This window comes from Pogona vitticeps, chromosome 2 (genome assembly GCF_051106095.1).
Source record: "Pogona vitticeps strain Pit_001003342236 chromosome 2, PviZW2.1, whole genome shotgun sequence".
In the NCBI taxonomy this organism is placed as follows: domain Eukaryota; kingdom Metazoa; phylum Chordata; class Lepidosauria; order Squamata; family Agamidae; genus Pogona; species Pogona vitticeps.
In genome coordinates, this window is record NC_135784.1 from 166,039,514 (window position 1) to 166,111,602 (window position 72,089).

At 42.8% G+C, this 72,089-nt stretch overlaps 1 long non-coding RNA gene across 2 annotated transcripts; it reads left to right on the forward strand.

Annotated features, from left to right (window-relative positions):
* The first annotated feature begins 6,526 nt into the window (after positions 1 to 6,526).
* On the forward strand, positions 6,527 to 34,170 carry LOC110074437 (uncharacterized). Of its 2 annotated transcripts, none has more exons than XR_012083294.2 (4): positions 6,527 to 6,744; positions 28,380 to 28,505; positions 28,973 to 29,024; positions 29,811 to 34,170. It is a non-coding gene; the product is annotated as an uncharacterized LOC110074437 (long non-coding RNA). The 2 variants fall into 2 exon arrangements; XR_002299790.3 differs by lacking the exon at positions 6,527 to 6,744 and adding an exon at positions 16,875 to 16,974.
* The last annotated feature ends 37,919 nt before the right edge of the window (positions 34,171 to 72,089 follow it).

The window sequence follows — 72,089 nt, forward strand, 5'->3', positions numbered from 1 at the left end:
GAGGGGCAGAGGATGTGTTTAATTTGCCAGTATCCTGAAGTAGCTTTCTTCTTAAGCCACTTCACAATGTTGGAAATTCCCAGTGGAAGTAGCTGGACCGAATCAGGTCATTTGAGGACCAGCATGCCATTTGGTTGTGAAGATCACACCAAATGGTATATTGGACCTCTGCCTAATCCCAAGCAACCCTATTTACCCCTCATCAGCCCACCCCAAAAGAGCCTTTGTAGGCACGTCCTGACATGTTGGCCATTTTTCTAGGCAGAAGGAAGTGTTGCAACCATTATTTGTCCCTGTGTAACCATGAATGATGGGCCACTGCAATAACCTTCAAGAGGAAAGCTAATAATGGAACAGAATTCTGTCATCAAGTTTCTGACTGGAGTGAGGAAATAGCAACATGGGGGTTTATTCAAATGAGGTGTGTTGCTTGGACTGATATGGGCTGGAATTCTGACACCATTTCCTGCACAAAACCTGCAAGAAGGATCTGTGAATGAAGCAAAAGAAGCAGAGGGCAAGAGGCAGCCCTGCTGGGGAGGTTTCTATTCAGTAATGTCCTACTTTCTGGTGAAATTGTCTAGCTTTTCAGGTCAGGGCAAGAAGGTTTGTGAGGGTGTCTTACCCTTCTCCTCTGTTTTTTAAGGGAGGGAGAACACTCAAACAACTGATATCACAGCTGATCTCAGAAGAATTTTAGTTTTACATACCTCCAGAGGAATCAGGACAAAAGATGCATCTGACACATCCCAAGCAAACAAGGATGCTCAAAACAGAAATAATCAAACCAAGCCAAGTCAAAAACAAACAAACAAGCAATTTTTTTAAAAAAAACATTTCCCAAGTGAGACAAATTAATCTGGAAGTGGAAAAGAAATAGGAGGATTTTTTTTTTTATTTTTATTTTGCAGTGATGGCATGTGGAGACATTAAACTAAATCAAATCAATGTGCTAAGCCCTCTTAAACAGGAGCAAATAAGATGTGTGGATAGATTCATACTCAGCAGGTTCTGCTCTCAAATTTCAGCTCAAAATACTGGGAGCCTGGACAATGTGTCATTCTTCCATTGTTCTATCACAAATGGCTTCAGCATATCGTTGGGTATATTCCCAAAAGTGCCTTTCCAAGCTCTGATCTGGGTTATTGCAATCAGAATTTAGGCTGATGGCTACAGGTCCACTTCTGGCCTAAGACATTGGATGAGGGCTGCAATTTAATTGGCAGTAAACCCCACTGAGCTCAAAGGGACTGCAGAGTAAACACTAATAGGTAAGGTGGCCAGGGTGCCAGCTGAAAGCTGGGGAACTGGCATATTTCCTTGGGTCTCCAAGCAGGGATTTTTAGCATGTATACATTACTGAAACAGCGCTATCTATGTTGGCTTGGGCATGTCGTGAGAATGGCTGACGGTCAGATTCCAAAAGATCCCCTGTATGGAGACTTAGTGCAGGGAAAGCACCCCAAAGGGAGACCACAACTGCGATACAAGGACATCTGCAAGCGGGATCTGAAGGCCTTAGGAATAGACCTCAACAGATGGGAAACTTTGACCTCTGAGCGTTCAGCCTGGAGGCAGGCAGTGCATCATGGCCTCTCCCAATTTGAAGAGACACTTGTTTAGCAGGCCGAGGCAAAGAGGCAGTCCGGAAACCAGCAAAACCAGGGAGCTGGACAGGGGACAGATTGTATTTGTCTTCAGTGTGGAAGGGATTGTCACTCTCATATTGGCCTTCTCAGCCACACTAGACACCGTTCCAAGACCTGTATTTAGAGCATGTTACCATAGTCTCTCAAGACTGAAGGATGCCTACAAATAAGCAGGGAGAAGAATTTCAGGGCAAAGAGTACTGGGAAGGACTACCTATTTCTTGACTACCTATTTCTACCCATTTTCAGCTGGTGCCCAGGAAGTTGTTTCTGTATTGTTTCTGCAGCATTCCCACACAAACCAGCTGGAAGAAACAGATGGGAATAGGGGAAGGAGATAGCGACTGCATGAACTTGAGCCTGCCATAACATTTGGAGCTGGGCAGGGCAAAACATCAGCATGAAGACATGAGAGATTTCTTATTGCCAAAGCTTTTTTTCTAGGGTTGCCAGGTTAGCAGGATTTCAGTCCCTGAGATTTTAGGATCAAAGCATGAATTCTTTAGCAGCCATTGCAAAATGTATGTCTGACAGACGGTGCAGAGACACAGTGCTGAGTAAGGTTGTGCACTGGGTTTGAATGGCAGATTCCAAACCAGACTGGCTTGATGTGGACTGATTTAAGTGAGGTCTGATGGAATAGCCATTCTTGTCATCATCATCATCATTGTCCTCCTCCAACACCTATGAAAAAGCAGATTTTAAAGGTGTCTAGTACTCAGGAACCAAACATTAAGCTGGCTCTAGCCTTCCCCTTTAGGGATCAAGGTCGTAATTTTGGCATTCTTCTGGAGCCGGCTGTTTCTTGGTATTCCCAGATCACAGCCACGTCCAGATCAGCTTATAATCAGCTTATGGCCCTACTCTGTCCCTACCTAGATATGGGCAGTCTCAGACCTTGGTGCAGGCACTGGTCATCTCCCAGATGCGCTACTGCAATGCTCTTTACATGGGACTTTCCTTGAGACTGACCCAGAGACTACAGTGGGTCCAGAACATGGGGGCCAATTTGATCACATCACCACAGTGATGGCCAGCCTCCACTAGTTACCCATTGTGTCCTGGATCAAGTTCAGGGTTCTGACACTCCCATATAAAGCCCTTCATGGTTACCTGCTGGAGCGTCTTTCCCCAATGTCCTCAATACAAATACTCCCATCTCTATAGGAAGCTTACAGACTGAATTGTTTCTGGGGGCACAAAATGCTTAGAACAGAAATGGGGGTACATTCCAAAGTTTCAAAATGGACTCCAGATCAGGTCAGGGGATGACTTGTGTGTAACCTAGAAGACAATGAGTTTAAAGGCTTGTGTGTGCATTTCAGCAGCAGGAGGTCTAGAACATGTCATTTCAAAGAAAAAGGTGCCTCTTGGTATGTCCAAGACATTTTGTGAGGCCATGAGGATGACTTTCAGATAGCGTGGCCAAGCTGGCAGCACTACCTTCCTTGTGATTTCAGGTCCAAACCTTGAAGCCAGCAGAAATGATCTCAAGATCTGGGCCTTTACTGCAACAGCATAGTGCCTGGGAAAGCTTTCTGTGTGCCATGTGCAATATAAATAAGGCTTAGCAGGAACAGAGAAACCACTGCATCTTCTGGATACATTTTCCTACATGCCTGGCCACCAAAAATAGTCTCTTTCCCCATGGTGTCTAGGTTGCGTAATTCCTGGTTAGTTCAGTTTTACTTAGCTTGTGGGCCACTTACCTAGGTTCACCTCATGCCTATTTGTACAAACAGACATGTCCTTTCCCAATGACATCACAAAGCTCATAAAGATACTGCTCTGTATGACAGGCAGACAGCTGTTGGCATCAAGACTCAGGCTTGAGGTTCAGAATCCAGGCTTCAGCCCTGAAATCACATGGAGCAGGTGGGAGACTCTCCACCTGACAATCCTATTTCGGGTTTTATTCCCAAGACTTCAAGGCATGCTGTTTAGAGTTTTTAGTCCTAACTTCAGGACATGTCTTGTTTCCATTTTCCATTGATTTGTTTGAAATGGGGTGCTAGATCCATTGTAGATACAATGGATTGCTAGGAAGACAAACAAGTGGGTCCTAGATCAAATAAAACCTGAACTATTTCTGGAAGCAAAAATGTTGAAACTGAGGCTGTCCTGCTTTGGGTACATCGTGAGAAGGCAAGGTTCCCTGGAAAAGACCATAATGCTGAGAAAGGTTGAAGGCAGCAGGAAAAGAGGAAAACCAAATACAAGATGGGCTGATGCCCTAAAGGAACCTAGAGACTTGAGTTTTCAGGAGCTGAGCATGACTGCTGAGGACAGGGCATTTTGGAGATGGCTCATTCATAGGGTCGGCATATGTTGGAGTTGACTTGATGGCAGATAATAACAAGAGCTGCTGTTGGAATTCATAAACGTGCCTTTAGATTAATCACAGAACCTATACATTGTTTGTCTGTCACACATACCTTATTTTGCAAATGCTGCTGAAGGCTCCATCCCCTGTGATGTCACAATAGCCTAGGATGTGGTCAGGCTCTAGATCTGAGGGGAAATAGATGCTGCTGGCCTAGAAATTCCGGACTTAATACCAGTGTCCAGCTTGATAGCCAAGCCACCTTGTCCGTGGCTTGGGGGCCCCACCTTCGTGCATCAACTGGCTCTCACCCTAGTCTTCCTTCCATCCGTTGGCTTTTTCACATGTAAGTACTGTGCAAGTACAAGCAAGCATTTGTAATTAATCATACCTTATCCAGTGTCCCACAAATCTATTCGTGGATGGTCAAGTGCAGTTTAATGAATAGTTTACTTGTGGCGGGGAAAAATGGCTGACTAATTTTTGTGCATGGGAAATTCATTTGTAACTGTGCCAGCTGTGAATGAAATAGGTAGGGTTAGATTAAAGCAGTCATGATGTCCTCCTGACTCTGTGCCAAATGTAAACCAGAAGAGATAAATCATCACACAGCTGGCTTGGTTCCAGCAGCACGGTAAATATGTGCCTTTGCTTGTCTTCTCTCTGTGTAGCTTACAGTTAGATGATAGAGGGATTGGTATGTTGGTGGTCATCCTAGTGGATGGATGGGCAATGGGCAGTTGAAGCAAACACAGAAAGGGGGAGACTATTGGCAGAGTGTGGAAATTGCTGGCTTAAAAACTCTAGCTGCACAGCAGAGAGACAATCAAAATGGGAGCCTACAAAGCAGCTTATTATAGTTTACAGGTCTCCCTCAAATCTACCACCCCTTACTGTATCGTTAGTTTTAGTTAGAATTTACCTCAGCTGACAATAGTCTCAATAGATTCAGTCGAACACTCTGGTGTTGAGAAAGGATAAAAAAAGTTTCTCCTTTACTTACAAAATCTTCAAATATGTCAGAAATAAACAAAGTCTATTTGCTTGTTACATAGTTCTAAATGGGCTGCTTATATACTGCCTCAAAGCACTTAAAACATTCTCTCAGTGGTCTACAATTTAATTATGCAAGCTACACATTGCCACCACCGCTGTGAGCTGGGTACTCAATTTGTCAATCTTGGAAAGACGGAAGGCGCAGTGGACCTTGAACTGGCTACCTGGGGGACACACACACACACACACACACACACACACACACACACACACACACACACACACACACACACACACACACACTGAGCATTGCTCATGAATTCAGACACAATTAGTTGCTTGTAATTAATGTTGTTTTTCAGGAACAAAGGTATAACTACATTCTATTACCACATAACAAGGGGCAGCATTACTTCTTTGGCAGTTTAACTGCAACCTCTGGTTATCTTTGTAGTTAGGGCTGTCATGGAAACCCCACTGCCACAAAGTGACCGTTGCCCATTTGGGACTACAGCCACACTGCTCCTGCTCGTCCCGGGGGTGGGAGAGCCTTGGGGACTTTAATATGGTGCAGATTCTGGAAGGTGACTGGATCCATGCCCCTCTTGAGCTGCTTAGTCTCCCAGGCTTTAGTGGCATTTGGGGGGAGCCTAATGCAAAAAAGGAATCCCCAAGACTAGCAAGGTGCCTCCCTTGAAAAGTAACGCTGCCACCCCTCCCACACACAAACACTGAAAGATCCTAGCCACTGGTAAAGGCAAGGACTGGTTTGAGGACCCTATCTACTCTTAGCCAAAATCCAGACTTCTGGTTGAAAGGATTTTTGTATTTTATTAAAGAGAAAGGGAAAAAGTGGAGGGAAGAGCAATTAAAAAGGGGGAAAAGACCAAACGTTCTAAGTAGATACAAGTGAAATTTTTTTCAAAATGCAGGCGCAAATGTGGAAACAGGCCTAAAGGTTTCAGGAGTAAACTCATCAGAAAATAATAAAAACAAAACTACCTGATCTAATACAGTGGTGCCTCAACTTATGAACGTCCCGACTTATGACCATTTCGAGTTACGACTGGAGTTCTGGAACCAATTAAGTTCATAAGTCAAGGCACCATTGTACTTATACCTGAGTGGAGAGATTGTGTAGTTCTGGGGCATGTACAGAGAGCAGCTTCTCAGCACAACTACAAAGAATGGCAAACAGACCCAGACTCTCCCTTAGAATCATAGAACAGCGGGGGGAGCAAAGCATGGTAGGTTAACGAACTAGTTTTTTAATTCCTTTTAGGCTTGTAAATGAGCCATTTGCCACTAGTTGAAGTGGATACTGTGGAGGCAAATGGCTTCCTTTTTGTGAAGGGTAAGGGGGGGGGGCAGAGATTGAGCCACCAGCCCAGAAAAGCAGGGAGATAGATGGCAAATAGCAAGTTTCATGAAGTGAAATGAAACACCCAACTTTTTCATTGTTGGAGTTTCATTTAGCTTGGTTTCTCTAGCCCTAGAAAGCCCGCCCTTCAGTGGTCCCAACACCTGCTTTACTCACTCCAGGCCTCCTCCTCCTCCTCCTCCCCTCCACCACCACCTGGAGGTTTCTTGGAGGGATATTGTAGGAAGTGTGGTTTTGCTCTCCATTGAGCTATAGGGGAACCCTCAAAGAACCACAATTTCCAGAATACCCTAAGCCTGCCAGGAAGAACTGGGCAGAACATAGGCCCCGGACAGACTACTATTCTACTCCGCTGGGTAGCAGTGGAATGGAGGAAGAGGCCCGGAGGAAGTAAGGTAGGTGCTGGGGCCCATAAAGGATGGTATGGGGCGGGAAACCCATTAAGGGGGGGCTTTCTGTGTAGCTCAGCTGCACAGAACCCTTCCCCCTTCATTTAGAACAGAATGAACCACAAGCCAGTTCATTTTTTTTTTAAAAATAATCTGCATAGTTTGTGGTTGACGGACATTGACGAATCATGAACCATCACAAATTACCATTGTGCTGGTTTGTGCCCATCTGTGCAACACACACCTCACAACATTCAAGAGGCCCTGAGGGACATGCTGCTGCATTAGAGTCTAGCTACAGAAAGGCAAGGTCTAGTTTTGGGTGGGTGGGAGTTGGCCTGAAGTGGTGGTTCTCCTCCACTACAGGTGTGCTTCCTTATTTCCTAATGCCTGTGCACTGCTGGATGTTGGCGTGCACTCTTTTTGTTTGGCACAATAACAGGAGAGGCATCAGAGGGCACATGGAAATTATTTAGAAATGTTTCACCCATTTCACCCAAGGAAAAAATAATGAATAGATATTATTCGTAATGACTGTGATGGGGTTACGAATATCTGGAAATTCTGAATTTTTAGAATTCTGAATTCAGAATCTGAGTTTTGGCACTAGTCCACTTCCCTGCCATTTAACTGGTTCTGTCTTATACTTTTACTGTCTGTTACTGCTGCAACAAAAGTCTTTGTAACAATAAACTTTTTAATAGGCTTATGTTAATAGCTAAAATCTCATTGTGTTTTTTAATGCCTGCATCATCTTAAGAAATTAGTGTAGGCGTTTGTTGTTGTGCGTTGAGTCATGCGACACTGTGTGGGATAGTGTGTGCATGTTGTTGCAGGAGGAGGGGGAGATACTTTGGTAACTGTGCTACCATGTTAAAAAAAACAAAATGACCTGTAATAAATGCTCTTAAAATGTGCATTTTTTGATAGTTAATCTTTAATATGTTCAAGGGCAGACTTCAAACTTTATTGTATTTCTTTAATGACCATGTGCAATCAAGTCAATTCAGACTTAAGGAGACCCCCTTTTTTCAGGGTTTTCTAGGCAGAGATACTAAGAAGTGTTTTACCCACTTGCATGCTGGGCTTGTGTTCCTTTAAGTGTGTTTTTAAAGTTTTAAAATGCTTTTTAATTATTCTTGTATAATTAATTAACTGTTTTTTCATTATTATAGTACATTTAATTGCTTATTAATTTTGTAATGTTTTGTTTTAGTATGATTTGTTTAAGTTATTGTGAGCTACGTTGGTTCCCTCCCTAGGAGAAAGCCACCCTAGATATGAAATAAATAAAATAAATAAATAATAAAAACAACTTAATAATTTTTTAAAAAATCCCCTCTCCAGTGTAAGCTTAATCAAATCAGATTTTGTGTCTCATTAACGGTTAATTAACCCACTAACTGTATTCTCAAAGGTTTTCACAGCTGGGATCCGATGGTTGTTGTAGGTTTTTTGGGCTGTTGGCCGTGTTCTGGAGGTTTTTCTTCCTAATGTTTCTCCAGATCATTTCCCCCCCTTATCACAACAATACACAACAAAAAACACTCTGATCACAATAATCACCCAGTCTTCTGAAATGAACAAAACCATTATCCCACAGCTACAAATACTCAACTCCCTGTCATGAGTGCTTCCGAAGATCTGGACCCAGAAGGGTTAACTGTGGCTGAGGAGAATGTGGAGAGATCGGAAACAGCTGAGCAGCCTCCAGGTTCTCCCTCCACAGCAGACAGGCTTCAGGGCAGGCTTCGGAAAAGACTCAGGGCAAGAAGAGCAGAGGATTGCTCTAAGGCTTTCCACAGGGACCTGCGTTCACCTAGCCCTGAGTACTAGCAGAATAGAGAGCTTTCCAACAGCTCAAGGAGCTGCTTTAGGATAAAACAAGCTTCAGCGAAGCCAGAAACTTCGTGGAAGCAAGGAGTCAACATCTTGGCTGGCATCCATGTCTCTTGTTCCTGAACTCTGGACCTTGACCCTGGACCTGCGCTGGTATTGAACTTTGAACCTTGGCCCTGGACTACGGACTCTGGACTCTGACTGTGTATCTGACCCTGGACTTTGACTTTGGACTGCACTCTGTAAGTTTGTTTCAGAACTCTGATTTGCATTCTTGGTATCTCTGACCTTGGACTGGTTTATCGGACTTCGGCTATTGTAACCCCCGGGAATGTGACACTCCCAAACAAACTGCACCAGAGCACAGAGTTCTAGCTCCTGTCCAGTGAAGATGCCCACCACAGAGAATGGCGAAACATCCGGAAGAAAAACCTCCAGAACATGGCCAAGCAGCCTGAAAAAACTACAACAAGCAACCCACTAACTCTTTCCCACTCATTTTCCCATCTCTGGTTCTAGTCAGTAGAGCAAATGGTGAGGGATTCTGGGCACTAAAATCTAAAATAGTCAGAGGACCAAAAGTTGAGAACAATTGTTTTAAACAAATGACTCCAAGAACTGTTCCTCAGAAGTTACTGAGTGGCTATCCTGTGTCCTCTCACTTTAATAGCTTTCCAGTGGTAAGAACAAAGACAGGAAGAGCAGTGGAGAAATATGGTGTGAGTGTTGTTAAACAAAAGACAGTAATGTCTCAGTTTCCCTGTATAGTAATATTCCATGAACGTAGCAGAGTGATTTGTACAACAAATGCTATATCTGAAAGCATCATGTATTTTATCACAAAGAAATGCATCACACGTTTCACTCTGTTTTTGTGTCTCTCACACACACACACTTGCATGCACACACATTGTTATCTGACTGTGGAAAAAGAACCAAATTAGTGATTATGTCAATGAAGGAGTGATTGGTCTCTTGTCCACTTTTTTCCACAAACGAGAGGAGAACAATTGGGTGATCCCATGGGAATGGACTAGACAAACCCTGTTTTCATCCTATTAAAGAGTGATTCCTAGCATCTTCCGGGGGGGGGGGACCTACAGTTCTATAGATCTGTCAAAAACACTTGAATAAATGAATGTCTGAGAGGCATATTCTCAAGTGCCTGAGAGTCATTAACTGCATTGCAAAATCCTCACGAGAATTTTCCAGCACAAAATCTCCTTGCTCACCCTTAGCATAATGATGATGATGTAAAAAAACTAATTATATTTTATTTGCCCATCAAAAGAAAATATGACCCGCCCTGGGCAACTGAGGGAGAGCAGCATTTTCCACGGCTTTTTGCAGGGGAAAGTTGTACGGTGTGCAAAGCTTTGCATAAACCATTTGACAGTTTTATCTCTTCAGGGTACATTTTTAAGGAAAAAAAAGATTCCCTGGTGTAAAACAGCCTGGAATAAAAAGTTGTCTAGAGGCTACAAACCTCACACACCTAAGTGTCAAGAACATATACAATGCTTATGGTATGAAGAAATGAATATGCCAAAATTGGTTTTGCTCAGGTTCCCATTATTCCAATCTTAAATCCAATCCCTTCTGCACTTTGGAGATTTGGTGGTGAGAAAGGAGCATAGAAGGCTGGTAAGAATGGTTCCAGTTGATTGGGAGAGAAACTAGGAGGGTGGAGAGATGGTGAGGTTTTTGGAGGAGTCTGGTGGTAGAGATATTGGGGGAGAGCAGTGGTTCCCAACCTTGGGTCCCCAGATGTTCTTGGACTACAACTCCCAAAAGTCCTGGCCAGCACAGGTAGTGGTGAAGGCTTCTGGGAATTTTAGTCAAGAACATTGGGGGACCCAAGCTTGGGAACCACTGGGGTAAAGAGTGCTTTTTGATGAAAAAGCTGAGAGCTTGAGGGAGAAGAGACAAAGAGAGGAAAGAATTGCACTGAATCAAATCAAATCCTTTGGATACTGTTCTTTTAATAAAATCTTGCGAAATTAATTGAGGCTAAGTGTTGTGGAGCTCAATATCTATCTATCTATCTATCTATCTATCTATCTATCTATCTATCTATCTATCTATCTATCTATCTATCTATCTATCTATCTATCTATCTATCTATCTATCTATCTATTTCCCACCATTCTAGACAATGTCTACTCAGGGTGGCTTACAGTAAAATATATCATAAAACAGTTAAAACAATTTGAGTGAATGGTATTAGTATTGTTCAAGATGGGCAATGTGAGAAAAAAAAGCTAAGGTAAGAAATAAAAGTTAAGTAGGGTTGGCTGTGTGGAAAGTATTGTAAGGGCCTCAGTGAACAGGCAAATTCAGACCCATAGGTGCAACTAAAGGTTGGTGGTGGCCAAGGAGGAAGAGAAGAAATAAAAGATTGTTAAAGAAAACATGTTTATTTCTATGGTTGTTGAAGGAGATGATTAGTTCAACAGCCAAGGGACAGGACAAAAGGAGTTTTAACAGCAGCATATGGGAGAGGGGTAGGACACTACATCCCCCCACCAAAAAAATACCTTCAATTCTGTGTGCATTAAACTAATCACTACACCATAGTGGCTCCCTCAGATAAGAAGCTACTATATAAATGATGCTAGGTCTGCAGCATTTTTATTATTGCTATGTGCTATGGAGTTGATTTCAGCTTATGACTAGAAAAAAATGTAACAAATGGAGTGAAGTTGAATGTATGGAAAAGTCCATATTAATTAGATAATATGCATACAGTATTATTTAAATAAGGGTAGTTTATTTATTTATTTATTTATTTAAAATGCTGCCCGATTAGTGCTAAAGCACTATTCTGGCTGGTTTAACAGAAGGTACTTTGCATAATACACAAGCGTGGATTTGGTGAACTGGAATATGAATACTCTGGGCGTGTGCTCCCAGGGCTTACAGACTCTGTTGTTGTTTTTTTTAAAGAAAAGAAACACAACAACAAAGTCATTGAAGGATACCAGAACTTTCTGAACATTATGTACCAGTAATATCTGGACATTAATCTGTCTCTGATATATTTTCAATTAGCCAGGGGCGAGGAGATCTAATATATTTTTATTTTCAGCTGAAAAGAAGCAAAAGTAAATGGACACAGCCCTGTCCACCAGAACAAGCGGAGGAGAGGCGTAAGGTGCCTATACAGAATATACATTTTATAAATTCAGACGAAAATGAGGGAGGCAAAGGGGTGTGGAGAAGGAGGGGTCAAAGGAGGGGTCGCTGGTGCCTAGGCTCTTGGCCATAACTCTTCTCTCCCATCTTAGCGCTAGGTTCCAAAGCTCTCTTATCAGTAAACAAGGACACATTCCTAATTAAAACCAGTTTTTGTTGTTGTTGTTTAGTCATTTAGTCATGTCTGACTCTTCGCGACCCCATGGACCAGAGCGCTCCAGGCCCTCCTGTCTTCCACTGCCTCCCGGAGTTGGTCTCCGGGTTGATTTCCTTTAGAATGGATAGGTTTGTTCTCCTTGCAGTTTAGGGGACTATCAAGAACCTCCTCCAGCACCACAATTCAAAGGCATCAACTCTTTGGTGGTCTGCTTTCTTTATGCTCCAGCTCTCGCTTCCATACATCAATACAGGGAAAACCATAGCTTTGACTATGCGGATTTTTGTCAGTAACGTGATGTCTCTGCTTTTTAAGATGCTGTATAGATTTGTCATTGCTTTCCTCTCAAATGTGTTCTTTTGACTCCTTCATCATCATTTTTTGCATGTGCAAGCTGTCTGCAGCAGTGTTTTTGTGAAAACATGGAGCATAGTTCCCTGCCCCCATGAAACAGGGACTTCTGGTCAATTGTGGTTTTGATTATTTCTTTTATACATGGAGGAGAAATCTTGTGGTTCACAGTGGGTCTAGTAGGTGGAAAACTGGCCCCCTGATGCCCAGTTTGCTCAAATCTGACTGTAAGATCTTTCCTAAAAGGAAAAAGAATCAGATGACAAAGTGGGGTTGCACTGTTTGGCTTATGGGCAATTCCAAACTCTGCAATGTTGCTGGAGCTGCAAAGAGATGTAGCAAAATGGGTCTGATCTAACCAGGATCCTTGCTGAATGCTAGGTGTGGAAGGCCCCTTTTGTAGGTGGCAATGCCAAGCAGGGCTTTTTCACCGGGGGTGCTTGACTGTGACCGCTTTCTTGAGCACACTGATGTTCAACAGGGGGTTTAGGAGGATGGATCATCCATTACTGCCCTTCATAAATTATGCTGCCTTATTGCTTCTTCTGTTGTCAATTGAGGCCTTTGCTTAATTTCTTTATGATTGTTTAATTATCTTCATATGTTGTTTATTATTTCTGCCAAATCATTTTGTGTATTGCTGCAAATTCAAAGAGAATACTATGGCAAATAAATAAATAAATTCCTTGCAGATATAGCCTTTTGTGGCATTAAACCAACTGGAATGAACTACTGGACTGGGGTTCGTGCCCATCTCTAATCTGTAAGCACCATGAAAACAATAGAGTAATAACTAGAATCGAACATGGATTTGTCAAGAATAAACCCTGCTAGACTAATCTTATCTCCTTTTTTTTATTGAGTAAACTTCATGGTAATAAATGTTGACTTCAGCAAAGTGAACTTTGACAGAGTGCCTCAGGATATTCTGATTAGCAAGCTAATTATGTATTGGCTAAGCTCAAAGCTAACAGGGAGATCCACAATCGTTTACAGCAGCGGTCCCCAACTGTTTTGGGACCGTGGACTGGCTGAGCCTCTTAGGAAGGCAGGACACCCCCCACACTCGCACATGCTCTCAGGTGCATGTGTGAAGTGTTGGAGCAGCAGGCGCACATGCACCAGCGCCAACATGAGTGCTCCCCCACCCCTTAGCACATGCACAGGAGCACCTGCACCCCCACCTACATGCCTGCCCACCCCTTCATGTAGGCACTTGGGTGCATGTGTGAAGGGGTGGGAGAGCGCTCACGCTGGCGCTGGCACGTGTGTGTGCATGCAAAACAGCTGTGGGGAGCAGAGTGCATGTGGGGGGGAGGTCTGTCTTCGCGGCCCAGTCTGGCTCAGGCCATGGACCAGCACCGGGCCGCGGAGTGGGGGTTGACGACCTCTGGTTTACAGAATCAAAGAGTGTTTATCAATGGTTCCTTCTCAAACTGGGAGGAGGAAACAAGTGCAATAAGACAAGGCTTAGTCTTGGGCCCGGTGCTCCTCAATATTTTAATTAATGATCTGGATGAGGGGGTGGAATGCTTATCAAATTTATGGATATCCTGGAAAACAGTTAAAAAATTTGAAGAGCTCTTGATAACCTTGGGGACTGAGCTGAGAACTCGATCAGGATGAAATTTAACAGGGGTAAGTTCTACGCTTAGGTGAAAGTAACCAAATGCAGAGTTACAAGATGCAAGATACTTTGGTCAGTAATACTACATGCAAAAAAGATCTCGGAATTCTTATAGATCATAAGCTGAATATGAGCCAACAGTGTGTTGTGTCGAGGCTTTCCACACCAACCGCAGCTGACCACCTTCCTTCCCCCACTTTCCCCTCTCTTCCCTTCTCCTCTTCTCTCCCCTCTTCCCCCCCCCCATCTGTTCTGAGATTAGCCGGTGCCATCTGGTTTTCTTTCCTTTTTTAGGGCTTTTGTTTTCAGTTTTAATATTTCTATTTTCATTTGTGTTTTCTATTTTATGGGATTGTAACCCGCCCAGAGTAGTGTTACGACACTAATGGGAGTGGGATACAAATTGAATAAATAAATGAATAAAAATAGAAATAAATTGTGGCTGCAAATGCTATTTTAGGCAGCACTAACAGAAATATGGTCTACAAATCGCGTGAAGTACTACTATCTCCCCTCTATTAAACACTAGTTAGGCCTCATCTTGAGAACTGTGGACACCACACTTAAGGAAAAATGTTCACAAACTATAACACTTTCAGAAGGGGGCAACAGAATGATGGCACAAGGGGCAGAGCTCTGTCTAGTGGGGCTGAAAAATAGAGGGCATTTTGCCTGACTGGTTTGAGACCTCACTACCTGTCTGAACGTGTTCTGCCACGTTCGACTGCCCATCTGACCAGGTCTTCACAGACCACGTGACTATGGATATTAATACCCTGAGAGGCCTCTAAAACAACAACCAGAAGCTGGGCCTTCTCTGCTGTGGCACCTTCCTTGTGGAATTCATGGCCCCAAGAATTTTGCCAGGCACCCTCCCTCCATGCCTTTCAAGCACAACTAAAAATAGAGCTTTTAAAGGAAGCCTTTGGGGAGGTTCTCCTTAACCGACTGGATGTGTGGAGCAGGAATAAGGGTTTTCCTTTGTCGTTTAACAGTTTATTGCTGCCTGCCTTTTTCGATTTTTTTATTTTAGGATCTGTTCTGCTGATTTTGGCTTTACTTTGTTGTACAACACCCAGAGTAGAAATTTGCTAGATGGGTGGTATAAAAATTGAATTAATTAATTAGTACTTCCACCACTTGCTTCTGTTTGACACATTGCCTATCTTGACATTTCTCAGACATGATTACAGATAGCTTGCAAGTTTTTTTCCTCTGTCTCTAGATAGTATCTTCTGTGCCTGAGACACTTGCTTATTAGACACAGCTGTATGAGTTTAATTGATAGCAACCGCTAAATATGTTTTGATGATCTCTTTTATTTCCCTCTCTCGTGATGGTTATTACATTCCCTGCCACAATGTGCAAAAAGACAAAACAAAACTTCTATATTAGCCACAATGAACACAATAGTAAAACTATTTCAAACTTTTAAAGAACTTTTAATACATAAAATTGTTCACCCAAGCTTCCTGTTCCTTCCCCAGTGCTTAGCTGGAACCCTTCTTTCTCGGCAGGAAGTTTGGGTAGAGCTAGTCCCAGCTAGTCCTCAAAGCTTTCCCACTGAGGCTGTTCTCCCAGGTGCAGCCCATTTAGGTGTCTGTAAGTGAGGATGAACTCTTAGAATGGGGAATCACGATGTTTGCCGTCCAGAAAATCTGAAAATCCCATTCATTGAATTCAGTCTTCCAGACAGTCAACTTGCAGAGGGTAACCGTGACCGGACATTTATTTTTGCAACTCTGTTGCCAGATATGGAGGATGGAGAGGGTTTAGGTATGGACTGTAATAGTGGCTGCATCACTGCAGCCTGGTATGATATAGTGATAGGGACAGGAGTAAAACTCTTGGTGCCTCATTTCAAAGCACACCTATCTAACCCATACTTCTAGATCCATATGCAAACCAGAATGCTTTGCAAACTGGATGTGGGACTGGCCATGATCTCCTTACTAGTAATAGCAGGCTCTTCACTTCCCTGAGAGTCAGGGTGAGATTCCAGACCTGCCGTTCCCTGTGGCAGCACAGAGGTAGATGATGTCCCAGAGGCCACATGTGTAGCCATGGCAGGTGGAGATTTCAGCCGCCGAGCAAGCTAGATGAATAGGACCGTTGGATGGACACAGCCAACTGGGAGGTGGTTGAAGCCCAAAAGGTGTTGGCGTTACCAGATTTTTCCATAGCCAGCTGAGAGACCAATGCCAGGATCCAATGTCGGGATCCGGATATGAGGGGTTGAGAAGAGTTCTTCATGCTGCCCAAAGAAAGCTTCCTGGGTTTGCCGAGATGAGGCAAGATGACATAAGGCGAGAAGGCTGGAAAACAAGCGAAAGGGATGCCACTGACAAATGAACCAGTTGGGGGGGCATGCCACCCTGCCTCAAGGGCCTCCTGGTCGCACAGCTGATGCCAGAGGACTGGTCCTCCTCCTATTTCTCCTCACTGTACTCCCCACTACTCTGTTGAACCCAACCATGCGACTTTGGCAGTGTCTCCAAGGAAGAGTGGCTCTACATATATGGCAGCTGATGCCCGTGGGGACTACCAAGGTGTAGCCGGGAAAGGTGTCCAGGCTACGCTACTTCAGGGACAGCCAAGTGCCTGTATCCAGCATCCCTGCTGCAGCACGCCCTGCCTTACCTGCCTGCATGGGGTTCTAGAACTGGTAGAGGAGGTGGGGGCTCCACACCTCCCACTGAAAGACTATTGTGGGCTAGTTCTGTCCATTTGGACTGTTTGGGCGTTCAGTCAACTCCTCTCTGGCATCCTAAACGTTCCTAAGTTTTGAGCCACCTTGGCTTGTTACAAGTTGTGTTGCTCTGATAAAAGAGCTTGTTCTTGCAAGCACTTGCTCCATCACTTTACACTCAGCCTTCGATGAGAGCTAATGTGGTAATGATTGTATTAAGTCTTCAGGGTGCCTTTTAAGACTCTTTGCTGTTTTTATCTGCAACAGGTGAACACCGCAAACCCCTTTAAGAAATAGGTTTCAATAAGAACCTTTGCTGAAGGCATTCTGAGTCATCCTGGGCTTGGTGATTTGTGCTGTTCTTCTGAACTGGTTACGGTGAGCACTGCAGACTGCCCTAGTACTGGTGCCTGTACCTTTCCTCCCCCCCGCCCCCCCCCCGTCAATAGCTAGATTTTCATTAAGATGAAACAGCTCTTCCAGTTTATTTCAGAGGGGAATTCTGCTCAAAGGTTGGTGCCTCAGGCTGCTCTTGTACAAAACCATCCTTTGAAACATTATGAGATTCCCATGCCTGGTTTTAATGAATAGACTGTAGGTGATCTTTTAGGGATAGAAACAATTGGAGAATGTTTGGGGACGTGCAAGCCCTTCTGCCTCACATCCCCAAAAGTTTGCTAACTAATCTGTTCCTGCTATCTACTCCTCTCTCTCTCTCTCTCTCTCTCTCTCTCTCTCTCTCCCTCTCCTTTTTTTTTGGTCACATCTGCCGGAATTTCCCCCTCGGACTAGGAGTGGTTGCTTAGGTTAGGTGGAAAGGATTGTCTGTTGCTTCCTTTGGAAAAAAAGAAAAGCAAATCTAGAAACTAGGGGAGTGAAATGTGCACATGCATGTGAGATTGGGAAAGGAGCGGGGGTCTCTGGGAAGCTCTATCTTCTTCCACTCCCATGCTAAGGCGGGAATCAGCTAGGCGATCCACAGCGTTGTTAATGATTTCTGCGGTCAGAATCATGGAGTGCCGGCGGTGCTTATCATCCATCTTCATACTTGCTTGTTTCATCTTGCTCTGTACATCGCCCTTTGCTTAGGTTTTAGCCTGGCTGCTGCTGCTTCTCTCCTTTTCCTTTTCCTTTTCCTTCTCTTTCTCTTTCCCCTTCTCCTTCTTTTCCTCCTCCTCCTTTCATGGCTTTCTTTGTTTTGGCATTATATTCCGCAAGGGTGGCATGGCCATCTACACATTACCCCCCCCCCCCAAAAAAATAAATTAAAAATTAAAAAAAAGGAAAGGGGAAAAAAGTGGAGGGGAAAGGGGAAAAAAAAGGAGGACATCTATCACCAGAGCAAAGAAGACCAAGAAGGACCCTCTTTTGTATAAAATGCATAAGTCAATTCATATGTATAGATGCAAAATCAGAAACTAATTACAATGTGCCTTATTTCAGTGGAAAGATGGCAAACAGGAGATCTGCGTGCCTGCTGAGTTTGCTCAGTGTGGAATGGCAACATCAAGGTCCCTGATCTCCTCCTTCTCCCTGATCTTCTTTAAACCAGATCTTTAAATGGGAGACACTTTGACAAAGAGGATCGTCCCTTGGCAGGCCTTCATATTGAGGGCTGTCATCCGGGAAAGAAGACATGGGATCATTCTGAGCACTGTGATGACTCAGTATGGTGCCCTGAAAGAAAACAAGACAATTCTAGAATGTGGCCACTCTAATAAAAAAGTGTTCTGCTTATATACTGCCCCCATAACGCTTAAAGTGCTCTCTGGGCAGTTTACAATTTAATCATGCAGGCTACACATTGTAAGATGGGGACACAATTTACCAACCTCAAAAGGACAGAAGGCTGAGTGAACCTCGAGGCAGCTGCTGGAGCCCAGGATCAAATGCAGGTCACAGGAAGAGTTTTGGCTGCAATATTGCAGATTAATCACTATGCCATAACATGGTACATAAGTAACGTCCCACCTTCCTCTTGCCATGCCAGGAATTGAAATAGCTGCTAGATTGGATAGATGGAGAATATGCCATGTGGCTCAGCAGATGGAGTTTTCATGAGAAGTTTGGGCTTCCATTTGGACTCCAGCTGTCAATCTCCTGTTTTTGATGATTCCTCTTTCGCGGCAGTATTTTTGTTCAGATTTCATCATGAAAACACTCATGCAAAGTTCAATAAATTTTAGAGGTACGCTAGCTGACTCAAACATGATGGGGGGGGCTTCTTGAATGCACTGTATTGGCTTCAGTAACGTGCAAATAAACAGAGATGGTCACTCAAGTCATGGGACTTGCTGTCAAGTTGGACTTAAGTTGCACCAGTGACTTGACTTAGACTTAACTCATTTTTTTTTCAGTGACTCAGACCTGATGTGTGACTCAGAAACCCCCTCACCCTTCCCTTTTTTCCTGAGGAAAAATCTTGTTTTTAATAAGGACTTGGGACTTGAGATTCAGGACATGTTACCAAAGACTCGAACTTGGGACTTGGTACCAAAGAAAACTTGGACTCAGACTTGGGACTCAGACCCAAAGACTTGCCAATAGCCCTGCAATGCCCCTGTTCTACTTCATTTTGGACAGCTTTTTTCCCTGAAAAACATATTCGATAGGAGTGGGACACTATGAAAATATTTAGAAGAGGAATTGCTATAAGAGAATCCTGTAGAATAAAGAAATTGAGAGAAGAAAATATAAAAAAAGAAGAATCATTAAAAGATTTAGAAAGTAAATACTTTATAGATAGAGATAATAAAAAACTATTAGAGATTCAAGCTAAAACGAAGGAGTTAGAAAGCTGTGTCCACCTGGGTACTCAGTCCAGCACCAACGTTGCTAGGGGAGGGGGAGTTGCTATAGTCTATAGGAGTTCTATCTCCTTGACCAGGCTTCCTATCCCTTTGAGAGGAGGTCTCGAGGGCCTGTATTGTGTGTTGGGCTTGCGAGACAGATTAGGGATTCTGTTGGTGTACCACCCACCCTGCTGCGTACCAACAGTCTCCCTGCCTGAGCTGACGGAGGTAGTCTCGGACCTGGTGTTGAGGACTCCCAGGCTGTTGGTGCTGGGGGACCTCAACATTCAGGCTGAGGCTCCCTTGACTGGGGTGGCTCAGGACTTCATGGCTGCCATGACAACCATGGGGCTGTCTCAATGTGTCATCGGTCTGACGCATGAGAAGGGGCCATACTTTGGGCCTGGTTTTCTCAACGGGACTGGAAGATGGTGGTTTGGATGTGGAGAGGCTGGTTGTGACCCCATTGTCATGGTCAGACCACTTCCTGGTCAAGTTTAGTCTATTAACTTCTTCTTCCCTCTACAAGGGTGGGGGATCTATTAAGATGATCCGCCCCGGAGATTAATGGATCTGGATGGTTTCCTGAATGCTCTGGGGGATTATCCGTCTGATATGGTCAGCGCTCCTGGCCAAGCTCAGGTCACCCTATGGAATAGGGAGATGGCCTGGGCGGTTGATACGATTGCTCGCCGAGCCCAGACAGCTCCTTTGTATACTTCTGAACTGTGGGCGATGAAGCGAGAGGGGAGACGGCTGGAGCGCAGGTGGAGGAAGTCCCACTGGGAGTCCGATCGAACATGACTTAGAGCCCATTATCGGGCCTATTTCGTGGCAATACAGCTGGCAAAATGGCAATATTTCTCCAGCCGTATTGCTTCCTCAGAATGTTGTCCAGTAGAGCTGTTTTGGGTGGTCTGGGATCTTCTTCAACCGGGAAATCTGGTGGGGGTCCCAGACTGCTCATTAGCTTGCTGTGATGAGTTTGCCATCCATTTTGAGGGGGAAATCGCTCAGCTTCACAGAGGGTTGGACTCCACTGTTACTGCAGAATCAGTGAATGTGTCCACTGTGCCGTGCTTAGGTCAAATATTAATGGATGAGTTTCAATTGTTGAGACCTGAGGATGTGGACAGGGTGCTTGGATCTGTCCATTCTACCACCACTCTGCTCAATCCTTCCCATCTTGGCTGTTTGGAAGATCTGCCAGGGGGGTTCACACCTGGGTCCAGGAGGCCATGAACACCTCTTTGAGATAGGGAGTGGTCCTTACTGCCCTGAAAGAGGTGGTAATTCGATCACTCCTAAAAAAGCCTAAACTGAACCCAAGGCTGGTGGTTAACTAACCAGTGGCAAACCTCCCTTACTTGGGCAAAGTGTTGGAGCGGGTTGTGGCCAAGGAACTCCAGGAGCAGCTGGATGAAATGGATTTTCTGGATCCATTTCAATCGGTTTTCAGACCAGGTTTTGGTATGGAGACTGCCTTTGTCGCCCTGTACGATGACCTTTGCCGGGAGAGAGACAGGGGGAGTCTACTTCTTGCTTTCCACCAATCCAGGTGACGCGGTTTCTGTGCTGAATTTGTGCCTGGACCTGATAATGGCCTGGATGAGGGTTAATAAATTGAAACCCAATCCAGGCAAGATGGAAGTGCTGTTAGTGGGTGCTTTGCTGGACAGACTGGAGGGCCATTTCCCTGCCCTGAATGGGGCACTCCCCCTAAGGGACAGGGTCCACAGCCTGGGAGTGCTCCTGGACCCCAGTCTAACTCTGGAAGCCCAGGTGGACTTGGTGGCCAGAGGTACCTTCCTTCACCTGTGGAAATTATACCAGCTACAGGCCTACCTGGACGAGTGGAGTCTCATGACAGTTATACACACACACTAGTAACATCTCGCATAGATTACTGCAATGTGCTCTACGTGGGTCTGCCTTTGAAGACGGTCCGGCGACTGCAACTGGTCCAGAATTGAGCTGCACAGCTGCTGAATGGTGGTTCCGCTAGGGAACACATCAAGCCTATTCTGTTTAAATTGCATTGGCTACCAGTTGCTGCCCGGGCCCAATTTAAAGTGCTTGTTTTGACATATAAAGCCCTAAATGGCTTAGGCCCTGGATACCTGAAGGACTGCCTCCTTCCGTATGAACCCACCTGGCAGTTAAGATCTAGCCAGGGGGTCCTTTTGAAAGAGCTGTCCCTCAAGTAGGTAAGAGGGATGGCTTGTAGACTAAGGGCTTTTTTGTCGGCTGCCCCCAGACTATGGAACACCATCCCAATTGAGATTCATCTGGTGCCAATGCTGATGACATTTCAGTGCCAGGTCAATCTTCCTGTTCCAGAAGTCTTTTAATTGAAATAATACCAACAGTGGGTCCTGATGGCAATTTTAGAGTATATATTTTAATTCAATTTTAATTGTTTTATCGGTTTTTTATTGTATTTTAATTGTTGTAAGGCACCAAGAGACCTTTGGGTAGTGTGGGTGGCATTTAAGTTAAATTAATTAATTAATTAAACAAACAAACAAAAAGGTCCAGAGGGATTTGGTATACGTGAAGAGGAATTTTTTGAATATAGTAATAAAAATTCAAAGCTTTTAGCTAGAATAGCTCAAACTAAAAGATCAAAAAATACAATTGGAGTGATTAACGATGAAACAGGAAAGAATTGTAGTCTAATGAAGGAAAAATGAAAGATACTACAAGAATTCTATCAAAATTTAATTAAAGCTAATAGTACATTGAAAGAAGATGTAAAAAATTATATTAAAGAAAATGTTAAGAGTAAACTATTAGAGAATGATAAAAGAGAATTAGAAGAAGAGATAAAGGATGGAATGGGATCAGAATACTGTATTATAAAGCTTTTAAGTCAATTCTGATCCATAAGTTAAAAATACTTTACAATGAGTTTTTGGAAGGAGAGAAAATACCAGACTATTGGAAACATTCATTAATAACTCTTATCCCAAAACCCAATAAAGATTTAACAGGCTCAAGTTCGTATAGACCTATTTCATTATTAAACCAAGATGCAAAGATATTCACTACAATACTGGTGAATAGAATGAACAAGTTTATTACAAGATATATTAAAGAGAATCAGAATGGGTTTTTAAAGGGAAGACAAAGGGAAAATTTTACTAGGAGGGTTTTGAATATTATATATAATATAGGGAAGGATAAATCAAAAGTGGGTATTTTATCATTAGATATTTTTAAGGCGTTTGATTGTGTAGAATGGCCAACATTAAAGATTCTTTTAAAGGGCTGGGGTTCTAGAAAGAAATTTAGGGGGATAATAGATCAATTATATGTGGAGAATACTTCTGCAGTAATAGTTAATGATGGGATGACAGAACAGATAGCTCTAGGCTGAGGCACTAGATAATGTTGCCCTCTTTCTCCAGTTCTGTTTTGTTTGATTATTGAAATGCTGGCAAATGTAATAAGGAATGATGATTTAATTGAAGGTATGGGTGAAAATAATAAAATAAAGATTAATTTATTTGCTGATGATTCCCTATTGACAGTGAAAAATCTGTTTGAAAGTATAGCTAGAATTAAAACTCATTTGGAAAAATTTGGAAAAATAACTGGATTACATTTAAATTGGCAAAAATCTGAAATAATGTTGTTTAATTATAATAGAATAGGAAAGGTTTGCTGATAAATATGACTTTAAGATATGTAAATCAGTTAAATATTTAGATATAGACTTAGTAAAAGACATTCAAAAAATAAAGGAACATACATATAATAAATTAAAAGAAGAAATTAAAAAGAAATTACAGGAATACAATAATTTAAAACTTTCTTGGTTTGGAAGGATTGCACTAATAAAAATGAACATCTTACCAAAAATTAATTTTTTTATTTAGAATGTTACCAATACAGTTAATAGAGAATAATTTTAAATTTTGGCAAGGAATGATTAACAAATATTGTAATGAAGGGAAGAGAGCCAGAATAAATAAAAAGTATTGGTATAAAACAACAAAAAAGATGGTATAGGTTTACCAAATATAAAGAATTATTATTTGGTTAATCAGTTAAGGTTTATTGGAGAAATTATATATAATCCAGAAAGGTTAATTTGATGGAAATGGAATGATCAGAATTACAGGTAGATATTGAAAAATATCTTGGTATGGTCAAGAAATATAAAATATATTCGCGAAGGCTTTCACGAAGGCCGGGATCTAATGGCTGTTGTGGGTTTTTCGGGCTCTTTGGCCATGTTCTGAAGGCTGTTCTTTCTAACATTTCGCCAGTCTGTGTAGCCAACATCTTCCGTCTATGTGGCCAGCATCTTCCGAAAATGCCGGCCACAGAGACTGGTTAAGAAGAACAACCTTCAGAACATGGCCAAAGAGCCTGAAAAACCCACAACAACCAAATATAAAATAAGTGAAATTAATAACCCGTTTTTAAAGACAATGTTAAACATATGGTATAAATATAGAACAAATTTAACTCTCCACTATGATTAGTGACTGGAATAGAGAATTTTCCTGTCAATATGAAAGTGCATGTAGAATTATTTAAAGAAAAAAAGTGATTAGATTGAAAGACTGGTTGTATAAAATGAGATTGAAAGATCAAATGAAACAAATCCTTCAGAATATGAATATTTCATGGTTGAATTATATGCAATTAGAAAGAATTGGTAAAGAAATATAGCAAAGGTACAGAATACATGAAGTATGAACAATGTCTATTATAATATGAAGATATTCAGATGACTGATTCAGTAAAGGGTACAGTGAGTAAAATTTATGGATTCTTGCTTGACTTAGAAGAAGAAGAAAGTGAGAAAGAAGGATTGAAGTAAATGTGGGAACAAAATTTTGGAAAAAGAATAATTGAGAAAGAAAGGAGGAAGATGTGGAAAAGGAGGGTTTTAAGATTTATGTCAGTGAGAATAAGAGAAAAAAATTTAAATTGGGTTTAAGATGGTGTTTAACACCGACAAAATTAAATAAAATTAATGCTAGTTATCTGAATGTCTGTTGGAAATGTGAGAAAGAAATTGGTACATACTTTCCGTATGTGGTGGGAATGTGAAAAAGTATAAAGATTTTGGAAACTAATATTTAAAGAATTAAATGACGTATGTGAAAAAGATATAGAATTTAATCATGAGATAGCTTTGTTATCAATATTTGAGAATGTGAAATATGATAAGATGACTAAAGAATTGATTACCAATTTCTTAACAGCAGCTAGATTAATAATAGCTAGGCAATGGAAATCAAAATCTGAATTTCGAATGGATGAATGGTATAATGAAATATGCAATATAGCTATAAATGATAAGCTAACCTGTAATTTAAAAGTTAAGAAAGGAAAGTTGAAAAACAATAATTTTTATGATCTATGGGGCAGATTTTTGGAATATGTGTTAACAAGAGGAAAAGGGAAAGCTCCAAATCAAGAATCAATGCAGTTCTGGAGAAGAGGACAATAATAGAAGAAGAAGAATATAGATGGAAGAAGAAGAAGATTATTGCAAGAGGTTTACTGCAAGGTTTCTGAATATTTGGTATGCATAGTCACCACCAGGCTGGTTGGATAGCTCAGTGAGCAAGGTTTCTGGCTGTCAAGCTAGAGGTTGGGAGTTTGATTCCCCACTGTGTGTCCCTGGAGAACCAGCCTGCCCCGGAAGTGATCCAAGAAGAGGAAAGCAAACCTTTTCTGAGCACTTTATATCTAGAAACCCTGGAATGGTCTCCTTAAGTCTGAAATGACTTGATGGCATGTAATGATTATTATTTTTAATACTTACCATAATTTTTGACACTGCACACTTTACAAAAATGAGACTGCCAGTGTTTTAAAATCTATCCAAGTTGTTAAGACAATGTTAGAGAGAAGCAACTGCTGAGCAGCCAATAAGGAGGAGTGCCAGCCCTAATTCAACGGAAACATCAAAGGAAAATCCTACATGTCCATTGGGATAACCATTGTCTCTGTCTAATTGTTATAAAAGCTATAGATGACATGAGGGTGCCAATCAATATTTTTACCCATTCATTTTGCTTCGTACAATATTTTTGCACATGACAAATTGCACATTTTGTACGATGAGCACTTGAAAATCACCAGAACTGTTTGTGTTAATTACAAAACCTTGCTGATATTTTTAAAAAGGTGGAAATGTAAGTTCAGATTATGTTGCCCAAAGGAAGTGACCACTTGCTGTCATGCAAAAGCTTGAATTCTATCCTTCTTTACTATTCATAAAGAAAATTCTTCATCTTACAGAGAAGGTTTTTGCAAGACCAGGAAATAGGACTGAAAGATTTTTATGGCCATTATCAGTTCAGTAGCACAGATAATTCAACAACTGAAATCAGTGAAGGCAACACTTGATCTAAAAGATGCAAGAAGACAAATGTAACATTAAAAAGAGTACGCTTTATCAGAAAAGATGGGTAAAAAATACACTGGACTCTCTTGTGGATATTGCAGTGAAAATGAGATAGACTAGAGGAGATTGTGTTTTATACCACTAGCCACAGGCTTTTAGCATTTATAAAGTAATCAAAATGTACTGTCTAGTTACTTTGAGAATGAGGGTAATTACTTTTGGGGCTTGGGACAAGAACAGTAACAAGGTTTTTTTTTAAAAAGTATCCAATTCTGATACAATCTTGGTTCTGTTGATCATTGAAGGTCTGCTATACTGTATACAGTAGTATGGAAAGAAAAGCTCAGAAAGGTTATCCTTGTGGACTGCAGTCCCAGATTCCCCCAGCCAGCGTGGCTAGCTGTGGGATTCTGAGAGCTGTAGTCAAAAAAAAGGAACTTTTCAAAGATATGGTGGATAGTATGGCTTGGAAGGAGAAGAACTGTAAACTTCAAGCCAGCTACTGTATACTCTTTATGAGTAGACGAGCAAGGTTGTTGTTGTCCCCCCCCCCCATGGGCTCCAGCCGTGCACAAAAATGCTTGCAGGTCTTCCTTCCCAGCCCTTCACAGATGCCAGAGGATTTTAATTTCACAAGTTGGCAGTTCTGCCCAGACAAAATGTCCTCCGGCTGCTTGATAAGGGCAAAGCCAGGCTGTGTGGTGTCAGCCCAACCCTTTTGAGAATGACTTGACATGAATACGCTGAGCAAAGAAGAACTGGACGCCTTCCAGAAGTTCAGCCTGACCTAGCCAAAGTGTGACTTAGGACTGTGGGAGGCCAGGCTGGCCTGGCCTGATGCAAGGCAGCTAAGAATATCTACATGCCAGTTTTCCCAGCTGAGAGGGAGTCTGTAAGAAGGGAAGTGCACTGGCTGTGGACTTATGGTAAACAATCCTTGTGAACGCCATTCTTCTGTTCTAGCCCACTTTGCTCATTTCCACTGCACCCATCTCTCTAGCTCTTAGGCTTACCCTGATACAACTACATAACTAAACTATTGGGCTTGTGTATCTTTAATTTTTTTTAAGAAAAATCAACAAACAACTGGGAGGGAAGGGCTCCAAACCTAGATCAGGTCTGCAGTGTGCATGCATGTAGGGAAAATCCTTTCTTCCATACCCTTATTGAAGGAAGTTCTCTGCTCTTTAAAAGAAGTCGGCTCACAAACTTCTTCAAAGTGTAATTCCACTTGTAAACAAGATGCACGATCAGTATACATCTTGTTTTAAAGCAAATTGGGAGAGGAGTTTCCTGCTCTTGCAGCAGCAAGAATATTTGGTATTGGCAATGGAAGTCATGGCAGGAGGTGCAGCCCCTTTGGATCCTGTGAGTGAGTGCGCATGCACATGTTAGTGGAGTTTCCAAGTCTTCAAGCATTGCCTGCACCTGGTCTGTAGAAACAGGCAGTAATTCCCCCAAGGTTTCAGGCAGGAGTTCTCCATGTGGTTTTGAACATGAGACCTTTCACATACAGTGTAGGTGCACTCCCATAGAGCTGTGGTTTCTGCCCTGAAAAATGCGTGTTTAACCAACTCAATCCCATTCACTCTCAGGATTTGAACTTTCATTGACTTGAGGCCTTGAAATATATCATGCATCAAGAATACTGCAGAACAGAATGACCACTCAAATGTACTTTAACATGAAATTAATGAGAGATGGTGATGATACAATATACTGACACAGGCTGGTCATTTTAACCAATTTTTAGCCTTGTGTTCTAAAACTCAACAATTCCATATAAAGACATTTGACTTCTAACAATAAGGACAGCCCTATAGCACATTTACTCCAGGCAGGAACAGGGGAATGAGGTGTTTTTATGTGCTTATTTGGAGGCAAACAGACACACATCATATCATCACATACCAATGTTGGGAGGGCCCCTCTTCTCTGTATTGCTTACTTTATGCCTTGCCTGGGAAATGCACACCTTTACCAGTGGTCAGGCAAGGTTTCAGAAGAAGCGCCTTCAGAAATGAGTGTTTTTCCCCCCTCCACCCATTATCTATTATGTTGTTTTGGTTTTTGCCTACGTGGTTGATTTGGAAAAAGAACAAATAATTTGGACTAACATACCTGTTTAACACACACCATGGGTAATAAGTAGGTGGATAGTGCAGCTTCCCCCCCCCCCACTGTCTTTTTTAGGTATACATGTAAACTGTTAGTCTCAGGTTACCTTCCTTCCACCTTTTTCTGATAGTCCCCCATCTGAGTTACACAAAGGCAGAAAATGGCTGTCAGCATAGGATACGTGCATGGAAACCAGCACTAGGAGTATACTTTGGTGATCTTTTCCCTGTATTATCATAAAATGGCTTTCTTAATATAACCAACTATTTTAAAAAAACTTTTTGCCTCATACGACCCAGATTCCATTATGACTCAGAAGAACTCCAGAATGACCATGGACAACATCATTGCGTGGATTAGCCCTTAGAAACATAGTTGTTTACTATACGTAGCTCATGTATTCATACATTGCTTGGGGGCGGGAAGCTTTATGTTACACAGCACATTGTTCAAGAACCTTTGGTTTTGATCTTGGTTGTATCTTATATTTCTCTTTATAGTTCCTTTGATGAAGGAAAAACACACAGGACAAACCCACTGATTTCATTGATTTAAAGCAATGTCTGAATGGAATACCACCTGGTTCCATGTGGAAACACCTCTGGACATGATAGAGAAAGAATGAGGTACGCATATAATATACATGAATCATGGATTGGGGGGTGTTTAACATATGCAACCACCTTTTAAATTAACATTTTGAAAATCCAGGCAGTATATGATATGAACTGCAGGATAGCTCGGTGGTTTAGGCGTCTGGTTGCAGAGCCAGAGGCTGGGAATTTGATTCTTCACTAGTGCCTCCTTGGTAAGGGCTGGACTTGATCCACAGGGTCCCTTCCAGCTCTGCAGTTCGATGATGATGATGATGATGATGATGATGATGATTGGCTATAAAACAAATAATGAAAAGAAATTAAAAATCAGTTGTTAGCCAATTAAATTATTACTTCAGCCCTGTCAGTTTTAAAACAGGACATAGGGGCTGGCATAAGGGCACTAAATAGCTGAATCATAAAACAAGTTTTGTAGAACTCCGTTTGAAATGTTTGGTTGCATTTCTTTGAATCTTACCTGTGCTTTCTTCTCACAGTGGGACTTCATGAAGGTTCTTTCCCCCTCCGACCTCCTTTACATGGATATTTGTAAGCATTTTGGGTTTTTTCCCCTTTTCTTTGCATTTTATATGGTGCAGTGCATTTGCTCTGTTGATTAAAGCATGTTGGACCATATTTTCTACCCGTGGTTATGCATTTTGCCAATGGCTTTTTAAAAAATGCACGAACTGTTTTGTGCACGTTTTGTGCTTTCAAAATTGCATCTTTTTTTCCCTCATGAATTCTTGAGAGAAGTGAGAGTTTCGAAAAGCCTAAATTTATAGCATTATTGAGGCCTTTGAAAAAAATTTCTCCCCCATCTCTTTCCCACATAGGAATTATAGAATCAGATCATCACCATTGAAAAGGAGCTCTCCTACTGAGACAGTGGTTGTTTCTGTTTATATGCTGCCCCTTACTGCTTAGAGCACTTTCTGGGTGGCTCATGTAAGAAACAGCTTGCGCCCCACAGTAAGCTGGGCACTCATTTTATTGACCTTGGAAGGATGGAAGGCTGAGTCAGACTTGAGCAGGCTACCTGAACCCGTCAGGATGGAACTCAGGTCATGAGCAGAGGCGTGACTGTAAGTTGTTCAACTACGGTGCCGTGGAGTTATGTCAAATTTTTAACACTATTTGAAGTGGCTTGTATAAGCACGTATGCCTGATTAAAATTTAATCTTCCTTTTCTAATGCAATGACATTGTTTCCCCCGTAACTTGGTAAGTGGTAGATTTGTGTTAACCAATCAATATATCGGCGTCTTTTGTCCATTCATTTCTGTATTCCATTCCTCAACATTTTGCTCAGAGCATTTTTTTTGTGTCATTTTAGAAAATGGGTTGGATAAAATCACCTAGAAGATTTGCAGAAATAGAGAGCACCGTCTGTCATAATGACTATGTAAGAATATATGAAGCATCATCAGCCTGACAACTTCCCACTATGGATTATGCTTAATGGGTGAACTCTGCCCAGAATGAGATACTTCATAATGAACTAGCCACGCAATCATTTTAATACAGCTCCAGAACCCAGATCACATCTTACCGCATCCTTGAAGTTCCAGATACGACTTCTGAGTTACGACCTGCAGATGTGATGGCATGGAAATGGTCTCATCAATGGCTTATTACATGATGTATTGACTCTAACATATAAAAAATGAGTGGAAGAATGAGTCATTCAGATGTACGTTGTCACACTGTGAAAAGCCATATAAAATGTCTGCCTCTTATGGACATAGATAGATATACCTTGTTATACTTGTAAGGGATGGTGGGGGTTGGAGGCTATTGAGGAGTCGATTGAGTCTACGCTCTCCAGGCCTAATCAATGTCTCTAGTATTGAATGTATTCAAATGTGCATACCCACCTGGCAAATTTCCAATGGGAAAAGTGTTGCTAATACAGTGGTGCTTCGCATAATGAGCGCACCATTTAACGATGAATCCGCATAGCGATGCGGATTTTGCGATCGCTAATGCGATTGCATACCGATGTTTTATCGCATTGCGATGGGGGAACAGCTGTTCGGCGATTCCAAAATGGCCGCCGGAACACCCAAAATGGCTGCCGGAACACCCAAAATGGCCGCTGGAACATGGGGAAGCCGCAGAACAGTGAGTTTGGGCCCATTTGGAATGCATGAAACGAAGTTTAATGCGTTCCAATGCGCTTTTCCATTCCATTTAGCAATGTTTCCCCATAGCGAAGGTTAATCCGGAACGGATTACCTCGCTATGCGGGGCACCACTGTATTTCCATTTGAAAAGGTGTCATGAGGAAAAGCGAAAAAGAAAAATGCTTGAAAAAAAAATCTGATATTTGCAAATACTGAAACTCCCAGAAGCCTTCACCACTACCTGTGCTGGCCAGGATTTCTGGCAGTTGTAGTCCAAGAGCATCTGGGGACCACGATTGGGAACCACTGTGCTAGTAGGATCTGAGTCATCACTTCATAGACTAATATGTAGATTAAAACTTAGTTATCTGCTGGCTGTTCCACTTCCTGAATGCTAAGAGGCAGTTCCAGGCGCCACATAATATCAAAATGCAATGTAAAATGTGGATATTGAGACCAAGCTGGTGCCTTCCAGATGTTTTGGACTCCAATCTCATCATCTTGCCCATTCCTATGCAGGTTACTTCCACATCATAATTGAACATGGTTAACAGTACCAAACCCAGCACAGCCATACATTTGCTGGGGTTCTAAGCCCACCATGCTATCATGATCGACATTCTCACTTCAACATATATTTGTTGTATGATGTCAATGGGCTACCTACCTACCATGATTCTAGTAAGGCTTTCAGCTGGCTGGATAGTTCAGTGAGTTAGGTATTTGGTTCGGAGTTCAAGTCCCCACTGTGCAGAAGAACCTGTCTGTGTAGCATTGGGCAAGATATTCAATCCCAGGAGTCCCTCTCAAAGAAGGGAATTGTAGAGCACTTCTTAGTACTCTATATCTAGAAAACCCTGAAAAGAATTGAACTGACAGCATGCACGCGCATGCACACACATGCACACGCACGCACGCACACACATGCACACACAAAATAGCAGGGTTTTCAAGGCACAAGAGAAGTTCACAGAGTGGTTTAGAGGCACCACCCCCAAGTGAGTTTCCATAGCCAAGCAGGCATGTGAATGTAAGCATCCAGAGTTCTAATCCAACACTTTATCCGCTACACTGCACAGGCTCTCACAGCTTCACATGTTGTCCTGGAAAAAGGCAAGGGTGAAGGAGAGCAGTTTCTTAGAAAGACAATGCCTCTGGCCTCTCCAAAGAGCACTGTACCAAGTCCAGCCCATCCACTGTCCTTGGTTCTTGGCGCACCACTGAGGGCTGTGCAGGACTCCAAATCGCTCCATCCTTTTTGAATGCTAAATATGTCAAGAGTTCACAAGGTGAGTCTCATCTGGGTTTTTCCAGTAGGCTCTGGAGACAGTCAAATGCAGTGTGAGTCACTCTTGTGCCTTTTGATCTTCCGCAGTGTCTGGTGTCAGACACAGTCATCACAACAGGCATGGGAGGCCTGAGAAAGAGCAAAGTGAGACTGAAACTTATGCTGTGCCAAACATCCGCCTGTTTCCCATGAGGTGGTACGTGTGAATAAAATAGAGCCTTAGGGAGGCAAACTATTCCCCTCCAAGCCCTTGGCTACCTAATCCACTGCATATTTATGTGTACTTGCTCAGATCTGTTGCTGCTCCTGCTTATATCTGGGTCGGGAAAGTTCTTTACTAGGAATGTGATCCTAACCAAACAGGGATTATCTATGTAGGCAATCAAATTTGGCAATGTGATGAAATCATCAAGCAAGCTGAGACGGAGGGTAACCCTTTACAGCCTCACTTTGAAGGGGAGAACATGCTAATGGCCTCATAAAAATTCCTAGGAAGAGGCACTTCCTCTTCAGCCTTGAATACAAATCTGATCACCCAGCATAAAGTGACCGGGCTATCCCTAAGTGCATCTTTTTCTTTTCCATGTCTCCCATGTTTTCCTGTGTTCTTTAGTGATATGTTGTCAAGTGGGAATCGCTTTATAGCAACCCTAGTAGAGCTTTCAAGGTAAATGAGTCATATAGGGGGCGGTTTTACCAGGGCCAGCCATCCCTACTCCAGTGACCTTCCATGGCTGAGCGAGGATTTGAACCCAGGCCTCCTGAGTCCTAGTCCATCACTTTATCCACTACACCACACTGGGTATCCTGTAATACTATAGCTATTATAAGTAGAGGTGGTTGTTGGTTTTTTATATATATATTTGCATGGGGAGAATTTACCCCACTCAACTGGCTGCCAGAAATGACAAAGAAGAAAGAGAAAAGAAATATTGAATGTTCACACCATAGAAACTCCTCCAGGTTTGACAGAGCATCTAGTTTAGACCTGCATCCCGTTGTGATGATGATCTTTCTCTCCTTCCTTCTCCTCCTCTGCGTTCCTGGCATCCTGCTATGCGTGTTGTGATCACTAGATGGAGAGATAACAGTTTAGTAAGAAGGCAGCCATGAGCCTCCGACAGAGGCCAGTTCTTTGTGTCTCCTTCCTCGCTGCCTGGCATGTTCCATTTGTTTTATGGCTTGCCATTTCTCTCCCCCCCAGCCCTGCCCAGCCCAAAAGACAGAAATTGAATTTCCACTCACAAACCCCCATTCCTAAGCCCACAAATCCGAAACCAAGGCCTTTACATAGCCTTCGTTTTCCACACAAAAATGCACATCGTCCTTTCTCCGCAGTCCTTGCTTTATAGGGGCATGGGGCTGGCTCTGTCTTCCCCGTACAGAAGATTTAGAGGTGTTTTGTCCAATGGGGGATACCAATATCTTTTGCTCTTGTACTTCCCAGACATCATGGAAGGAAGCACACCCACCAGAGCACATGGCCCTGTTTTAACCTGAAAGGTGCCTTCTCCTTTTTGCATTCGTTTTGCAGACCCTGGACACACAGGAACGGTTTGAACTTAGGTCAAACAGAGCCTTATAACTAGGCATTTTGAACCCAGGGCAAATCACACTGTCTCCCGCCTCCTCTGCTCTGAGCCATGAGTGCAAGTCCTCTCAAAGGAGAAGAAAGTCATGTTCCCACAAAAGGAAGAGAAAGCTTATTCTGCTTTTAACAGGGATCGTGAATAGGGCTAGGAGGTGTTGCCACTCACTTTCTACTCATGAGTAGATTCACCTGTAGATTTCAGCATCTTTTAAATGTTGCTGCCTTGGGGCAAAGCCTCAGTTGCCCCACCCTCATCGTGGCCCTGTGTTCAGGTAAGAAATGTGAGGGAGGAGGTAGTCCTGGTTCCGCTTTGATAGCAATGAATGGCTTTCTGTGTGGGACATGTCAGCTGTGTGCACAGAAAGCACGGGTGCAATGCATGGAGTCCCTTGCTTGTTCAGTGCTAGATACCAGCAAGGGCTGCTGCAGGTTGATGCACCTGCAAGCTCCTGCAAGTGGCTTTCATAGGGGCTCAAGCAGAGCAACAACTCAAGAGAGCCCTGCTAGAGGAGGATGGCCCCACCTATTCCCAGCAGCCAACAGTGATCACTGGCTCAGCCCATAGCTGTTTGTAAGGATGTTGCACTTGCACTCTATTGGGACCAAAAAGCCAGGGATGAAGGGCAAGTGAATGCATGGGCCATTTATGTGGATGAGGCAGGGGTAGGTCACCGGCATAATGACTCATGAACCTTCTTGCCAAACAAGTCCTACCCATGGCAGTACAAGGCATGAAGAGAAAAAAAATCTCCTTGTGCACATGATGCTAAGACTTCCACAATTTTCAGCCACACATTTTTTGGGAAATCTTCCCATGCATTTTGTAGGTGAGGCCACCTGCGATTCAAGCCCTACTAACAACTACTACTGCAGCTGCTGGACACGAGAAACACACAAGATATACATAGCCTGATTGTGCAGTTAGCTGGATTTTAGCATGTATTTGCATGCATTTCCTCCATGCTTGTTTCCACAAGGAATCATGGTCAAGAAGCATTTCTGTCTCCTGAGCTGTGCCAGCTCTGTGTGGCATCAAAGGGACCTATGCAATCATGTCAGGTTTTGGCTGCAAAGTAGGTGTTTTGGACGGTTTTTGGTCTTGCTTTTTTGTGTGTGGGAGAAAGTGAAAGGTCCCTTGGAGATTAGATTAAGGTTTCATTATGATTTGCAGTGAAACCCCTTCACACATCCAGCTGCAGGTCACCAAGGGCTTTGGAAATGAGTGATCAATAGAGAATCCGCATGTATAAAGCAACAGTCAAACTCTATAACAGCTCCAATTAAATTCGGGAAATCTACACGATAGACTAAGAGCAAAGAAAGAGGAAGAACCCCTAGATTTTCTCATTGTGCTTGAAACTTTCCTGTTGAAGGACTTTGGGCAACTTCTCACTTGTGCAACCCAGTGGAAGCCATGCTGTCATCAAAATTCAGTGGCAACTGCAGTGGCACTATATAGTATAGCTGCTCTCTATGGAAGAGGAGAGGGCCAGAGTGTCCTCCCAGAACATTTAGTCCTGTAAGACCATAAAGTACATGCAGTGGTTCCCAGCCTTCGGTCTCCAGACGTTTTTGAACCCAAAATCCCATAAATCCTGGCCAGCAAAGCTAGGAGTGAAAACCTTTGGGAATTTTAGTCCAAAAACATCTGGGCACCCACAGTTGGCAAACACTGAAGAAGACCAGTAGGAAAGCTGGAAAATGTGAATTTAGCAAGATAGATCCTTGTGATTGACAGCTAGTTCTGTTGTGATGGGTGTGTCATGGGGGCTTCAGTAAAGGAGGTTGAAGGCTTGCCATTAATCTACAGGCTGTTTTTTTCCACCCGTATCCTATACACCTATAGCACCTAGGTTTCCTTTCCACTAGCTGCTGAGCTTTGTGTGGATGGATGGAAGACAGTGAAGGTTCTTAGTTATTCTCTGAGAGCAGAACATAAACAAACAAACAAACAAACAAACAAACAAACAAACAAACAAACAAACAAACAAACAAACTAACTAACTAACTAACTAACTAACTAACTAACTAACTAACTAACTAACTAACTTACTTACTTACTTACTTACTTACTTACTTACTTACTTACTTACTTACTTACTTACTTACTTACTTACTTACTTACTGTTATGTTCACCAATTCTTGGGGTGCTTGGTAATAGTGTCTTGGAGTCCCAGATACACTGAATTGGCCACCCTTTGACACAGCTTTAATTTCATCTGTGCCTAAGGGCAGCCAAGAAAATGGCATAAAATGCTGCCATTCCTCATCCAGAAGCAAGGCCATCATCAAGGGATTACATCTCTTGGCCACCATTTCACTGTATCCTTTCTGTAGAGATGATGGTCACACAACAAAAACATACCACACATACTGTGGCCATGGCAGGCAGGCTGGTTGAGACACAGCCCAAGGTCTGGTGTACAGTCAGGCATTGAAAAAGAAACAGGGTGGTTAACATGATCCTGCTTTTCTCTGCCCCAGGCTAGATTCACTTCATTTTTTTTGTGGCTGATGATGAAGTTCTGCAGTTGAAGATGCAGCTGGCCCACATCACATGCTTACTATGTGAAAACTTTGTGTTGGATTAGTGGGCTAATTGATGGGTGCGTTATCTATTTTCCCATCATGCTTACAAGAAAACAAGACCAGTCCACTTACATAAAAGTAAGAGCAAGTTTCTGAGAATAATTTTTGAGGCTAAGCATGACCTAATTTGTTGTCAGTGCTGGAAGGGAAGATCCATTTGGCATCATGAATAGCATCCTATGTGCTCTTATAGGCCATATGTGGAAGACTTTAAGTTTTGAATTTTTTCCTGTCCCTTAAAAAAGAAAAAAAAGATGTCCCTTATGGTTCAAAGACAAACATGTCTGAAAAATAGTTTCCATTGTACCATGTGGATACAATGAGCTCTTGGGTGGGGTTTTGGGACTTAGGGATTGTTACGAGGGTGCGTGTGTATTTTGGTCTGGTCTCTGAGTGTTCTTTGTGAATTTCGTTGTATGTGTATATGGTGTATAATACGTTCAATGACAATAAATTGAAATTGCTAGGTGTCCATCGAGAAGGAGTGTTTTCCCATAATGGAGCATTCAGGCATAACACTGACCCTCCCCAGCATGAAGTAATACAATTCAAGAAAAAGCTACCTGTTCCTTCCATAAACCAGGCCCTCTAGAGTTGGATTAAAGGGTTTCTAAAGAAAACATACTCAGAGCAGAACTTGGACCATTTCTTTTCTTGGGCTACAGCCCTCAGAAACCATTTACCAGCATGGCCACCCACCATGATGGCTACAGAATCCTGGGAGATGGAGCCCCCCCCCCCCCTCAAAAGTTCACTTTTCTGAGCTTGGACTTGAGAGCCCAGGATTCAGCCTCAAGGGTGGTTTGCCTTGTGCTGTGTGGGCATGCAGACATTTACTGCAAGGGAAATTTTATTTCTTACAGTATGATCATTAGCTATAAACATGGTGTATCTCATGATCAGAGTTTCCGACAATGCTTACGCCAAACTGCAGCTTTCTGCATGGCCTGGAGTTACTTTTTGAGCACACAGGTGCAAATCTCTTGCCCCTTGTTTTTATGGATAAATGACTCCTTTTAAAGCTCTGCTGGTAAACAAGGTGTCATGTGGTGAAACTAGAGATGGCATCACATGCATTTTAATACACACAGCTAGATGCACCATACTGCACTAGAAGGCATGATTCACACAAATTATGCTAACACCCTACAATGGATCTCTGCCCCCTCTTCCCCCCATACCCCCAAAATCCTGAAAACATTCCTGGTTGGTACCCAAGAAAAATCTTCTGCTGTGCAAATACAGCACGTAAAACAGCCTGCCACTTCTAACCTATAGCTCCCAGCTGAATCCACCCAAACATATTGTCAGCGATTCACAGTCCTTCTTCCACAGTGAGACCATTCTTGCAAGGACTCTGGTGGGAGGTCTATCCTGGCAGCTGCCTTACTTGATTATTTAAAAGCAACAACAGATCTTGTACAGTAGTAGATCTACTGGCACAGGAACCACACCCAGTTGCAGACCAAGATACCAAATTTATCCCCATTTCCAGAAATCAGAGGAAGGGCACTTTAACCTCCTTGCATGGAGTGAAAAATGAGGCAGAGTTTCCAGATGTGAGCTGCAAGAGTCAGGACTTAGGGGTAGTTTTATTTAGCATCACTGGTGGGGAGGTAGCATCAAGAAGTTAACATTTTCCCAAAGATCACTTGGGCACATGGTTCTTTATATACGTTCAAGATAAGTACGATATTGGAAAATTTCTAGAGACACACTAAAGCAGTGGTGTCGAACTGTGGCCCTCCAGATGTTCTTGGACTTCAATTCCCAGAAGCCTTCACCACCACCTCTGCTGGCCAGGATTTCTGGGAGTTGAAGGCCAAGAACATCTGGAGGGCCACAGTTCGACACCACTGCACTAAAGCATTAGTCCAGCTACCCATATTTAGACACAACTGGAAATGAACCAGTACAGCGTCCTTAATTCTGATACATGCCTTGACCATAGCTTCAGCTGGCCAGACCACATAGGTTTCCTATGTTCCATGCTGTTCCAGGCAACAAAATTATGCTTTTATTTCTAAGGCTAAAATGGGATTGGTACTTCCCAAAATGGAGGATTTTTCTCCTCATTTCAACTCACCTGGACCCTCTGTGTCTGACTTTATGGTGACCATTGTTGTGTAAAAGAATGCCAAACAAATTAGATCAAGACTTGTGTCTCCATTGGTTTGAACAGAATCAATATATAGCTATATATGTTAATCCACCCATCAACACAGTTCTTTTCTACTAATCAACTATCATACAGTTTATGTCCACATTATGATTATTTTTCTCTTCTTGAAATTTTTGCATTTTCTGATTTCAATCCTGGACCACATGTACATATCTATGGCCCATATTATTTTGTCGTATAGAGCTTAGCTAGTTTCATGTGTTAATCTGAATATCTGTGCTTGGATGTACTTGTCACCCATTAATGACCTCTGATGGAGTTTTAATGATCACCATTAAAGTGTGGATTAATCACCCTTCATGACTCTTATTATTCATAACGACCGCTGTTAAGACTATCACCATGCTGAATTTTCTGCATTTCAACTGCATTTGTCATTCTCCTCCTTCCCACATCTATACAAAGACCTGTCTTCAGAAATTATTATACTCCATGTATCTGAAGAAGTGGGCTATAGTCCATGAAAGCTCATATTGGATAAAACTGTTCATCTTGGAAATGTTGTATGTTTATTCAGGGCCAGATAGTAATACGCTATATGACGTTTAAGAGAGTCATAATGCTTTTCTGTATCCACACCGATTCAGAATGAAGCAAGGAAGCCTGAAGAGGAGCACAAACCAAATGGACATTCTTCCAAGTGCCAAATATTGATAGGACACTTTGGGAATATTAATCAGCCCCTACTTTTAGGATACAAGGGTACACTGGATGGAAGGCCTGCAGACATGTGGATTAGACTGGACTGGACTGATAGATACATGGCCTCTGGAGTAGATTCCTGACCATTGGCATTGAGGAAATCTTTGGTTTGCTTCATAAACAGGAAGACTGATGATTTCCAGTTGGCAAAAAGGGCTGAGGATTTCTCCCAGTCTGGACTTTTGCATGATGGAATGAGCAAAGAAGGATAGATACATGATTGCTGTGGCAACAAGGCTTTATCTGAGCTGGAAGACAATGAAACAATATGGACAGAATGCACATTAGGATATGTTCAGTGGCTCCAGGCCCAGAGTATATCCGGAGAAAGTGCTATGATTGCACCATATGCTGTGGGATAAAGGGATGATTTGCTTTCTGGGAATAAAGGAAGGTGGTGCAATGCACTTTGGCTCCCAACTTGGCATCTACCAATACAGAACTGAATTTTAGGAATGAAGGTAAGGAAGCCAACCAGAATGCAGGAAAATTAGGGATGTTCGTGGAACCAAAAGCAATTGCTCCTTGGGAGAAGGAGACTCCAGGCACAGTCCTTCTGACAATTAAAAACTTCTCTTATATTGGGTTCTGGTTTTTTTATTTTTAATGACTTACATTTTGGCAGACACACTAGGAACAGACATGTGTGGTGTAATGTGCTGGGGAGCAGGATTTTCTGGTCATCTGCCAGATATATGTTTATTTTGAGGTACGATGTGGAATTGATTCATTGGAATCAATTCCACATAGGTGAATGCCTCTGAATGGAGCAGAAAACTTGTTTTCTGGTCCTCGCTCTCCCACCTGCTCAACTGCCCTTCTTCGAGCCCAATCATCCTCCCAGTTGCTTGCTGTCCCTGTCACCCCTCCGCCAGCCTGCTTGTTCACTCACCCTCTCACTTGCCTCCTGCCAGCCCAGTCCTTTGCTTGCCTAGTTGCCCTGCCCCCCCTTGCTTGCCCCCACCAGTCTCCTTGATTCGTCACTTGCCCTGCCCAGTCACCCCACCCCTGCCCTCCTGCTCACCCTCAGGGGCAGCCGTTTGGGCTCCCCTCACCCCCCAAATACTTCCTCTGAATGGGTGCCTGTGAAAGGAGGCGGGTGGGGAATCCAAGGCCCCCCCACAGCACCTGTGAGCCTGATCTATCAAACCACATGGAAACACCAAACCATAGTTCATATCCCTCTCTATTCTGGATCCATTTTCTTGCACATTCCTCTGAGTCTTCAGGAATCTGTTCATTGGAATAAGTGGCTGTCTTTCTTTCTCAATATTTAGGCCCAAAACTGCTGGACGTAGTGAGCTTCCACTAAAGTGACGGTGGAAAGTTAGGGGAGAATGTAGTGGTTTATAAAGGGGTAACTGTGGCTAAATTTTGTATAACTCTAATTCCATTTGATACCTTAATCCAGATTGATCAGCTTTATACTTGTCATTTCCTCATTGCATTGCATTGTGTTAGAATGTTATTGATTTTCCTCTGATTTCTGTTATTTTGCACGTTCATTTCATAGATCTTATTTCCTGTTTATCTGTTGTGGTTTACGTAATACTTCAAATTAATTGCACCTGTGAACCGCCTTGGATAATCTCTGGTTGCACCCCTTTGCCGAATGGAGCAAAAATGAAAACAACACCCCCATTTTCAGGGGTTAAAAACACTCACTGGGAAAGCAGAAAGAATGCTTAATGGAACGCAAAAAGAGATGGAGAGCTCAGGTTTCAATGAGACCCCAAGCTTTCTTGGAATTGCTAACGACAAAGCCTCTGGAATGGAATCGCCCACCTCTATGATTGGTGGCCCTTTTGCAAGGGACCGGAGGCAGTGATTTTCAGACAGTAAAGACTCCCTGCCTCCCACAATCCGAAGGGTCCCAAATTGGGGGGGGGGGGGGGATTGGAAATATTTAATTGGTGAAAAAAGGCCACAGCTAATCGTGTTATCAGCCTTATGTTTGCAGAGCTGTGCCAACAAGATTTCAGCCTGTATCTGGTGACTACTAAGAGGTAAGGTCATAACCAGAGCAGGGAGGCACCCCATACCAAAATGATGAGGCTAGCTCCAACTTGCTCCGACCACAAGCAGCCACTATAAGGCATGCTTCAAGAATTAAGCCTTTATGGTTTCCATTACACACTCACCCAATCCACACCTCCTCCTCTAACATGGTTATTGGCATACAAGTGCCTACTGTATTTTGCACCTTTTATGATATTCCAACCCAGTTTTCTGCTTAACAGAAAAAAACAACCCAAACCTCACCTTTTCAATGGCAAGATAAAATCTGCATTTTTAGAGAGGCCTTTGACATGAGGTAAAGACTCTTCTTTTTCCCTTTTTTGATTGTTTTTTTTTTTTTTTTTTTGCTTCTGTGGTGGGAATGTCACCCTCTGCCCGCCCCACTTTTGATTTTTTTTTGTATTTTTAATTTGCTGTTGCTCTAGTTTTTTGATGATATGGATGCTTATTTTGGTTTTTTATGGTGCTCTTTTGGGTTTTATTATATAGCATTATGTCTTTATCGCTGTGATGTGATTTTATTTTGTGTTGTTTAAGGCACTCCAGCTTCTTTTTGAAGAAAAATGTGTATATAAATATTCACAACAAACAATAATTAAGATAGTTCAGGAACTCAAGCGCCCCCATGAGCTACTCAGTATGGAGAGGGGGTTCTGGAGACAGCTTATTTTTTAAAAAACTACTTTTTTGTTGATATTATGTAAGACTTGCAAGCACTAAGAGTATATATCTTTCATCTTTTCCAGTCTCTGTGTTCATCATTTTATGAATTATGTAGTACTAAGACAATTTTATAATCTTGGGTAAGCATTGCTTCGTTTGCTTATTACACTGAATTTTATCTTCATTTTTCTTCATGAATGGTATGCCCTAAATTAGGGATTTGCAAGCAAACTTCTGGGTAATGGTGGGTCTCAAAGCTACCCACAAATTCATTGTGACTCTCAAAAATATCAAGCAGCCCCCAAGCAGTAACTGTGGCTGTGCCATCAGAGAGAATGTTTACAAAAACAAGGATCAGAATATTAATCATGGTTAGTGCACAAGCATGAACAGTCAGAGGACAACCTGTGTTGAGATGGAACATGGAGAATGGGAGGGGTTGCATTGAAAACATGAGACATTTGGGTGGGCTGTGAAGGCTGTGCAATATGAATTTGTTGTTGTTTAGTCGTTTAGTCGTGTCCAACTCTTCGTGATCCCATGGACCAGAGCACACCAGGCCCTCCTGTCTTCCACTGCCTCCCAGAGTTGTGTCAAATTCATCTTGGTTGCTTTGATGACACTGTCCAACCATCTCATCCTCTGTCGTCCCCTTCTCCTCTTGCCTTCACACTTTCCCAACATCAGGGTCTTTTCCAGGGAGTCTTCTCTTCTCATGTGATGGTCAACGTATTGGAGCCTCAGCTTCAGTGTCTGTCCTCCCAGTGAGCACTCAGGGTTGATTTCCTTCAGAATGGATAAGTTTATTCTCCTTGCAGTCCAGGGGACTCTCAAGAGCCTCCTCCAGCACCACAATTCAAAAGCATCAATTCTTCGGCGGTCAGCTTTCTTTATGGTCCAGCTCTCACTTCCATACATCACTACAGGAAAAACCATAGCTTTGACTATTTGGACTTTTGTTGGCAAGGTGATGTCTCACCTTGAATACAAATATGAATACAAATATACAAAGAATAGCTGGAATTCCTGGCACCCATCAGCTAGGTTCTGGTCTGTTCAGATCTTGGGTAAATTTTTTTTTTAAAAAAATTGCAGTTCCCAAATCCCCTACTGGCAATCTGGAGGATTTGGGGAGTTGCTGTGAAAAGTAGTCTTCCCGAGCCCTGTGTTTCTGTGATGCCCAAGTGTGGTTGGACCTGAAACTGTCCCCACAAAACCACCCGTGCTTCGTTAGTAGCCACAAACCAAAATTAGAATGCTATAGTTAGTTGTTGCCTTGTGAACTCTGGCTTACTTCAGGTACAATTGGTTGTTAATGTGTGGACCCAAAGCTGTGGCTTATCCCTATTTTGTTTCCCTAAATGCTTGAAAACAAGAACTGACAAAAATTGTGGAAGAGAGAGAGAGAGAAAGAGAGAGAGGGAGAGATAGATCAGAACTGGGGAAAGGGAACAATGAGTCATATCATTCTTTGCACACCAATTGTAGCTATAACAACAAAACACAACTCACAAAAAACATGGTGTACTTTGGTATGCAAACTGTTTAGTATACTATCAGCATCCTGAGGAATGTCACCCTTGAGTCAGAGGATCATGGAGGTAGCTTATGGCATTTGGTGGGTGCCTTTGGCTGAACCGTAGGCAGGAGAGGAAAATCTCTTCTGTGAAATGGCTGTTTCTGGTCCTAACCTGAGTTTCTGTCCAGGCAATATTAAAGCCCTCCAGCAGGATTAATGCAAAAGAGAGTTCAGTTCTGTAATTCCCCAGCTAGTATACCCAGTGAGATTCTGGGAGATCTAGTCAAAAATAAAAAGTGTCCCATATCCTATTAGTTGTCCCTGCAGATGTAATGCGATGAGTGTAAATCTCTGCAGCCAATTGCCACAAATGGATAAGTCAGCATGGGCATTTGCTGCTGCACGCCCAAGTCACATGGCTGAGTGTGGCACAACAGATGCCGACACTCACTTCTTACCTTCTGGCAATTTGAAGCAGGAATTTCTGTTGACTTGAGTACATTATGCTGGCATAAAAACACAGTAGGATTTGGGCTAATGTTTCCAAGCTCAGGAAAAAAAATGTCTTAAGCAGGCAGAGAGCTCCAGTGTGTCACAATCTCCTGAACACCCGGACAGTCTCCAGACAAGTGAGGAAGCGCATTGCACATGCTCAGAGAAACCTTCATTCTTTGTTCCTTCCAAAAAGCACATTGAAAAAAACCTCCCCTCTCCAAGTGATTGCATGGGGAGGGGTGCTCCACCTCAACAGCCTGCAGTTTTGTAAGCCAGGTGCGTAGCCTAGAGAAGAGAAGAAAAATGCTTATCTGACATTAAAGGGGAAAATAACAAGGCCTTGAAGAGCGTTATCAGCTTCCAATATGTTTATCCTCCCTTCTATGATATAAAAACAAAGGGACTGCATGGCAAACTCAGCCGTGCGCCATAAACTGAACAAATAGGCTGAGAGGGAGAGCGCAGCCACTCAAAGGCTTCTAAGACTCTGGTATATTATATACACTCCCTTGCTGCCTGGTTCACCTTCCTGCTTCCTCCCCTTTTCATTTCACAAAAGGCTGGGAAATTTTATGACCAATAATATTACCAGTAGTTATGCATATTAAGATAACGATATCCTAATCACAGTGCCTGGGTGTGAGCCAGCTGCCCGTAGGGCTGAGAAAATAATATTCCTTAGCAGAAAGCACTAAACAATTGGCTGAGGTCCTATCTTGGTACATTATTGATATGTTGCTCTTTGTCTCCTCTCCTCTGGCATGAGTTACAATGCGCAATAAAAAGGGAAGGAAAGAAGAAACCAGCACACAGCAGAGTTATCAGTGCCAGTCAACCTGACAAATGCAAGAATCATGCCTATTAACAGCTGAAGAAAGCCGCTTCCATAGCTCCAACTGGCCTCTAGGCAGAAGCAGCTGCCCAAGAGAAGTAAATCTTGTTTCTGCAAATGAGGGGTAGTGAGGCCAAGTGGTTGGACTAGCAAGTGGGCAACACATTGCGCTGGTCCTATTCCCAGCTTGGGAAGACAACACCCCCCCCCCCCCCCGTGGCATGCTTTGAAGGGGATTTCCAGCTTCTAGCATTGGAAAAAAAAAAGCAGTATCGAGTGGACAAAGGAAAGTTGCTTCTAATATCTGAGTCTGTTTTGTGATCAGGATTGCTCCACATTTTATGGATTTTTTTTTTTACAGTGAAAGTGTAGAGGCCAAATCCTTCTGTGGTTTATAAATGCACATATATGTTCTCTAGGTCTTAATACACAGCAGCATGCGTGGGTGTATTGCAGGAGCATGTTTACATTTTATTTTCCTGCGATTTCATATATAAAGCAGTGATTAACCTTTATTAAGTCATTAGAAAAATCCAAAGATGCATAAAGGATCCAGATTAAAAGAGCTAAAATGCAATGTGAATAAACTGGAAAACATGTATTAAGCAACATGGAAAGTATATGATGTTATGTCCAATTTATCTTTTATAGAGATCATATACCTGCTCAATACAAGGTCTGGGTAGATTTTGGACACAGTTGTCTGGTCCCTGAGCAGGCATCACCAAAGCCATAGGATTTTGCAGGTCTCCCCCTTCACAGGTAGAGAGGGATGACCTCATTCGAAGGCATCTTTGCTGCAGTAAAGTTCACTGGGCACAAAGTCCTCCTGATCTTCTGATGTGCATCCAAAATTGAGAGGGGGATAAGCTAGCCTTGAGAACCAGTGTGGTGTAGAAGACAGAAAACTGAAATAGTACAGTATTCAGAAAACCTGGGTTCAAATCCCCAGGAAATTAATTGGGGTATGTGGCATGGTAAACCACTCCTTGAACACACGTTGAAAACCCTGTTGATGGTACATAACAGCAACAACCTGGTCTATACCTGGCCTACTTTCTTGCTCACATATTGAGGCCAAAGGGAGACAAAACTAAAAATGCAAGTGTGGCACAGCCAGAGGAACAAAAATCAGGAAACACTGCTTTACCCATTCGTCCTGTTAGGGGATTCCAGCAGAAACTTTGGTTCTGGCAATTGAGCTACCTCCCCGTGCTCCACTGAATTGCTTTGCCCTGTCACAGAAGCCAAAGAAACCAGGTACTGTATAAATATCAAGATCCACTGTACTACTATGTTCCGAGTGATGGAACACGGACTGGAGAAGAAGACCACTGGGTTCCAGCCCATACTCTGTGGACTCCAGGGGAGGGATAATCATGGCACTGTCAGGCTGAAGCCACTGCAGAGATATTCTGTCTTCCTTTCTTTGATGTTTCTTGATGGTGGGAGGAAAACAAAATGGAAGAAATGCTGGGAAAATGTGGCAAGTTTTAAAAGAGAGGACAACATCGTTGGGATCCCCTAGAAAATTCCATTAAGTCTGCAAGGCCATTTGGCAAGAAGAGACTTGCCATCCTTAGCTGTGAAGCAGCACTGGGTATCCCTGACTCGGAAAGCATCAGTCGTGCACAGCGGTAACAACGGGATACTGTTTTAACTTCGATGGTTCCATCCTGCAATATCCTGGGATTTCTAGTATGATGAAACATTTTAGCCACAGTCAGGTGTTACTCAGCACCTTTCCTCTGACATGGGAGCAAGGGAACCTAGTCCTCATTGCTACTTTCCTCGGGAAGCTCTCCAGGTGAACAAGCATGCTGGAAAATTTAGGAAGCTGCTTTTTTTTTTTAAGGTGGAGATAGTCTCGGTGAAATCACTGTGAGACCACTGAGAATGGCCTATAAACTGAAATGCATATAATCCCATGTATGTTGTCTTTGCTTCTGTATTGCTCTTAGCTTTGAATTTTAGTACTTAAAACTGTTGCTATCTCCATTGTGCTTCACCGGACATTCATCTTGCATTATTATTATTTTTTTATGGGAATGGGGAGATGATTAAAGGACTACAGTACTTCATGAATGTGTATGTTCAGGCTCAATAGGGTGGACCTAACCTACACGCAGGGTGATTCTTACGGAATGGCAAACCCACCATATTAAAAAGGTCTTATCTGGATCCAAAGGGCACGCTGGCGTTTACCTTAAACTCCTACCTTTCACACTGAAGCCTTCATTGGTTTTCTTTTCTGCTCCATCCATTAATCTCAATAGGATTCTCCCACCTCCCTCCGCTCTCTGACAAGCTGAACTGGAAAGGTCTCCACCTTTTTTATAGCGCAATAAAACACATACAAGGAATAAGATTACTGTAGATTGGCCAGACATAAAGGCCTGTTGCGTCCCGAATGGAGGCTGTGCTGTCTGGCTGTGGTGGAATATTAGAGAAGGGAACAAACGCAGCCTTCTCCTCCCAAAGGGCCCTGCAGATGTGGACGGGAGAGAGGGAATTCAAAGAGCATTATTTTACACAGACTAGTTGAGAATTCAAGGATTGTTCCTTGCGATATGTGCACCCCACTCTCCAAAATAACACAAGGTGTTTAATTTTCGACATCAGACTCCTATTAACAGTTCTCTGTGTGTGCCTCTAAACTGGGCTGAAGAGATGGAATCCCCCAGGGGAGAGAGAGAAAACCCAGACGGAGAAGGAGAGAGAAAGAGTGCTTGGGTCTGAGGGACAGAAAGAGCCCCAGAGTCCATGGGTGGATGGGGAGAGAGGAAGGTGACATAGAGGGTGTGTGTGTGTGTGTGTGTGTGTGTGTGTGTGTGTGTGTGTGTGTGTGTGTGTGTGTGTGTGTGTGTGTGTGTGTGTGTGTGTGAGAGAGAGAGAGAGAGAGAGAGAGAGAGAGAGAGAGAGAGAGAGAGAGAGAGAGAGGAGAGGCATAGCAAAGCAAAATGTGCTGCTTATATACCGCCCCATAGTGCTTAAAGCAATCTCTAGGCAGTTTGCGATTTAATTATACAGACTACACATTAACGCCCCCCCCCCCCATTGAGCTGGGTACTTAATTTACTGACTGGGAAGGATGGAAGGCTAGTCAACCTTCAGCCAGCTACCTGTGCCTATCAGCATTGAATATATATATATTTATTTGCATGCTTTCTAAAGTTACATGCCATCAAGTCATCTCTGCTGTATAGCAACCCTATGGATGAGTGATCTCCACAATGGCCTGTCCTCAGCAGCCCTGCTCAGCTCTTGTAGACTCAAACCTGTGGCTTCCTTTAGGGAATCAGTCCATCTCATACTGGGTCTTCCTCTTTTCCAGCTGCCTTCAACCTTTCCCATTGTTATCTTTTCCAGCAAATAGGGATGAGCATATTTGTCACTTTTGCATTCTCCAGGATGCAATATTTCAATTCCCCCCTTTCCCTCTATTAAATTTATGAAGCAGGTTGCAGATGACAAGAAAAAAAATGTGTAAATACTCATCTGCACAGCACAATCTTTCCTCCGCCATTTAGAGAAGCCACATTCTCAGTAACCATTCAAACTAGATAAACAGTTACATACACTGCAAAAGGAGTGATGTTATCTTGTGCTGGTTGTAATGTAATGTAACTTAATTATTCCTTCATTACTGGCAGAAGGAACATATTGAGTTACTTGCTATTAGTAACAAGTGACTCCCAGGCTATACCCATTACATTGGTTGTTCTGCACTGGTGGGGGCTGATGGGCATTGCAATCCAATGACATTAGGATACCCATCTTTGCCCAAGATAGTAGTCACTGAAAAGTTCACTCAGGTGTTGCATCTAGTAGAATACCTTCTATAGATCTGAAGGCAATGTGTTTACATTCACACATTGGTTTCCTGCCTCTCTAGCCAGAAAAAGAATATTACTACTGTTTTTTGTCTGACACTCATAGCTCTTGCAGGGCACCATGTCACTGTGGCAGGTCATATTTTCAAGGGCTGTTTTAATAGCATATGGCTCCCGCTTTACCTTTTATGTACATATTAATAAGGCTGGATAGATAGATAGGGAAAAAATGAACAAGAAGGCTTTAAATCTTTGCAAGACACATAGTTGAGGCACCTCATTCGAATGTTGTAACAACCGCATTCATTCTTCATAATTTGTAATTACTTTTTTTTTTACAGTGCAAGCCATAACTCTGTCGATCATATTCTTAATAATATACACACAGTGGGCCTTTGATCAGTGGGTCAATGAAAAGAAAAAGGATAAAAGACAGAAACAAACAGTTTGTCTTATGGGATATTAGAGTGTAGTTAAAACGTCTGTTTATATACCCCTTCCGCTCATCTCGCTAATTCGTCCTGCCGTGCCTGTATGCAGACATACCTGTTTGTGTAGACTTGCTCACTAGCTCTCAGGAATAGGGATGTAAATCTTGCAGTCTCTCTCGGTGAGAAACAGGGGTGGGTGGCAAGGAGACACACACAACCCACCCCCTTCTCTCCTCACAGCAAGATTTATCTATGTGAGATTCCTGTCAACCCTGAAAAGTCTTGTGAGATTTCAAGGGTGTTCCCCAGTCTTTTTTCTTGAAGAAATGTCGATCTAGGTGGGATCATTATAGCTTCTGGGCAGAACGATTTCCTTCTTACTCAAGAAGGCCTGTGTGTGTATTGGGAAAGAAATGGGGAAAATGAGACCAGGATCTCATTTTTTATAGGAAACCAAGAAATTTTGCCAATGTTCAAAGATATCTCCACAAGACATCTGTGCATAGTGAGACTTGGGAAATCACAGAGAACAAGATTATTAGTATTAGTTGTAGTATTCATATCCCTACTCGAAAGTATCAAAGTTGTTAGGTCACAATCCTGTTCAGTCAGACTGCATGTGTGTTGGGCCACAGTGTGAGTGGTTTGACGTTAATGCTTTTTGCAAAAGGAGGCATCCAGTATCTCCTTGTACAAGTGTAAGTAGGGAAGCCCTGTTTGTTCAGCAGTAATGTCTGGGCACGCAGTAGGACCCTGCATTACTCCACATCTCAGTAGGATGCTGGCTTTTCCTTCATGACTAAGGCAATCTAGAATCTGGATCTCTCAAGGTCCATTCCAGCTCTCTAACCACAACATCATGACCCTAAGGGTGGAAACTTGTACCCGCAGTGTGGAATAAAGGAAAACTCTTTTTAAACAGCCAAAACATTTATCAGTTATAGTTTACACACAGTATGGTCTGGGATAGCATGCAAGGATCTAAATACCAGACCGCTAGACTGCTGACTATTATGGTCCTCAAGCATACCTGCCAAGAAAACATCAGTGGCTAAAAGGCAGTCTTGCTGTATTTTCCTGAATTTTTTGTTCTCACTAAATTTCTCGCTGTTGTTGAGACAGCCTTTCTAAAGTTCACCAATCTTCATTTGGTTTCTTCAGTTTGTGCAACATGTTTTTGTGCAATATGAGTACCTTTTTCTCTTTGTCAGGCAAAGCACACAGGTGCCACAGGCAAGCACAAAGGACAGGTTGATTGATCAAAAAGACACAAACAACCCACCCCAAGTTTCTGATTTTTAAAAGCTCATGCAACAAGGCAAATGTCAAAGTGATGCATAATTTAGGGCAAGTGGGCCCTGTGTGCAAAAATTACTTCTATATATCTGAGAACATTCCTTGACACCTGCAAAACATACTTGGTTATCTCACACACAAGGAGAAAATGTTGCAGTGTGAAAAAAATCAAGTCCAACACTGTGTGTACCAGTCATTGCCAATCTGGATATGTGGCTAATAGGGAGGGGTGGGGAAGTGGACACTTTTACTGCAAATGTGCAGAATTCACATTTGGTAAATTCCTGAAAAACAAAGAGAAATGAAATTCTCCCCTCTTCTACTGGCCAAATTCAGTTAATTCCAGCACAGAGAGGACTGTGTTGGATTTCCTTTTCTTAGGCATGTTGAGTATAAGAGATCTCCAAGAAGAGAACAGAGGTGGCAATCCTCATTCAGCACTAATAGGAGAAACATGGGTGGAGGCTCCCTGAATGATGTAAAGACTGTGGGTGTTGGGCATCCCCTGGCAATGACAGCATCCTGCTGGCTAATCCTTACACTCTAGAAGCACCAATGGGTTGCTTCCAGCAAAAGCAGCAGCAAACTCAGGTTTGGAGAACATTAAGGAAGATTTTGAGTTCTAGTCCAAAAGGGTAATTTATCTATGCTCTGAATGAATGGCAATAACATTCCTTCTCACCCATCAAGCAGCGGCTAAGCGGCTGTTGCAAGGGCACTTAAATGCTGCACAAATAGGATGGGTGGGATGGAAAGCAGAAAAAGCGCTCCTGAAGGCCAGGCTAAGGCCTACACTGGTAGTTCAAAAATGGTCCTTTCCAAGTCCCTAAGAAGACCAGCTGGCCAGAATATTATGGAAAGACCACAGCATACCTGGCTGGACTGTTACCTCACTATACCATGAAGTGATTAATCTTCCCACCATTCTCGATGCATCAAACACAATTGGGAACTCTTTGCAAATGGGGATCATAGATTTGGTAACCTATGTATGCTTGTTTGTTTTATTTAATTTCTTATTTAATTTCTTATCACACATCTTCAGTGCCATTTGGCACTTGTATCTCAGTTAACAAAACAGGTGGGTTCTGCTAGACTTGGCACGGAAGGAAAGCTCCTGTCCAGGGAGAGACACAATGTTTCCTTCATAATAAAAGCCAGTGCTCTTGTTTTAGAATGTTCAGCTCTAAATATTCTGTTGCCCATAACCTTTGGAGCTTTGGGGAAAGAAAGATTCTCTGTGCTGTCCAAGAACGTGAAGCTGAAGAACGTATAAGCTGATGGAACATTCCCTTTTACATACTTCAGACAATCTTCATTTTATGAAGAAGGCATCTTATTTCATGTCATGGTCTTGTCACCACATATTTGTCCTTGTAGAATGGGAGCTACATAGACGTTGACAGGACTTCCTTCATGTGTCTACCCAGTAATAGATCCCACCAAGTTCCGTGTGAGTTGCTCCCAGTTTATGCATAGATAGGATTACAGCCTTCGTTTTTCAAGTGATATATTGGTACTTGGCTCGTGATTTATAAACAGCTACTTTTTCATTGTTCTATCATATGTGTAATTGTGATGAGTAGACACATGTAATTGTTCTGTCATGTGATGTTATTGTGGAGACCAAGTGTGCTGAAGTGCAGCTATTCTCATTTGGGAGCCATATGGCCCCTTGGGGGCCCCTGGCATATTTGAAGGTGGCCACAGAAGGGAAACAATTCTTCACACACCACCTTATAAGGTTTATTATGCGACTTGTACAATCCTGAGTTGGCCTGTATTTCTTTCATTTTGTATTTATGGTGATGGCCAAAAAAGGCTGCTGTATTGGTTAGAACAGATAGAATATTGGATGAAGTCTTGAGAAGCCTAATTTCAAATCCCTGCTTAGCTATGGAACTCACTGGGATGGGGGTGGGGAGCAATGGTAAGTCACTCCTTGAAAGTCTCACATGCCTCATATACCCTGTTAGAGTTGCCATAGGTTAGACATAATTTGACAGCATGTAACAACAAACAGTGCAATTGGACAGCCGATGGGATGATGCCACCACTACCCTGAGCCCTCTACAAACCCAATGGGGTTGGGGAATAGTCATATTCTCTGGCGTCATTGGTTCACGAAGTCTGGAGGTGGACAGGCTGTCCCCAGTTGAAGAAGAGCCACATGCAGTGAACATCTGCCACCAGCACCTGAAATGATGAGCTAGCCTTGCCAGATGCTGGCTTCCTCCAAGAAGGGACAACTGGTTAGAGATTATAAGAGGCACACACACACACACCCATGTGCTGTTTGTTTTCCCAGTTGAGAGTTTTTCCAGTTGACCAGCATCGAGAGGAATCCAATTATCAGTATTTATTTATTCCCTTTATTCTAGTTGGTGTCTTGGGAGAAGTCAAAGGAGGTTCCGAAATCCAAAATCTCAAGAAAGCGAACTGGATGTGAGGAGAACATCTACTCTTCTTTCTTTTTATATGATGATTTAAAAAGGAGAGGGGGAGTGAAATGAGATGGAGAATCCTGCAGTGACTTATAAAAACATGTTTTTTTGAAGCTTTAAGAGATGTTATAATGTTCTGTTCTCTTGGCCTAGACAAATAGAAGGCAGTTTTGTCTTTCTTGGCTGTGAAATGGAAGGCTTGAGATGTTGGGTTTCATTTTACACTCTTTCGAAGACATGTCAAAAGTGCACAAAAGAACAGGGAGGGCTCTGCCCCCAAAAGGGAAAGCCAAGGGATGTAACTCCTTGTAAAATGAGAATTTTCAGAGAGCTTTCTCAGTCTATGATCCTGGAATGCACTTTTTTTTTTTTTTTTAATAATAGAAGTGGACTCGCACTACACAAAGCAATGTTTTCTTTATTCCCCTGCTACTCCACCTTCCAGGAACTCAGAGTCTTGATCAACCATATGAAACAAAACTTTGGACCTAAGGAGAAATTTCTTCTGTCACATCTGGCCACATTAAATTCCATTTTTTAAAAAAAAATTGAAGCTGCTTTTATAGAGCCAGGCATGTTGTCAGCACTGCTAGACAATATCTTTCTGTAAGAGTGAGCTGAATTTCTAATACTTTAGAAGGATCAAGTGTTCAGAATAGTATGAAAAGTGCCTTGCTGCTTTATGTTTGTCTGCAGAAACACAGAGCACTTTAGGGTGTGGTCATAGAATCATAGAATCATCATAGGGTTGGAAGGGACCTTGGAGGTCTTCTATTCCAACCCCCTGCCCAAGGCAGGAGACCTCATATCATCCTAGACCTCATACCATTCCGGACAGATGGCTGTCCAATCTTTTCTTGAAAACCTCCAGTGATGGGGCACCTAGATTACTGGGCGGCAAGCTGTTCCACTACTTACTGGTTCTCACTGTCAGGAAATTCCTCCTTATTTCCAGGTTGGATCTCTGTCTGATGAATTTCCACCCGTTGGTTCTTGTTCTACCCTCAGGCGCAATGGAGAATAAATTGATGTCCTCTTCCCTGTGGCATCCCTTCAGATATTGGAAGACTGCTATCATCTCTCCCCTCTTGTGTATTGTCCTCCAGGTATATTGGGCCTAGAACTGACTCACAAGATAAGTGGTTGCTGGGACCAAATGTAGCGAAAGCATCTTTGCCAGGCCTGTTGGAACCCAGACTAAATGTCTGTTCCAGGGATGCAGACAGGGCTGTCCTAGTTGGTAGCTGGAGTGAGGGTGTTAACGCGTACCAGCAGTGTACTTGGAGCAGTGGCCAAGGTGCTACTCTCTACTCTGCAAAGACAGCCAGTAGTGGTTCAAAGCAACCCATAACTGCTTTTGCCACCACTGTTCCTCTTCTCCCTTCCCCTCCCTCTGACTCTAGTGTTCCTGTACATCACTCAGGGGGCATGGGGAGTGGGCAGGCAGTGGGAGAGCAATGGCAATGCCCCCTCCTCCTCTTACCACATGCAGCAGGACAGCATGAGCATCATTGTCATTACCTCCTCTACCAGCATCACCTTCATCTACCGCTGCTGCTCCATCACCACTGGACTGTCTCATTATAGGGTCTTCATGGTAAAGAAATTTCATCGTGGGCTTACCATTGCCACCTTTTGCGCAGTACTTAGTTTGAGTGTCCCCACCATTGCTTTCTCTGCCAGTGTCACTTTCACTTTCTACTGCTGCCCTGTCACCCCTGGAAATATCCGGTCCCTTCTCTTGAAGCAACCATTTCCACCTGAAGAGGCTGGATGCATCCGAGGAACTGGGAAATTTGGAGCAGTCTGGATCAGGCCTAAGAACGTATTCTCTCCAGTCTTTTCTCACACTTGAGCAATCCTTCTGTTCACACTGCAATTGTTTATTCTCCCGTGAGAAGCTTCCACCTAGGTTTTTGATTGCCAGTTCACTCATGAGCAAGAGCTGGTTTAATCACAAGTAAGGATTACTCATGCAGCAAGCTCACCGTGGCAGGTTGTGGTGACTTTTCTTTTAAAATAAAGTAAGTGGCCTAGCAAAACAGAAATGCATCATCCTAACATAATATACATATTGTACCAAAAGGCATTCCTAATGTATTGGAATTGCACTGCATCAGTTAGGGAGTAGAAGAAGAAGGAGGAGGAGGAGGAGGAGGAGGAGGAGGAGAAGGAGAAGGAGAAGGAGAAGGAGAAGAAGAAGAAGAAGAAGAAGAAGAAGAAGAAGAAGAAGAAGAAGAAGAAGAAATAGAGGAGGGGATTTCTCCATCCTCCGTTTTAATGCCACAACCACCAAATTTATTTATTTATTTGATTTCTATATTGCCCATCTGGCAACCCAGGCCACTAAGTTGCCCCTTTGAGATAACACTGCACATAGGACTATTTGGGTGTGGACTAATATTTGCACAGTCTACACAATGGGGATAATTAGGAACATGCTGAATCACGCCAACAAAAATTAGAAAGCTTAGTGCTGTGCCAGAAAGGAACAGGAGAGGTGTAAAAAGGGCACTCTAAGTCAAAACACACATGGACAAAATAATTTGGTTTGAACCAAGGCGTACCCAAAGCAACCCAAAGAGCAATCTGTATATGTACTCATTTGAACGCCCCTTAGTCTGGTAGATGTGAGTATTCCGCCTTGAGTAACCCTGCTAATCCAGATCTGTACTGGAGCCTGGCCTCCTGACAGCATTGCTCTCAGCTTCATGGACACACTCAAACCCCTTCACCATGTAAAAGTGTCCGTCCAGGAAGGGGAGGGCTTCTATGGAAGACCTCAAATTCTTGGCCGGCTGCTATGCAAGTAACTTGGCTTTGAGCCGTTCAGGGTGCATTTGGTCAAAACACAACTTGCTGCCCCCTGGCAAGCAAGCAAGCAAGCGAGAAAGAAAAAGAAAGACAAAATAATACACAAACAATAAAATCCATAAAACATCATAAAACACATTAATAACCATATGAAACAATAAGTGCATTAAACAGAAAGAACTCATAAAGTCAGCACCCGCCAGGTCCAACAGTATCATAAATAGAAAGCATCTGTGGAAAAACAGTGGCAGTTGGATTTTACAAAAAAATATTTTTTTAAAAAAAAGTCACGGGAATGCCTTCTGAAAGAACTTTACCAACATCTTGCTTAGTGGCAAAATGAATTCCACCCTGCAGCTTTCTTGTCCTGCATACAATGGGAAATTAAAATGATCAGGGTGGGGCGGGGGCTGCACCAACACCCTAATGGAAGATGCTTGCAACATCTGGGGCTGTTTCGGATTCCAGTCGAGTAATTTCCTCAATAAATCAAGATTCTGAGCTTTTAAAATCTGTCTCTACATCAAGTATTATAGTGTTTATCATGTATCATGTGAAACGTGGTGATGGTGATGGTGATCCTGATGGTGGAGTGTCATCCAGTGAGGATGAGTGGGAGGAAATTCTGAACAGACAGAAGAAGCTTCTCCCCGCAGCTCATAGTTAAGTTACCAAATTCACTTCCACAAGATTTGTTGATGACTACAGACTTTAAAAGGAAGTGAATGCTATGGAGGATAAAGCTATCAAGGGCTATTAGTCGTGATAGGTGCATGAGAGCAGAGGCAGCATGCATCTGGATACCAGTTGGTAGGAATCATGAGTGCAAGGATACTGTTGTCATTGTGCCCTGTGTGTGAACTTCCCAGTGGCATAAAGTTGACTATTGTGGGAGTTAAGGCTGGATCAGATACTTGTCCAGCTGTCTGATCCAGCAGGGTTCTTTTAATGTTCTTACATGCAATGCAACCTAAGCAAAACCATATTCTCAGAATCCAAAAAGGTTTCCTCTTCCTTTTGATGTCCCCCCCCCCTCTTTGCCGGCATTCACAGACCAAATCAGGCAAACATCTGATCTTTCTAGCCGGCTAAGATTGGGACAAAATTTTACTTGTAGCTGTTAGGCTTTTGTCTCCTAGGCAATCCCTAGACCTTGCCAACATATCTAGAAGAACAACAAATTCATCAAAAAAAAAAAGAAAGAGGATGAAATTAGGTAGATTAGTTAAAACAAATTGCACACCGAGGACTCCCAACTTATGATTAGGAATGGGGATTCTCCTATGAGGAATACAGAATTTTGATCAGTATATTTTTCCCTTTCTGGTCATGAACAGCATGCTGGCTGAGAACTCATCTCCTTCCCATCCGAGAACTCCTCCTGTGAAGTTCTGTCTTTGCCTTGGTCATATTAAAATCAAAATTGTGTGTTTGCCATGTGTGTGAAATAAATTTAGCACAACACTAAACATTGCAGGGTGGATTGTTTATTGTACCTATTTCCAAAGAAAAGCAATTTAGGCTTTGAATCTTTGAAAAATGGCCAATTTTCTCCCTCCACTAAAAGTGGAATAAAAAAACTACTAGAAAGGAAAAGATTGTGTGAAGCTCTGTTGATTATACCTCCTCCCTGACTAGTCCCTCCTCTTTCTGAGTCCCTGGGTCATTCTTTTAGCCCTGCCCTGTAGAGCTTAAAGGGAATTCCGTGATTTTCCATAATTGGATTGTGTTCACATGTGCATAGGCCTATCAGAGAGTTTGCCATCTCTCAGTATGGAAAAAACTGTTTCTTTTAAGGGCCAATCTTTGTCCGGTACAAAAGAAGGACAATTCATCTGTGGCAGGAAAGAGAGGATCAGACAATATACAGCCAGTCCCACCAAAGTTTCCCCTTCATGGATTGCTGCCTTGTCGTGGCGAGGGGGCTTGAGTAACTCAGAGAAGCTATGGGCTATGCCGTGCAGGGCCACCCAAGACGGACAGGTCATAGCCGCCTAGAGTGGTCAACCGACTAGATAGGTGGGATATAAATAAAATAAATAAATAAATAGTGGAGAGTTCTGACTAAACGCAATCCACCTGGGGTAGGAACCGGCAATTCCACTCCAGTATCTTTGCCAAGAATGCCCCATGATCAGAAACAAAAGGCTAAAAGATATGACGCTGGAAGATGGGACCCTCAGGTCAAAAGGCGTCCAACATGCTACTGAGGAAGAGCGGAGGACAAGTACAAGTAGCTCCAGAGCTGATGAAGTGGATGGGCCAAAGCCGAAAGGACGCTCAGCTGTGGACGTGCCTGGAAGTGAAAGGAAAGTCCGATGCTGGAAAGAAAAATACTGCATAGAAACCTGGAATGTAAGATCTATGAACCTTGGGAAGCTGGAGGTGGTCAAACAGGAGATGGCAAGAATAAACATCGACATTCTGGGCATCAGTGAACTAAAATGGATGGGAATGGGTGATTTCAACTCAGATGATTATCATGTCTACTATTGTGGGCAAGAATCCCGTAGAAGGAATGGAGTAGCCCTCATAGTCAACAAAAGAGTGGGAAAAGCCGTAATGGGATATAATCTCAAAAATGATAGAATGATGTCAATACGTATCCAAGGCAGACCTTTTAACATCACAATAATCCAAGTTTATGCACCAACCTCCATTGCTGAGGAGACTGAAATTGAACAATTTTATGAAGATTTACAACACCTTCTAGAACTGACAACGAAGAAGGATGTTCTTCTCATTCTGGGGGACTGGAATGCTAAGGTAGGGAGTCAAGAGATAAAAGGAACAACAGGGAAGTTTGGCCTTGGAGTTCAAAACGAAGCAGGGCAAAGGCTAATAGAGTTTTGTCAAGAGAACAAGCTGGTCATCACAAACACCCTTTTCCAACAACACAAGAGGCGACTCTACACATGGAAATCACCAGATGGGCAACATCAAAATCAGATTGACTATATTCTCTGCAGCCAAAGATGGAGAAGCTCTATACAGTCAGCAAAAACAAGACCTGGAGCTGATTGTGGCTCTGATCATCAGCTTCTCATAGCAAAATTCAAGCTTAAACTGAAGAGAGTAGGAAAAACCACTGGGCCACTCAGGTATAATCTAAACCAAATCCCATACGAATACACAGTAGAAGTGAAGAACAGATTTAAGGAACTAGATTTGGTGGACAAAGTGCCTGAAGAACTTTGGATAGAGGCTCGTAACATTGTACAGGAGGCAGCAACAAAAACCATCCCAAAGAAAAGGAAATGCAAGAAAGCAAAGTGGCTGTCCAACGAGGCCTTACAAATAGCAGAAAAGAGAAGGGAAACAAAATGCAGGGGAGATAGGGAAAGTTACAGAAAATTGAATGCAGACTTCCAAAGAATAGCAAGGAGAGACAAGAGGGCCTTCTTAAATGAACAATGCAAAGAAATAAAGGGAAAAAATAGAAAGGAAAAAGCCAGAGATCTGTTCAAGAAAATTGGAGATATTAAAGGAACATTTTGTGCAAAGATTGACATGATAAAAGACAAAAATGGAAGGGACCTCACAGAAGCAGAAGACATCAAGAACAGGTGGCAAGAATACACAGAGGAATTATATCAGAAAGTTTTGGATATCCTGGACAACCCAGACAATATAGTTGCTGACCTAGAGCCAGACATCTTGGAGAGTGAGGTCAAGTGGGCCTTAGAAAGCCTGGCTAACAACAAGGCCAGTGGAGGTGATGGCATTCCAGTCGAACTATTTAAAATCCTAAAGGATGATGCTGTTAAGGTGCTACATTCAATATGCCAACAAGTTTGGAAAACTCAACAGTGGCCAGAGGACTGGAAAAGATCAGTCTACATCCCAATACCAAAGAAGGGCAGTCCCAAAGAATGCTCCAACTACTGGACGATTGCACTCATCTCACACGCCAGCAAGGTTATGCTCAAAATCATACAAGGCAGGCTTCAGCAGTATGTGGACCGAGAACTCCCAGAAGTACAAGCTGGATTCTGAAGGGGCAGAGGAACTCGAGACCAAATTGCTAACATGCGCTGGATTATGAAGAAAGCTAGGGAGTTCCAGAAAAACATCTACTTCTGCTTCATTGACTATGCAAAAACCTTTGACTGTGTGGACCACAGCAAACTATGGCAAGTCCTAAAAGAAATGGGCGTGCCTGACCACCTTATCCATCTCCTGAGAAACCTATATGTGGGACAGGAAGCAACAGTTAGAACTGGATATGGAACAACGGATTGGTTCAAAATTGGGAAAGGAGTACGACAAGGCTGTATATTGTCACCCTGCTTATTTAACTTATATGCAGAATACATCATGCGGAAGGCTGGACTGGAGGAATCCCAAGCTGGAATTAAGATTGCAGGAGGAAATATCAACAGCCTCCGATATGCAGATGATACCACTCTGATGGCGAAAAGTGAGGAGGAACTAAAGAACCTTGTAATGAGGGTGAAAGACGAGAGTGCAAAAAACGGTCTGAAACTCAACATCAAAAAAACTAAGATCATGGCCACTGGTCCCATCACCTCCTGGTAAATAGAAGGGGAAGATATGCAGTGACAAATTTTACTTTCTTGGGCTCCATGATCACTGCAGATGGAGACAGCAGCCCCGAAATTAAAAGACGCCTGCTTCTTGGGAGGAAAGCAATGACAAACGTTGACAGCATCTTAAAAAGCAGAGACATCACCTTGCCAACAAAAGTCCGAATAGTCAAAGCTATGGTTTTTCCTGTAGTGTTGTATGGAAGTGAGAGCTGGACCATAAAGAAAGCTGACCGCCGAAGAATTGATGCCTTTGAATTGTGGTGCTGGAGGAGACTCTTGAGAGTTCCCTGGACTGCAAAGAGAACAAACCTATCAATTCTAAAGGAAATCAGCCCCGAGTGCTCATTGGAAGGACAGATCCTGAAGCTGAGGCTCCAGTACTTTGGCCATCTCATGAGAAGAGAAGACTCCTTGGAAAAGACTTTGATGTTGGGAAAGTGTGAAGGCAAGAGGAGAAGGGGACGACCGAGGATGAGATGGTTGGACAGTGTCATCGAAGCAACCAACATGAATTTGACACAACTCCGGGAGGCGGTGGAAGATAGGAGGGCCTGGAGTGCTGTGGTCCATGGGGTCACGAAGAGTCGGACATGACTAAACGACTGAACAAACAAACAAATTTTGAAAGCACATATTTCAATATGCAGACCCTATGATTAAGAAGATGATTGCGACCAGAGGACCTGAGAATCTGCTGTGTCTCCTATTCGGGTACTCAGTGTGAGCCAGAGGGAAGTCAAGTCCTTCTTTCATCTCTGTCAGTACAAATTATACATTCACAATTCCATGGACAGAGGCACTCCTATTCAAGCATAGTTCATGTCTACTGAGCTGTGGAAACAATTTGAGAAGCCACTACCAAGTCAAGTTACATTCCCATACATAGTTACTGTTACATGCCAACATATCACTTCCAACGTATGTAGAAATGAACTATGCCTGAATAGGAGTCCTACAAGTGACCTTTCCAAAATCCTACCATTAACAGCCCAACTAAAAGCCATGGCTTCCTTTATTGGATCAGCCCCTCTTAGGTTAGGTCTTCCTCTTTCGCCTTCCACTCTTCCTATCATTATTTTCTTTTCCACTGAATCTTGTCTTGTGATATGTCCAAAGCCTCGGATTAGTCATTTCCGGTCCCAATGAAAGTTCAGGCTTGATTTGACTTAATCATAATCACAATCGGATGGCTCCCAATGATTAAGGAGTTAGGTAACTGAAATGCTTCTGCCCAGTCCTTCAAGGCCTTGAACCTTCCTGTTACTCTCTCACCTTCTCTGGCTCACTAAGTCACTTTGCAATCTCACTAGAGAAATGTTTTGCAATCCAGTCTCTTCTTTTAATAAAACAATGGAATTTTGGAGTGATTTTATCAAATAGAATTTTCCATCCTCATGTCACTAGACTTAGCGGCTACTGCAGGATGGGCCTGAAAAGAACAGATGTCTCAGACGAGCCACAAATATAGAAACACAGGCCTGGGTGGGACCAGGAGGATCGTCAGGTCTATCCTCGCACACCAGCCCTAAACTGTCCTATAGGCCAATCAAGATTCCCCATAAAAACTCCTTCACTGCTCAGTAGTCCCGGTTTGCAAATTTGAAGACGACTTTCATAATATTCAGCCTCATCGAACTCTATTGCAATCCACCTACCCATGGAGTTTGTTGTTGCTCTTAAGAGACAAAAGAGATGTGTGTTTTGGCTTGTTTTCTTCCTAATATTCCTTGCAGTTCTTGAAACTACATTATTACATGATTGCATATATTCTGGGGCTGCAGTGAATATAATTATATGAGGTTCTCTGGGCCCAAAACAGTGATTTTCTAGGATATAGGGCAGTAGTAGAGAAGGGAAAAAAGAGATTACCTTTATCAAAACATTTAATCTTTCCCCCTCCATCCTGTGGGGTCCTCCTTCCTTCACCATCAGCTAATGCCTCAGATTGTTTTTCTTCTGCTTACTGCTTCTTCAGCCTTGGCTGCTGAGGCTCACCCATTTACCCCAACAAGGATCACAGAGCAACTGTGAAAGTCATTACGTTTAGCAGCGGAAGAGATTTTACTAAGAGATTACATTAGTGAGAAGGACGTGCCTACTGAGTGATCCAATTTGTTGAAGCATCCTTATTGGATAGGGATTGTAAAATGTTTAACTAGATTTAATAGTTTCAGTAAAAACAGTATTTTCATACCTCTCAAGACTTTATGTGAGAAGAATGAGACCATGCTTTGAGATGTTGCACATTCCATCCCAACCCTTATAAGGTGTTTCAGAGAGAATACAGAATACACACAAAACGATGCACACATTTAAGATGTGGAAAGCTCACAGTCTGCACAACTGGGGGCGGGAGAGGGACTCACAAACAAGTCAATGAGGAAAAACCTATTAGACAAATGACAGGCTCATGCACTCATGGAGGTGCAGAGAGCAAGTAAAAGGTACAGGAACCTCGGTGCAGGAAAAACAACACAACCCAGTAGGAAACAAAAATGGGGATTAAAAAAAAAGGCATTTAGAGAAATGAACTCAAATTAAAACTCTGAGATTTTCACGTTGGTCATCCAAGCCATTCAGGGATCCTACAGTGAATGGGATGACATCACTATGTTATACAAATTGAGCCGATGATGTAATGAGATCAGTATTAGCAAATGGAGCACTCTTGGACAAGCAGACACTGTCTGAAGACAGGGAGACACTCCACTGGCAAATCTGACAAATATCCCCTCCTTCTTCATCCAAGGTTTTGACGGAAGTGTTGACTAGAGCTGAGATAGGTTGAGCTTCAGTGAAATATTTACCATTACATTCTTCTCAAGTGAGCATTTTGGAATAAGATGGGAGTTCCTGTAGTGTAAGGGTTCCACCCCATCCTGTTAATTCCCCCTGCCTTCTCAATAAAACCAATCCTCTGTTTTAAAAAGAACATCAAGTTTGCCTGGCCAGTTTTCTCCAAGGACTCCCTCCCTTGCAAAGCTAGCCCTCCAATGCAAAGGACATTGACATTGGCCATGATCTCGTCTTTCACCCTCATTACAAGGTTCTTTAGTTCCTCCTCACTTTCCGCCATCAGAGTGGTATCATCTGCATATTGGAGGTTGTTGATATTTCTTCCTGCAATCTTAATTCCAGCTTGGGATTCCTCCAGTCCAGCCTTCCGCATGATGTATTCTGCATATAAGTTAAATAAGCAGGGTGACAATATACAGCCTTGTCGTACTCCTTTCCCAATTTTGAACCAATCCGTTGTTCCATATCCAGTTCTAACTGTTGCTTCCTGTCCCACATATAGGTTTCTCAGGAGATGGATAAGGTGGTCAGGCACGCCCATTTCTTTTAGGACTTGCCATAGTTTGCTGTGGTTTTCAAAATATTCCTCTATAAATTATATATCATCTATAAATTAAATATCATCATATGTAAAGGTCTGTAGCCTCCATTATCCTCACTCCTTTATTTTGGTCATGTGTAGGTGGCCACCCTGTCCCTCCATTGGCAATGTATGTCCTTCCTTCTTGTCTCTGCTTTATATTCTGAATGTGTCTGTTTTCTCCCTCTGACTCTGCTTTTATACCTGAGCATTTGCATGATGAGGATTTGGCCTCTCTCCCCCTCTCCTCCTCTTCCCTTCCCAATCACATAAATTCTGTTTGTTTGTACAGTATTTTGAATGAATGAGGCTCATGCTGTATTGTTATTAAAAGGTTTTACTTTTTCCAAGGTTGAAGACTGACACTAAAAACTGGTCTCTGGTTCCAACCAAGGTTAAGACCTACTTTGAACTTTCTGGTGTATTGTATAAATCTCTCTCTCTCTCTCTCTCTCTCTCTCTCTCTCTCTCTCTCTCTCTCTCTCTCTGCCCCCTCTCTCCTTCCCCTGCCCCCCCATGGTCCATATGGGTCTCTCTGTCTGTCCATCCTTCTATCTTTTGGAACAGAACTGCTCTGAAATACTTTTCAGGTCTGTCAGGAAAAATCTTAATTCTGTGTCCTGATACATAGACTTCATTTACTCCTCTGCGCTGTAATGGTAAAGATCAAAATCATATTACAAAAGATCACATTGCAAAAGATAACAGCAACCCCAGTTTCACCTTTGTCTATCAGTCTGTCACATGTCTGTCTCCACACCCACTCACACAAGCCAGATTTGATGATGACAGCTGGCCAGTGCAATGCCTCCTGCCACGTGCAAGATTGCTCCTACACAATTGTGTCACATAGCTGGAATCTGGCCAGAGTCTGTAATGTATTGTCACTCCACTTCATCTTAATGAAACTGTCCTTCAGAGATTAGCCTTAGACACTTGTGGGCAGTTACAAAAGAGATCTATGATTGGGCTCATGTAGGAAGGTTTCAGGCAGTCTCTGCAGAATGTAGTTGGGTTTGGACTCATTCCTCTAACTCTGTTTTTGAACTCTAAAAGACCTCTCTCTCACACACATACACACACCACTTAGGGCTAAGGAATGCAGTGGTTGCTAGAAATGCGGCTTAGAGATTCTCTTTTTGCTGCTGACATTTCATTAAATCCCCTCTAGACATCTGCAATCCTTTAATTGCAGCCTGCTGAACAAGAACCAGTCTTTTCAATCGAAAGTGGAAGTTTTCAAGATGTGAAACACCCAAGGCATTTTGTTTAATTATTTTGTAAAGGGATTCTTAAATCTACAAGTCATTGAATTCTGCACAAAGTGATTTCCTTCGTTGGCAGTTACTATGGTGGACAAATTAAAAGTCAGAGAGCATTGATATATCCTCAGAATTCAGCCTTCTCTAACTTGACTCTTGCTAAATGTTTTGGACTACAACTCCCAGGCTAGCATAGCTTGAGTGATGGGATTTGCGATATAACACACTGGACAATATTGCAATGGGGAAAGGTTATGCACAATTTCCAGTGCAGTAAGAAATAAGGCAAACATAACTTCTCCTGCTCATTCTACCTGAGATCTCAAAAAAGTTACAAAAAGTAAATATCTGAGGCACTGTTATAGCCCACATATTTAAACATTTGTATCTGCAAGTATGCAAACAGATAATGAGAAATAAACAGTGCTTCAATGAAGTTTTTTTGGATCTGCTTTGAAGGATACAGTTATGTAATAAAAGTGATTTACAAACAGAAATATTTAAGCAAAATGTTTCAGCTTCTGCCTTATTCAGTTTCTCTGGTAAAAATATTCTATAGTATAAATATTTATATTCATATTGTAAACGTATTAACCTTTCCTTCTCTCAGTTTTTCTGTGTGCTGCCAGTGTATGGATGAAGAACGTGGTCCTGAACGTCTTTTCCTACCTTTTGAGACAGGAAATTATCTGGTCGCCTTTTTCTCCTTGATAGTTTGCACAGATCAGTGGTTCCCAACCTTGGGTCCCCAGATGTTCTTGGACTAAAACTCCCAGAAGCCTTTACCACTAGCTGTGCTGGCCAGGATTTCTGGGAGTAGCAGTCCAAGAAAATTGGAGAACCCACGTTTGAAAACCACTGGTCTCCGTGCTGCTGTCCAGCAGCTTCCGTCCTTCCCCACTGGTGATGCTGGCCACCAGTGATCAATGCTGCAGCCCGACAGCATCTAGAGGTCTACAAATCACTCGCCCCTTTTTTCATAATAGGTATTGCTGCTCAGGTTTCCTAGCGTCAGTCTGTAATGCTGCCCAGAGATGACATCTTGCTGAAGACAGTGCAGGCTGGTGTCATTTTTGAAAAAATGGTTTCCTAGATGTGATGGGGAGAGAAAAATGAAATAAAAAGTGGCAAGGAGAAGGGAAAAGACGGCGGGGAGGGGGAGAAGAACCACTCTGAAACATCTGCATTTTGTTATAGACATGTAGATTCCTTTCAGACAAGTTCTTCACTTCTGAAGGCTGCTAAAGTCTCCCCTTCCTGGAGGCTGGAAGCATCGCACCCCAGCCCACTCCTACGCCCCATCCTCACAAAGTCGGCAACAGCTTGGATCTATTAAAAGGAACATACGTTATGAGTAGCCATGAAAAATGGTTTGGAGGGGAATTCACCTTACTTAACATTACTTGATTTAGACTGAGGGGTTTGGCAGCTCATCTTGGTGAAAAGCACACTTGTTCCCAAACAGATTGCATAACATAATACAGCTATGGGATGAAAGGGTTTGTCAGCCATCCCGTTTTTAGTCTGGATCCTTCAGGGGAAAAAAAATCATGGTTGTATTCCAAATTTGGGAGGGAACATTGGCAAGTTTTTTAATGACAGGGAAATACCATAAAAGTTAAAGATGCACGCAGATCTCAGAAACACAGTTTTGGTGCCCTGTTACGCAACTGTATTATTCTTACTCTTGGAAGAATTTCTTTAAAACTCCTCACAGAGAAGGGATTTTTTAAAACCCACGAATAAACATCAATTTGAAAAAGACCGTGTTGTCTGTGTATTCGTGAAGGTTTTCATGGCCGGGATCTAATGGTTTTTGTGGGTTTTTAGGGCTCTTCAGAACATGGCCAAAGAGCCCGAAAAACCCACAACAACCAATAGTGTCGTCTCCTGGCAGCTGCTGCCCTGAATCCTTTCAACATGCACACAGAGGTGAGACCAGGGACAAAACATGTGGTGGTGCGGAATGCTTCCTTCCTCAGATTCCCTCCAACCAGTTCTATTTACCATCCTCCCAGTTACCCCTTTCCCCACACACCATCACCCCCTGTTCCCTCTGGACACATGAGAGCACTGCTCAGTGTTCTCCATGAAGTGTTTTCTGCTCTCTCTCGCATTCTCTCCTCTTATATTTTTCCCCACCTCCCTCAAGTTTTCTTAAAAATTTCTTTACCATTGGGGTCCACCTAGACCAGGGATGGTTGAAATTCAATCTGTGAGCTGCACATGACCCATCGGAGGGGTGGTGATGGATTTTTCGGGTACCCAAGGTCACTCAAGGGGGGGGATGCCACTAAATTCAGAGTCAGAAAAGCCTACTACAGCTTCTGGAGGTCATTAGAAGTCCCAGTTTAATATAGGGCCTGGGAGGGAATCTCCTACAATCCTGCCCCAACTCCCCCCAAATTAAGAAAACACATACATATCCATCCAGCCATCCCTGTTTGTTTGTTTGTTTCAGTGGCAGTTCCAAGTCATTTTCAGGGCTGGTGCAGCTCACACTGGGGTCCGAGGGCAAGGCTTTGACCTCCAAGCCAACTACCATCACCCATCCCTGCCCTCAGCCTCATAAATCCCTTGTTGTGTGTAAGTAGTGCCAGTCTGGCTAGGAAAGCAATGGAACGTTCCTCCCGAAAACTGAAAAGAGAAAACTGTATTTTACTACAAGTATTTTGGGAAATATTTTTGATTTAAAAAAAAAAAAACATTTGCCTCTTTGTTAAGTTTTTCTCTCTCTCTTAATAAAATTCAACAATTCTTTCAAGCAGCTGTCTGGATTTTGGGCATAGAAGGTTTGTGGTACTAAAACCAGGTCTTGCCTTGACCAAGCTACCAAGATATTTGGCCATTCACCAAATCTGCAGAAACTGCCAAATTAGTGGTTCATGCCCATCTCTAGTAATTAGCTTTGTGGCTTTTGTTCTGAACTCCCTGCAGACACGTCCAACTCTGAGTAAACTGGAGTATTTTGGAGTAATATGGTCTCTGTCAGGTTTCATAGTCTCCTCTCCAGCTAGCTCGTCTGGCTGAGTGGCTTTAGAGGTTGGAGGGGTAGATTGGGAACCATCATACGAAAGATGCAAAAGGTCCCAAAAGAGATGGTTAGCAGCCATTACTGGGAGGTGGGATACTCAGTGTGTGGTGTAGTAGATAGAGTAACAGAGATCTCAGCTTGAGTCCCTGCTTAGCCATGAAACGTCATGAGGTGGGTGAATGTAGAACTAGCAGGAAAACTCTTTCAATACCTCACTTATTTTGAAAGCATTATTAGGGTTGCTAGAAGTCTGCTCCAACTTGACAGCTGGTAACACAGAGACAGTGTGGGGAGGTAATGAGGATATCCTTGCAACAATAATCAGATGAAAACATTTATGGCATCTTAAGGGTGATGCAGAGCCAAAGCAAGTTATGAAAGACAGAATTCAACTTCTGCACAACCTCTTGTGACAGCAAAGAAATGTAATCAGACAAGTTACAGGGAACAGAAAGACAAAAGTTATAGCTTGAGAATTGCCAGAAGCAGTAATCTTATAACATGCAGGTTTGCCTCCACAGATCTCACAGTCAAGTTTACATGCATAGATGTTTGTGAGGATGATCCAGTGGGATGTACACAGCAGGGCATGCCCATACACCCTCGCTGTCAAAGACGTATTTCTGCCTTGAGAATGGCTCTCTGGAAGGCAAAGCATGGCTCTGTCTGAGGACCGAAAATTAGTAGTAGAGCCTGTTCCCCAGAGCAGAATTCAGAGGCCACAGAAAAGGCAACATGGAGCCCAAACGTCATGTTGTTTATTAGTATGTGTGTAGTTAAAGAGTTTGATGTGATTTTCACACTGTAACTTGCTGTGATGAGGTATAAACTTCCTGTATCAGCCCCAGAGTAATACCAGATATTTAATATTTCATCATACTTAACATTTAGATAGGGCATTTCAAGTGCTTTACATACATTGTTTTAGTATTCTTTATGGGAGCTCTCAAGGCAGAACCAGTTTTGCTGTCCCCACACTGGAAATAAAGTGCTCAGGGATACTACCTCGCCTGAGGTGTCCAATAGCTGAAGCAAGATTTGAACTTGGATCTTCACAGTCTGCAGCCACTCTCCAAACCTACCTCGCAAACAAAGTTCTGCCATAATGATGACTGATGATCCTTATATCCATTCTGTTGGTGTCAGAATGGCATATATTGGTTCTCCCTCTATTTTATCGTCACCGTGACTTTTTGAAGGTTAGAAATGAGAGGCTGTGACTGGCCCTTGTGTCTTGCCAAGGACAACAGGTTCTTTTGAATTCAAAAGACAGTAGCTACACCAGTGAGGGAAGGTTACAAAACTTTATTAAGAGAAATGAAAGAGAAGCTTCTAATAAAATGAGTACAGAACAATATAAAACAAGCTAGTAATCCTTATGCAGCCTGAAACCTTTTCTGCCACCGGGAGTCCCTGGAAACTGTGACAGAGCCATTGCACTCCAAATCCATACTCTTTGTGGGGTCCACAACCACTCAGACTGTTGAGCACCTTCCAAATTACCCTGTGCTGAAGTTCAACAATTGCCCCAAATCCTGGCCCTTTTTAAACTTTAAGGCAGCTAGTATCTGCCCCTTGGTTAGGATCACAGCAAAACATTTAAAGAGTAACTCACTAATTGGTACATTGATAAGGAGCCCTTATTAATTGGCAAATTGATAATAGATTGAGTTCCCAGACACAGATGTTTGATGTTGCTGACCTTGGCCAGCACGACTACATGTGATAACAGCATACCTTCATGAGGAGCACCAGCATTCCCAGACAGTTAATTGGTAAATACATACTCTTTCCAGACAGTTATCTGTCCGGTCAAGAAAGAACATGCAAAGAAAAACAAAATGGCAAAATAGGACAGCGGAACAGACAGTTCCCTTCTAATCAAGCAAAGAAAGGTCTGTAAAGGGCAATACAAAAATGGAAATTTATACATATTAAGCCTCTGTCTATATGTAAGCATATAGCTTAGGCACAGGGGGAAACTGGGAAACACCACTACACCACCTTGGGATATCATGGTCTTCTGCAATGGCACTACATTATGGTCACCCCTGAGCTTCACAGCTCCCTTCTCAGGTTAAATATTTTCATTTACGTAGCTAAGGTCTATTCACTTTCCTATTTCTACTTTCTGGAATTTTCAGCACGTTCACACTCTTGATTGTTGTCACTGTTCAAATATTGGCCAAAAACTTACTGTGTAACAAACTATGCATGCCTCATAGCTCCTGTAATCAACAAACATCCATGGTAAATGGGTGTCATGTTGGTTCACAAAAACACCAAAGTCACCAGCATACAGCAACACATCCAGCCTTCCTAAAGAGGGAGAACGTGGTGGCGCTGTGGGCTAAACCGCAGAAGCCTGTGCTGCAGGGTCAGAAGACCAAGCAGTCGTAAGATTGAATCCACGCGACGGAGTGAGCTCCCGTCGCTTGTCCCAGCTTCCGCCAACCTAGCGGTTCGAAAGCATGCAAATGCAAGTAGATAAATAGGGACCACCTCGGTGGGAAGGTAACAGCGTTCCGTGTCTAAGTCGCACTGGCCATGTGACCACGGAAGATTGTCTTCGGACAAAACGCTGGCTCTATGGCTTGGAAACGGGGATGAGCACCGCCCCCTAGAGTCGAACACGACTGGACAAAAATTGTCAAGGGGATCCTTTACCTTTACCTTTAAGCAAGGATCAATTGAACCAGAGATATTAAAGCAAGAGGAAAATACCTCCACTTGTTGTCTGATGCATGGGATTTATGATGACCCATAGCTGAGCAGCTCTGATCCTCTCCAAGAGACGTCAGAAAAACTGTACTGGCTCTTCACAGCTGTCATCTCTCTTACATTATTAGCAAAAAGAGCTGAAAGTTTTCCCCCCCCTCCTTTTGGCACATGTCTTTGTGAGAAGTTTTAGCATGGTTGGCAGTCTTCTTCCCACTCTGATGATCTCTGTGAGTTGCTTCACATTTATAGCGCATACCCTTGCCCTCAAGGAGGCCGTATATAACTTTTTATTTATGGCTGATTATTTACATAGCCCAGCTCTGTGTATTGAAAGAAAATGATATTGCGGTCCTTTCACATGCTGGTTAAAATTGCATCTGGTTGCTTATTATGAGTTTGCATGTTTATAATGCTCCTTGGTGTTATTTTAAGTAGTCCCTTTCTGCTCATAAAATGTGCGCTTGGATGAGCCTTGAGAAAAGCAAACCCTTGGTGATGTATATTTTTGTGATTTCCCCCTACAGGTCTGATGTCAAGAGAATGGAGTCTTGTTTTCCCAGGCGTGGAGGCAATTGATAGCAGGCCCGTCCTTCTCGCCGTTGTATTGTATTCGCTGCCAACCCCGTCTCTGCTTTGCATACGGCGGGTGGGAGGCCAGCTCAGCAATGTGGAGATGATGAAGTGGCCTGCCAATTTTTATTTTAAACTGGGAGGCAAAAGATTTCGCTGCTCCTCTAGGCTGAGCTCATGTCACATGCATGAAAAACTCACAGTGCTTGGAAACAGGATCTCAGCAGTAAGAAAACATCTGTCACTGGAGACAGCAAATTTGTGGGGCCCTTGGTGTTTCTCACTCTGGAAACCAGGTTGCATCAAGATGAGGGCATGGACGGGAGCAAAGATGGAGAAAGGAAACACACACACACACACACACACACACACACACACACACACACACACACACACACACACACACACACACACACACACACACTTTGATGAAACCATGAGTGCCACTTGGCATATGTTGGCATATGTTGGCCTCGTGCATTTATGATGCTTTCATTTGTCATGACCATAAGGTGGATCCCCATTTGCTGTCCTTAGGAGGTTGGCCACTTGTGGATAGCAGGTTACACCCATCAACTTTAGGACACAAAACCAATGCTGATGGATTATGAGACATGTAGTCCAATGTCATCTGGCCAGCCACAGGTTGCCTTCTCTTCCCCTAGGTCCTGCTGCCCGGTACAGATGGGGGGGGGGGAATTGTTTGGCTAAGAACTTTACAAACACTCAGTTCCTTGGCTCAACTGGTGAGCCGCAGGCCAGCAATCCTGTGGCATAAATCCCTCTCAGAAATTTGCCGTGCAGCTCTCTAATGAGGGGGAAATGCACACATATTAGGTGAAAGTGTGCAAAACCACACCCAAAGATCAGTCGAAACATCTAATGTGAAACAGCATTTCATAAGGGGAAACTCTCTGGGTAAGGTGGGTGGGAGAATCCATCAGCCATTCCACTAGGCAATGGTGCGGCTAAAAAATATTGTAAATAAATAAAATAAAATAAATAAATAGGCTGGAGAAAGAGGTGGAGAAAGAAAGCTGGGCCACTATCAGCCCTCCTGACAAGCTTGTTCTCATCCAGCAGCTGTTTCACCGGATTGAGGAACCTCAAAATGTAAAGATCTTGTACCTGATTATTTATTTATTTATTTATTCATTTATTTATTTATTTATTTATTTATTTATGAAAAAATGCCTTTCCTCTCCCTTTTTCCTTTTCTGTGATGTCTTTTTAGATTGTAAGACTGTAGGGCAAGGGGCTCTCTTTCTGATTTTCTT